The sequence below is a fragment of the Borostomias antarcticus genome (genome assembly GCF_949987555.1).
Source record: "Borostomias antarcticus genome assembly, chromosome: 6".
NCBI lineage: Eukaryota > Metazoa > Chordata > Actinopteri > Stomiiformes > Stomiidae > Borostomias > Borostomias antarcticus.
The window spans coordinates 30,642,074-30,713,342 of NC_140239.1; the positions used below are offsets into that span (position 1 = coordinate 30,642,074).

At 46.1% G+C, this 71,269-nt stretch overlaps 5 protein-coding genes across 5 annotated transcripts in view; 4 read left to right on the plus strand and 1 right to left on the minus strand.

Moving 5' to 3' along the window:
• LOC311310631 (kunitz-type protease inhibitor 1-like) overlaps positions 1 to 4,034 on the minus strand; it is a gene marked incomplete at both ends in the record, with an annotated part of 9,067 nt that extends 5,033 nt beyond the window's left edge. The window contains 4 exons of the mRNA XM_084440141.1: positions 2,429 to 2,570; positions 2,764 to 2,924; positions 3,294 to 3,473; positions 3,971 to 4,034. Coding sequence (XP_084296267.1) covers positions 2,429 to 2,570; positions 2,764 to 2,924; positions 3,294 to 3,473; positions 3,971 to 4,034 — 547 coding nt within the window. The remainder of the gene's footprint in view (positions 1 to 2,428; positions 2,571 to 2,763; positions 2,925 to 3,293; positions 3,474 to 3,970) is intronic.
• Positions 4,035 to 8,771: 4,737 nt separating this feature from the next.
• LOC311310424 (protein phosphatase 1 regulatory subunit 14B-like) lies at positions 8,772 to 16,558 on the plus strand (the record flags this gene model as incomplete). The annotated part of the gene is made up of 4 exons (XM_084439914.1): positions 8,772 to 8,957; positions 15,546 to 15,626; positions 15,768 to 15,800; positions 16,490 to 16,558. 4 exons carry the CDS (start codon positions 8,772 to 8,774, stop codon positions 16,556 to 16,558), a joined length of 369 nt encoding a protein of 122 aa, XP_084296040.1.
• Positions 16,559 to 20,359: 3,801 nt separating this feature from the next.
• Positions 20,360 to 52,024, plus strand: LOC311310632 (mitotic checkpoint serine/threonine-protein kinase BUB1 beta-like; the record flags this gene model as incomplete). Its single annotated transcript, XM_084440142.1, has 21 exons — positions 20,360 to 20,469; positions 20,650 to 20,709; positions 20,799 to 20,943; positions 21,645 to 21,841; positions 22,280 to 22,421; positions 22,614 to 22,693; positions 23,118 to 23,197; positions 24,981 to 25,056; positions 25,296 to 25,327; positions 25,441 to 25,503; positions 25,614 to 25,657; positions 25,992 to 26,164; positions 26,777 to 27,039; positions 27,699 to 27,836; positions 28,549 to 28,637; positions 29,562 to 29,720; positions 31,751 to 31,887; positions 32,327 to 32,498; positions 32,903 to 33,018; positions 34,915 to 35,035; positions 51,710 to 52,024. The coding sequence occupies 21 exons, from the start codon at positions 20,360 to 20,362 to the stop codon at positions 52,022 to 52,024; spliced, it is 2,712 nt and encodes a 903-aa protein (XP_084296268.1).
• A 5,059-nt stretch (positions 52,025 to 57,083) lies between these two features.
• LOC311310423 (serine/threonine-protein kinase PAK 6-like) lies at positions 57,084 to 65,828 on the plus strand (the record flags this gene model as incomplete). The annotated part of the gene is made up of 8 exons (XM_084439913.1): positions 57,084 to 57,296; positions 60,193 to 60,849; positions 61,106 to 61,621; positions 62,376 to 62,509; positions 63,571 to 63,697; positions 64,517 to 64,642; positions 65,300 to 65,434; positions 65,661 to 65,828. The coding sequence occupies 8 exons, from the start codon at positions 57,084 to 57,086 to the stop codon at positions 65,826 to 65,828; spliced, it is 2,076 nt and encodes a 691-aa protein (XP_084296039.1).
• Positions 65,829 to 70,047: 4,219 nt separating this feature from the next.
• myh6 (myosin, heavy chain 6, cardiac muscle, alpha) overlaps positions 70,048 to 71,269 on the plus strand; it is a gene marked incomplete at both ends in the record, with an annotated part of 5,796 nt that continues 4,574 nt past the window's right edge. Inside the window, one exon of the mRNA XM_084439912.1 lies at positions 70,048 to 71,269. This exon is cut by the window's right edge and continues 4,574 nt beyond it. Coding sequence (XP_084296038.1) covers positions 70,048 to 71,269 — 1,222 coding nt within the window.

The window sequence follows — 71,269 nt, forward strand, 5'->3', positions numbered from 1 at the left end:
CACTAACACCATTTTTTTTTTTACATCCTGTGAGTCAAACTGCCGGGGCACTAACACCATTTTTTTTTTTACAGCACACAGCTTCGACACCTATTACTGTTACAGGCCTACTGTATCTATAATAATAATAATAATAATAATAGATTTTTTTTATATACTGTAGCACTTTTCACTGTGAAAACAATCTCAAAGCAGGCTGAAGCATGCTGAAATCACAGTCAATAAAAAAGAGACATTAAAATACTGTATAAAATGTACTGTATACACATTACCTACAAAAAGCTTTTCTAAACAATGAGGTCTTTATACCCGTCTTATAAGAGGCTGTGGTGATATGAGTCAGATTAGTCATCACCATAATCACCACGGGTGTGTGTGTGTGTGTGTGTGTGTGTGTGTCGTGCAGGGTCTGAATGCTTGACGCCTACAGTGAGTGGGTCCGCTGTGCGGAGCGTTTTCCTAGCATGGTTTGAGTCTGCTTGTCCCCTCAGAGATAAGGTTCAATGCAAATCAATAGAGTTATTCTGAGTGATCAGCTTTATCCCACGACTAAACATTCCTATCGTGATGGGAGTGGTCTCTTCCAGGATGAAGATGGCCCAATCCACAGGTCACCAGGGGTCACTGAATGGTTTGATGAGTATGAATATGATGAGAATAATCGGCTATGGCCTCTGCCGTCACCAGATCTCAACCAACAACCTAGCCCTTTTCAGTCCTGTTGTCGCATGCTCACTCATGTCAGGCGGTCTCTTTGAAGCTTGAAAGCACCGCCACCACCACAGAAGAAGACTACCTCGGAAAAATAAATTCACTCTGACAGAACGCGTCTAAATAAGTTATTTCAAAACCCAGCATTTGTTTAAATAGACCCTTTTGCTTAGTTAAGTGAAGTTTCATGTTTATCTGACACTTGTAAATATGAGCGCCTCTCCTAAATAGGCCGACAATGATTTATTTTGACAGCGAAGTGAATGGAGCAGCAAAGGACTGTTGTCTGGCATGAGCGAGCATGCGACTACAGGACTGAGAAGGGCTACCAACAACCCAGATCTCAACCAACAACCCAGATCTCAACCAACAACCCAGATCTCAACCAACAACCCAGATCTCAACCAACAACCCAGATCTGAACGCCTGTGGAAGATTTTGAACTGACATGCAGACAGAGATGTTTCATCAGGGCTTAAACAAGGATATCTACAGCACTGTTCCCAGATCAGTTCAGTACTGTACCCATATCAGTTCAGTACTGTACCCATATCAGTTTAGTACTGTACCCAGATCAGTTAAGTACTGTACCCATATCAGTTTAGTACTGTACCCAGATCAGTTCAGTACTCAGTTGTGGGGCGTATTAAGCTTCCTACTCACGAGTCACATGCTGGTTGTCATTAAACTTAGATAAACTACTCAGCATGCAGACACTTACTGATACGGGATTGTGAGTCGAGATAACACACAATGCTGGACTGTAGATAACACACAATGCTGGACTGTAGATATCATTGGTTGCTTACACTGTTGCCAATGCCAACAAGCTGAGAGTTTTTCATGGTCTTCTGGGAACTACAACAAGGTTTAGGAACTACAAAGCCCAAGATGGGTGGAGGCCATAAACATTTGCTAGTTTTGTTTTAGTCTGCTACTTATTCGTGTTGAGAAAGTCTTCGCTATACATGTAGAAGTACTGGTACCTATTAATTAGCCAAGACAAGCAACGATTACAAAACATCATTCTTCACTGGTCACCAATGGATTTCCAATGAAACTTCTCTCTCAACATGAAAATATTCATTGAAAGGGCCAAAAACTTTTCCACTCCCCTCCCATTTGTAGAGGCTTACCCAGCCTACCTGTGTGTGTGTGTGTGTGTGTGTGTATGTGTGTGTGTGTGTGTGTGTGTGTGTGTTGCCTCACACCTGTGAAACTCCATTGGATGACTCAAGTATGAATCATGCTAGACCTGTTCTCAGACTGCTAGGGGCGTGGTCACATGGACCACCTGTTGCTAGGGGGCGTGGTCACATGGACCACCTGTTGGTAGGGGGCGTGGTCACATGGACCACCTGTTGGTAGGGGGCGTGGTCACACGTGGCTTCAAAATCCCAACACTTAGGCCTGTATGTTACAATACGTTTTTTCATCTTTAAGGCATTACAAGCAGCATGCTGAGGTCACTTGGTTTCATGTGAGGGGGAAACGCATGGGCAAAACAATTATGAGAAATACTTCCGAGGACATCAATCACAACATGAGTCATGTGCGTGGGTGTGGTGAAGCAGAACGACGCTGGTATGAGGGCCTCTCCTGTCTCCCGTCGACCCCTTCTGCTTCGACGCAGAAACTATACTTGTTAACTCGGTTTTGAGAAGTGAAAGTAGGTTTCGAGGTACCATAAAGAGCGCCGTCGTTGATTAACACTCACTCTTAGACTGTTCGGGGCTGAGGACGAGCACGGTGACCTCCGCCGTATCCGATTGGCCGATGGAGTCCGTGACCTTCAGCTGGAACACGTACACACCTGGACGGAGGTCGCTCACTTTCACTTGGTCGTCCAGGTCCGTTTTCTGTTCCAAATAAGTACAGTAAGTCAATGTGTAAGTATGCATATTCAAAACAAATAACTTTCTAACATTGCAGAGATTGAACAAGCAAGTCGGTTTAGACCGATGCTGGCTACATTCAAAACATGGATGATGATGATGATGATGATGATGATGGGAAGCAATAAGTGATCATGGTCATGTTTAATGCCCTTACTTCCAGCACCACTGTGGGATCCCCCTTCAGAAGGCTCCACTCAAAGCTGGCGATGGTGTTCTCGCCCTGGGCTAAACTCTCCACGCCGTTCAGGGTCACCAGATCGTTGGGTTGGACCACAAAGCTCTGACCCGCATTCGCTAATGGGGGATCCTTGTCATCTGGGAACGGACATGAAGAAGAAACACATTTACAACTGTGATAGTGTGTTTGGGCCTCATCTTCACATGTCTTCATTTCTTCTCAATGCCAATAAGCAGTAGGTCTAGACTACAACTGGTTTAAATGGAACATACTAAATCATGCAAACTTGGAGATCTGTGATTGGTCATTCAGTGTACTGGATCACATAAAGTAGACGTACGTAACGTGAAAACCTGCAGTTGTCAACTTACCAGAGGTAGGTCCTCCAAGATAGTGCTCATAGACCGAGTTCAAAATATGATTCGTAAATCCAACTTTATTCGTGAATCTGCAGACGTACTTATTTTTGTAGAGACAGTTGAATAGAAAGCAAGTCCGGACTGTGCCTTCGCCTTCTCCATTTTCAATTAGAGCCAAATTGCATTCGGGGTTTTGGCAGCAGGCGTTCACGCAGTCCAGGGCCTGAGGGCCGGTGGGTGAGGAGAGGAAAGTGGCCCCGTCTTTCACTGCGTCTGCTGTGTCGAGGACAAAGTTCTCTCTGCCCACCGTGAAGTTCCCAGAGCAGGCTGCGCCATTGGGGACAGCTTGAGAGCCGACTTGACTCTGGAGCAACACGGATGCTAGAACCAATCCTATATACAGGACAGTCCTAACCAATCCTATATACAGGACAGTCATCGCCAAAGTTCGTGTTGAGAATGTCCACAGAGAAATGCGTAAAGCCTCAAATTTAAAACACGTTTTTTTGTCTAAATAATTATTCTAAATTGCTCTTATTGTTCCATTAAAATGTAGGATATGAAAGCAAATCGACAAAATTAAACCCCGATCACTCTTAAGTCGTTTAAAACACAACGTTCAATCGTTTTACGATTTCATACGAATTCTTCTGAACGAACGCAATTGGTAAAATCCTCGAGATGTCCTTGTACGGGTGAATTTAATATCCTTCTTTCCTTACCGACTCAATCTGTCTGGGTGTTTCCATTCGCGATATAAGCAACACTTAACCCCTTGTGTTTGTCCTCAGGTGTGCCAGAGATCCAGGAAGTGATGCACATACCTGCGCTGACGTCGACTGAGGTGTAGCCCACGGTTTCGATGGCCTGTATTGTCGCAGTAGGCATTTGATTTCAAGGTCCATCATTAAACATAAACCTCTGTAGGAAAGACATCATATTTACTGGGCCACTATAAGAGCATTGTACCAATAGAGATCCAGGGTTAATTGTCTGTATCAATGTATCTATATATCGTATAATTTATTTATTCATCTGTTTTTTTGTTCATTTGAGCTTGACCAGCGACACTGGAAACATATTTTGCATGTAAAATAGATGGCGTATGTACAGAAGTAAGTCGTAAAGGTGTCTTATAATCCCATATGGGATGGGCCGACAGTAGGCATGACACTTAAATAATTCATTCATTCATTCATTCATTCATTCATTCATTCATTCATTCATTCATTCATTCATTCATTCATAAGAACCAGTGTCCTATAAATTCCATCATCACTTGGGTGGAGAGCACATCCACCCATAATTTAAAGACACACTCAACCAACGTCCCGTTTCTAAGAAACATTTATCAAACACATATTGTTCTACTGGTCAACCCATATGCATTCTATTGTTTAGATCACCTGACACCAACATTATCAATGTTACTTTGTATTCTTACTACAAAGAATGTTTCATTATTCTATGTTTGTAGTTCCTCATGTCTGCTGGTGCTGTCGTTCTAGACAGAGGGTCTTTGATGCCACAGTAACATTTACTAACACAGACAGTGATTCTTTGTGTTGTGCCTTTGTTTGTACAGGATGTTGAACGCATAATTTTCAAGGCAGAAGTTCAGAAGTTACCACAAAACAGTGGAGACAGAGACAGTGTCTGATTCATGCTCAGGTATTTAGAAGCTGAGACCTATTTTCTTTGCTGTCTCAAAGCAGTTGGGACAGGCAGTTGTTGCCACTAGAGAGCTGTCACACACCACAAACCAATTAGTGTTACTTTTGAGTTGTAGGATAACAATAGCAATTCAGCATAGACTACTTTGATTGTAGTGTGAGGCAAAATGTGTGTGCGTGTGTGCGTGTGTGTGTGCGCGTGTGATGGACAACCAAAAAGTGTCATGTGTGAATGTACATGCAGATTCTACAGAGATAATTAATTAAGTCCTATAAGTGTAGAATCAGTTCCCTTTGCCAAAAGGTGTGACCTCCAGGTGAAGATGGATCTTGTGAAGGGTTGAGGTTGAGGTTCATCCATCTCCCCCATGTTGGAGGAAAGTGAGTCCCTATTTTTATACCAATTGAGGCACCTGTTGCTAAACTTGAAAGCTGTCCGTTGAGGCAGAACTTAATGGGTTGTAGTGTGTGTGTGTGTGTGTATGTGTGTGTGTGTGTGTGTGTGTGTGTGTGTGTGTGTGTGTGTGTGCGCGCGCGCGTGTGTGTGTGTGTGTGTGTGTGTAGTTTGTTCACCAGGAAAGGTGAGCCCCAAACAACTTTGAATTATTCATTGACTCTAAGAGACTGCCTCACTGGCAAGGCTGTGCTCTCCGACACAACTGACCACATGCAGAAGACATTTTACGCTGCGAAGCCTATAGAGACCACAAGTCCTCATACTGTAGATCTTCAGTTGTTACTGTCATTGCCTAGCTTTGTCATAATATTCCCATAACTGCTTATGGTATAGTGTAACCACTAAAATTGCTTTCATGACAGTACTTCTAGCTCAGTTCTATTCATACTATGGTGCTTTTGTAATATTGGTAAGCCTGAATGTTACAAAATGCTTTTCCTCAGCTATTTACTGTATATTAAACATTCATGGAGAAACATCCCCCCCATATGATAAATGATGACAGACATTTGCTATCTTGCACACTGTTGAGTACACCCCGTATCTTATGGTTTTACCTCCCAAACTGGACTTGAAAAGGCTATTTAAAGGAGGCGTTATATACTCTTTACTCTCGTTATATATAATCTCATCCATCTTTTATGATGGTGTAACTGAGCATGCCCATTAGAGCGTCACCCTGATCAAAACAGCACCAGCTAGCAGCTGCTCAACAGCACCAGGCCAAGATCACTACTGGCACATTCACGCACACACAGACACACACCAGTGTTTGCCATGTCTCTCCTATGATGTTATTAGCCTCTCTTACTCTGAAAATGTAATTTAATGTTATTTATTGCTTTATAAATGTTCTTAGCCGGTAGACAAACATACTCCAGGAGCTTGCTCGATCGCCTTGTTGAGAGGGGTCAGGGAAGAATTTTTTACAGCTCACTTATCTGGCCCCCTGGGTGATACTGTTTTTTTGCTTCCCTCTGGAATATGTAGAGGTGGGTCGTATGCCCACCTCCCTTGTTCTCTGTAAAGCGCATTGTGTTGCCTCTGTGTATGAAATGCGCTATACAAATAAAGTTTTGATTGATTGATTGATTGGTGCGCCGTAATGAGAGAAGGAGCGGAGCACACTGGACTGGTCCATCCGGCTGATGATTATCACTTAGCAATATTCACCCAACCTGCCAGCCAATAAGAAATGTCTGAAGATGAGTCTTGTAAGAGAAAATCAAATCAAACTTTATTTGTATAGCGCATTTCATACACAGAGGCAACACAATGCGCTTCACAGAGAGCAAGGGAGGTGGGCATATGTCCCACCCCTACATATTCCAGAGGGAAGCAAAAAAACAGTTTCACCCAGGGGTCAGATAAGTGAGCTGAAAAATTCTTCCCTGACCCCTCTCAACAAGACGATCAAGCAAGTTCCTGGAAAATGTTTGTCTATTGGCTAAGAACATCTACAGAGCAGTAAACATGGGCTAGATACTTCATAAGAGAGACATGACTAACAGGAGAGTGCACAAATAGTTACAGAGAAGTTGCCTACAATGCATGTTCTTTTTCCATCTGATGCCACATACTTTCCACAAAATATCCCAGTACCATATCGCCAACTTAAAAAGCATTAATCAAGCAGGATTCTGGACAGCTGATTCCTCGTAGTTGTCTGTCTCACAGTACAACTTGTCATAGCCTGTAATCCTTTGATCTTTCTGGTCAACTGCCATCCGGTGTCAAGTTTTAAGCAGGGCTGGCTGTAGAATATACACCTACTGTACGTTGAGCTACTGTATTTGTACGTCTAGGTATCGACTTAGCTGTGACAAGGCTTATGAACAAACAGAGAACAGGACTTTGCTCGTTCAGGCTCGTGAGGTTGACGGTAGGTGGGTTGGGCAAACCCTGAACACAGTTGAGGATGATATACTTGTAGACAAAGTGGTGTAAATGTTCAGGGCCAACTTTGCGAATAGCTTTACAGCTCAATGCTCATTTTAAGCCCATCCACTTCAAGGCCAAGTTCAATTAAAGGAGAGACTACTATTGAAAGTACAGGGATTTAGATTTTGTGAAATTCGGGTTAGTAGAAAGTAGAAATGGAAGTATGAGTACATTGTGTCCTTCCCTCTGTAACCCTGGTGTCAACCTGTACTTCATTTTAACAATCAAGACAAGCAGGTAGATTAGATTTGGTTTGAGTAAATGAGAGGATGTTGTATGTAAGCAGCTCACATCACTTCATCCTCACGTTACCACTTTCATTATTTTCACTGTGGGGGTGCAGTTTGGTTTCTGCCAAGGCAGGAGACTTCATTTTTTGCTGTAAATAGTTCCGCTCCTTAAGCCACGGCCTGGGTACAGTAAGCACATATGGTTTGGGTGTGTGGAATATTAAGCTTAAACCTACAGTCATCTATTTTTGCATAGTAGAACTCTCACCAATACAAGCTTATAGCAGTTTCATGAAATCCATGTTTTTTCTTGTTTAACTGTTGTTGATATGGATGGTGGCTTTAATTGCCATAATGACTTGCAATTAGGATACTCTCTTCATATATAAATCACCAGGCACTTCAAGGGAAATACTTAAGTTTTACAACATTACTCTTTTTTCTTTCCGAGAGTGGAAACTATTTGTCAAAAGCTGATGTGAGTATTTGTGTGAGTAGTCTATTAAAAAGGGAAGGCACAGTCTGGGACTCCATCAAACACATGAATGACTAATTGTGAGCAAGGCTACATGTCTCTCTGTGTTTCTGTTATAATTGGTAGACGATGTGCATGACAAACCAGGGGAGGAGACGTGTGTGTGCGTGTGTGTGTGTGCGTGTGAGTGTGTGTGTGGGTGTGTGTGTGCGCATGTATGAGAGAAAGAGAGAGCGAGAGAGAGCAAGAGAGAGAGAGAGACGGAGAGAGAGAGAGAGAGCGAGGGAGCAAGAGAGAGAGAGAGAGCTAGACAGAGAGAGGAGGGAGAGAGGAGAGAGAGAGCTAGAGAGAGAGAAGAGAGGAGAGAGAGAGAGCTAGAGGGAGAGAGGAGGGAGAGAGAGCTAGAGGGAGAGAGGAGAGAGAGAGAGGGAGAGCAAGAGAGAGCTAGAGAGAGAGGAGAGGGAGGCAGCAGGGAGACAGAGGAACAAGCAGGAGCAGCAGAGCGAGGGAGCTTTGCCTCCAGTAGAAAGACTCAGGACATCAGAAGGACGGGGGGGTCAAAGGGGGAGAAGAAGACAGAGACGAGAGGGAGAGAAAGAGAAAGAGAGAGAGAGGAGAGAGAGAGAGAGAGGGAGAGACAGAGAGCGGGATCGGTAAAAGACACATAAAGCCAGTCTGAAACAGAGGAGGCGCTAGCTAGCTAGTTTCCCTCCAGGGGCCAGTAGCTCCCAGCCGTGTGACCCAGAGCAGCCAGGCGGACAGACAGGCATGGCGTCACAGCGGACAGGCATGACGTCACAGCCAGGCGGACGGACAGGCATGGCGTCACAGCCGGGCGGACGGACAGGCATGGCGTCACAGCCGGGCCCTCAACCCAGGGTCTTGTTCCAGACCCCGGAGGCGAGCGAGGAAGAGGAGCCTCCTCAACGCCGGCTGGGCAAACTCACCGTCAAATACAACCGCAAAGACCTCCAGCGGAGGCTGGACATCGAGGAGTGGATCGACGAGCAGCTGCACCTCCTGTTCGACTGCGAGGTGAGCTGCGCTTGCTCTCTGACCCAGGGTCGCGCCCTTCGGCACCGGCGTGAATCTTAACTATCGTAAGAGGGATTGTTAAAACTTGATGAGGGTCAGTGGTTAAGGGCACAATGTGCAATGTAGGTAAGTACAGTTACAGTATGACTTCCCACAACCACCGTCACCAGAGAGGGAGAATGGACCGTACGAGCGGCTCACTTGCTTTCACGGTGAATAATTCACACTGTGAGAGAACGAGCGGTTGACCCATGACCCCCGGGGATACAAAAGTGAACAGGTCAGAGCAATAAGAGGTGGGTCAACGAGAGAGTGTACGTGGTACTCAGACAACGCAGTGAGAAATAGTGATTATATTCATTCATTTGATATATCTCACCTTGGTTTCTCTGTTTTCCCACAATGCTTAGGGCTCAAACATGTAGTCTCCTGCGTTGTTGAGCCCTCAGCATCAATGTGATCAGTTATTTCACAAATGCTATCTTTTAATAATAAGTCCTAATGATTAAGCTCTTGCTGATTGAACTTTAGGTTATAAAGTTGAATCACTTACAGGAAGCAGGCCTATTTATTAGCCGTTTAGAATTTGAGCTACTGCTCTAATATCCTCTTGGTTTTGTATTCTATGGGAGCATGTTTTACCACTATTTTGTGATAGGAAAGTAATTCATAGAATGTGGCAAAAAAGCTTAACTACATCATGTGAGCCTCCATGATGAATATTGCCTATGAACAGAACTGGTAGATGGAGAAATGCAAGTGTCAAATTCAGGCTTTAATTCAGTGAGTTAGGTAACATGGTCTAGCTACATATTGCAAGGGTTCAACACTTGTTCAACTGTGTCAAACAATATATCGAATGAGATTCACATTGGATAATTTTTTTTTTTTTACAAGTATGACTGAGTAATCTATGGCAATTGTGACTGTAAGAAAATTTAGCTTTCAATTAGCACATCCAGATCTGTATATCAGGTCATATGATTACAGTAATGGTCAGCTGCGTTAGAATCCCCTCTTTCCTCTGAAGCTAAGCAGGGCAGGCCTGGTCTCTTCTTGGATGGGAGACCAAATATTCATGTGGAAGAGCAGGGAGCTCTCCTCTCTCTGTGGGGGGTCGTACATGAGGGGAAAAGGGAAATGATTCAGAGAAAAACAGTCACAAGTTTATATTGTAAGGGGCCCTTTTTCATGGGGCCCAAAATTCCCAGCGATGCCCCTGTCTCTCTGGTTTGAAATATCCCTCTGCAAATGGTGACATTTCCCACCAAAAAAAATGGAGCTGAGGTGCTTGTGACTCCCAAATCCCTCCGTTTCTGATTGGCTGTATATCATCACCAACTAATCAGAATTCCCACCAATCAACTGACTCATTTAATCCTCGCCATGCAACTCGTCCTGTAGGTCATTATGCGATTTTCAGTCAATTTTCCCGGTTTAAATTCATATCTGTTTAGAGACATAGTTTGATCGCATACTTAACCCTTTTAACCCTGAAAATAAAGTGACAACATTTCGAATATTAATTGGATTTTCCCTATAATACTAGAAAGCGCAGTTTCTCAGCTTTCAGCAAGTGTTGGAGTGAGGATTTTTTTTTGATTTGTTAGATTTTTTTAAAAATATTATTAAATAATTGTTAGATATTTTTAAAATGTTGCCGGTGACGTGGTCGTATTAAAAGGGTTAAACAAAGGTTACCACAAAAAGGGGTGTTTAGACCTGATGGTAGCAGGTGATATTGGCCCCATCGCTTCCCTTGATCCCTGAGGGGCTGGAACCCCATCCTTGCTCCGTTTGATGGGTCTTCTCATCGACCGCATGCTGTGACAGGAACCAGCTGACCTAGGACCAGCTGACCTAGGACATTTCTCTGTGGGTCACCATATAGGTAGACTAACCAGGCTAATAGCCATGTGAGCCTGATTGATCCTAATTAGGCCGAGCTTTAGCAATTTAATTACCATCCCCTTGGGAGTCCCTGGGGATCCGATTTGGCTTCCTGTTTGCCTCCATGTTTAATGAGAGGCCTGAAGGGCTAGGACACAGTTTATTGGCTGATCAGGGATCAGATGGAACAGGCGGAGTTCAAACCCTGGTCAGCTTCCTACCACAAATTGTGTTAGCTTGCCTAACTGAAGCCTAAGGCTCAACACTATCGGCTGTCTGACTCGAGCAGAGACGCTTCCCAAGTGCACACACTGTGCATGAATCACTGAACCACCTCAATAGCAGAGACACATTCCGCGTTAACGGCTAAAAGTGACAGACCAGCGTCTGAAATCAATTCAGTGACGTGTCAATTTACAAATGAAGTGAGTTCATCTCTGTCTCTTACTCCAGGATAAGAGGGCATTGTCCGGAAATGTCTTTCCCTATTAAATGACCTTGAGATACAGTTGGTTTGTTGCCAGTGATGCAAACGTGGAAATGAATAACCAGAGACCCAGTGTGGGATAAAAGGGCCCAGTCACGCCTCAACCAGGGCCTCTGGTCACAAGTGAAGTGGGTGACAATGGAGTTGTGCCCTGGTTGACAATAACCTCAGTGTCACATTTGTCTAGGAATCCTATGTTCAGTGTGGTTCCCAAACCAGGAACATGTTTAAACCAGAGCGTAGAAACAGCGTGCGCTTTGTGCCTCAGAGACGTGTGGGTAGTGAACGTACCGGCCGTGGAAAACGCCTCTGAAAGGCTCAACTTTCCCCCTGAGCCTGGACACAGTGGAGCAGTGTGGTTCTGGTCTTACGAGCGAGACGTTTTACACTCACTGTATGTGAGAAGTGGGAGAGTGAATTGGTCAGCTGAGCCACCAATTGTTCATGGTCGTACTATTTCCTCAAAGGAATAGAGCATGGGTTCCCAAACTGTGAGGCGGACCTCCCTTGGGGGGCCCCAAAGAAATTCAGGGGAGGCGCGGAGGGATGGTTAGAAAAAAAAGAAGGAAAAACATTATTATTTTTATTTTTATGTCTATGGTTTTTATGAATGAAACGTGATTTTAAAGGTCAGAAGATCTAAATAAATAATGGGAGAGATGTATATTAAATGTGTGGATAGTGCAGAGAGAGCCTCCCCCCGCAGGCATGAATGTATTGTGCGAAAACGTCATAACGTTAACTAGCAGCAGGTGCCACCGAGCTAACTTAGCTGTGTATCATTATGGGCTAGCTAACGCTGCCTTGCAAAATGGACAAATTAGGGGGGTTGGGGGGGCGCGGGTGTGTCACTGTTTTCAGAAGGGAGGCCCACATTGATGGAGTTTGGGAACCCAAGGAAAAGAGTGAATCTGCTTCACATTTGGCCCTGCCAGACATCGTCTCTGAACTGTTCTTCCCAATATGAAATGAAACACCAGTAGTGTACCAGCTCAGTGGCCTTGTGGTTAGAGTGTCCACCCTAAGATCGGGAGGTTGTGAGTTCAATTCCCGGCCGAGTCATAGTAAAGACTATAAAAATTGTTCCCTGCTTGGCAGTCAGCATCAAGGGTTAAATTGGGGGTAAGTCCCTGTGATATACTAGCGTCATGTCCAGGGGGTGTACTTGTACATACTAGCGTCATGTCCAGGGGGTGTACTTGTACATACTAGCCTCATGTCCAGGGGGTGTACTTGTACATACTAGCCTCATGTCCAGGGGGTGTACTTGTACTTCAAGCTGCCTCACGCTACAGAAACAGGAGATAGGCTCCTGCCCTATGGGCCACTAGACCCAAGAAACGCAATAGTTTCTTACCTACTACTGTACAACACACCGTGTGGGTTAAACTCAAGACAAAGCATGTCGACTCTTACATCTCAATAACATGGCAGGATGAAATGTAATGTGATAAGATCCGTAATGGATACTGAATTCCTCTTCATGGTACCAAGTCTAGCATGTCATTTGGTATCCATCGCTGAAGGGTACGCTGTGGGGCGTCCCCAGCAGATGTCCAGGTGCGAACTGATAATGTCATAAGACCCTGGAGGCAAAGCGTTAAATAATTGAGTTGATCCTAATTGATTTTTATTCCTGGGGTAGGACGTCCTTCATACGACGGTAGGCCGTCACTGACACGCTCTTCTCTTTCTACTGACAAAGACCTGTTTAGTGATTCAATCCTAAACGTAGACTTTAATCAACGTGTGCCATACATACATTGTGATAATGCAGCTGTCTCAAAGCTTAATCTGAATATATTCCCGTGACTGCTGGATCTGTAGGATGTAATGCATTTTACAGAGCTGTAGGCCTTTTAAGATTAATTACTTATTACATGACCCAAGAGGGGGGGGGGGCTTTAATTGGCCACATGGTGACACACATATTACACACAGTGAGCAGCGACATAGCATACAACACACACACACACACACACACACACACACACATGCAACTTCAGGGGTCGCCGGTGGAAACCGTTCCCTGTATTTCTCCCATCCAAGCCGTCCTCCTCCAGGGGCAGCCAGGAGCAGTGGGCAGCCTGGTCAGTGTCCTCCTCCAGGGGCAGCCAGGAGCAGTGGGCAGCCTGGTCAGTGTCCTCCTCCAGGGGCAGTCAGGAGCAGTGGGCAGCCTGGTCAGTGTCCTCCAGGGGCAGTCAGGAGCAGTGGGCAGCCTGGTCAGTGTTCTCCTCCAGGGGCAGTCAGGAGCAGTGGGCAGCCTGGTCAGTGTTCTCCTCCAGGGGCAGTCAGGAGCAGTGGGCAGCCTGGTCAGTGTTCTCCTCCAGGGGCAGCCAGGAGCAGTGGGCAGCCTGGTCAGTGTCCTCCTCCAGGGGCAGCCAGGAGCAGTGGGCAGCCTGGTCAGTGTCCTCCTCCAGGGGCAGTCAGGAGCAGTGGGCAGCCTGGTCAGTGTCCTCCTCCAGGGGCAGTCAGGAGCAGTGGGCAGCCTGGTCAGTGTCCTCCAGGGGCAGTCAGGAGCAGTGGGCAGCCTGGTCAGTGTTCTCCTCCAGGGGCAGTCAGGAGCAGTGGGCAGCCTGGTCAGTGTTCTCCTCCAGGGGCAGTCAGGAGCAGTGGGCAGCCTGGTCAGTGTTCTCCTCCAGGGGCAGCCAGGAGCAGTGGGCAGCCTGGTCAGTGTTCTCCTCCAGGGGCAGCCAGGAGCAGGGGGCAGCCATCGTTCATGTCCTCCTCCAGGGGCAGCCAGGAGCAGTGGGCAGCCTGGTCAGTGTCCTCCTCCAGGGGCAGCCAGGAGCAGTGGGCAGCCTGGTCAGTGGCGCCCGGAGACCAAGTCCAAGTGCTCAGTCCAGGTCCTGAGACAGGCCTGAAGAGCATCTGCTCCTCTGCGTGTTTTTTGTATCGGGTTCTTTGGGAGGGAACCCTTGAGAACACGGGGAGAACATGCAAACTCCACACAGAAAGACCCGGAGACCTTCTTGCTGTGAGGCGGCAGTACTTTTCCAACGTGTTGCACATGAGTGATTTTGGGGTTTAGTGTCGTTCTCAAGGACACATCGGAACACAGTGGGCAGCTGGGATCCAACCGAGGACCTTCCAGGTAATATCACTACAGGGGAATAAGAGGCAATAAGTATCAACCAGTGGATTTGGAGGCAAACATTTAATACTTAAGCTCACCTGTGGGCAAATACAAATGGAAACTCTTGGCGATCGTATTAGTCGAGGTAATCACTTTCCTGAAGTGACGCACAGTGGAGATTTTCTCTGCGGGGCTAAGTCAACATGTCGGCCATGTTCATTCTTCAATTAAAGACCCACATTCAGAAGGAATGTGACCTCCCACCTTTGTGTCGATGGAAGTTTAAACCAGATTTGTGAGGCAATGGTTTTAGTGCCTGTTATTTTTTCCACTAAGCTTTTGTAAATAGCGATAATATTGAGCATTTAGCAGGCATGGCAACGTTTTCATACATAATACTTATGTGTTACATAATCAAGTGCAAACACCTGATCGGAAGACTGAAATTGTAGGTTTATATTCTGTCTGTACAAAACAGGAACTTAACAGACTAATTTGACGATCACAGACTTATTGTACTATGAATCCCACTACAGTTTCATACCCAGGTAGGCTACAGTGTTCAAAACCAACTCTGACTCATCTGTCAAGCCTGTTCTAACCTCCTAGAGTTCTGATGTTATAGACTGTACACTTACCTTTCCCAAACTGTGTTATTGTTTTTTATATAATTGTTAAAAAACGGATGACTGAGGAAGCATGTACATTTTGTATTCAATGTGATGTATGTTGTCCAATAAAAATAAAGAATTATAAAAAATAAAAAAAATGCTCAGTGTTTGGATAAAATGAATGGGCATAACCATGTGGGCCATGAAAATGCTTTTACCTCCAATTAACATGGAGCTCTGCTGACAAAATGAACAAAATCCCCATAAAAGAATAATTATGCTGAAAGTTGTACTGTACGCTTCATCTGTCTGTGCTGTCATTTCATGGTGGTCAATTGAAATCTTGTTAATCATCATACATTTCAATTCATGAAAAATGAAAAATGAATTGATCCACAGTGGAAGAATTAGGACATTCAGAATGATGTCATCTCTGGTTAAACTCATTAGTGTCAATGAGGAGTGACGTCATTAATCAAGTCTTTATTCATGTCCCTTTCTCTGTTGGTTTGGCTCCATTGCAGGACGAGGACATACCGGAGTTAGAGATTGACATTGACGAACTACTGGACTTTTCAGACTCCGAACAGAGGTCAAAACTACAGGTAAACAGCAACTATTATACAACTACTGTCACATGTCACTCATTTCTACACACGAGCCACAGTTTGTGTTAAAGAAATGAAATACTTCAACAAATAAAGACTAAATGCAAAGAATTAATGAAACCACCTGTTTGTCCAAAGGAGCTTCTTCAAGAGTGTGGCAAACCCAAAGAGGTCAGTATACATGTATGACCTTTGGAATTCGTTAATGTAATTTGTACCTTTCCCGCTGAGATCGGTCAAATGAGTGAAAGGCTGGGGCTATCCCCATTCCTCTCAGTCACAAGTCTGAGGGTCAGACGTTTATACCAGACGTCATTAAATGAGCTACTCACATTATGCTTTGAAGAATGATTCACGTTCTCTAACTGTCAGGCATCTTCGTAGTGATTCTATTTCGTTTCTCTCCATGTGTCCCTGTTCACAGCTGCTCTTCCTCTCCCTGTTCACACCTGCTCTTCCTCTCTCTCTCTTCCTCTCCCTGTTCACACCTGCTCTTCCTCTCTCTGTTCACACCTGCTCTTCCTCTCTCTGTTCTCACCTGCTCTTCCTCTCTCTGTTCTCACCTGCTCTTCCTCTCTCTGTTCTCACCTGCTCTTCCTCTCTCTGTTCTCACCTGCTCTTCCTCTCTCTGTTCACACCTGCTCTTCCTCTCTCTGTTCTCACCTGCTCTTCCTCTCCCTGTTCTCACCTGCTCTTCCTCTCCCTGTTCTCACCTGCTCTTCCTCTCCCTGTTCACACCTGCTCTTCCTCTCTCTGTTCACACCTGCTCTTCCTCTCTCTGTTCTCACCTGCTCTTCCTCTCTCTGTTCACACCTGCTCTTCCTCTCTCTGTTCTCACCTGCTCTTCCTCTCTCTGACAGGACTTCATTAACGGCCTGCTGTACCGGATCAAGGGCCTGCGCAAGATGTCAGGACCTCTGAGAAAATAAACCAGCCTGTGAGACCAAATAAACCAGCCTGTGAGCCCTAGACCAAATAAACCAGCCTGTGAGCCCAAATAAACCAGCCTGTGAGCCCTAGACCATATAAACCAGCCTGTGAGCCCTAGACCATATAAACCAGCCTGTGAGCCCAAATAAACCAGCCTGTGAGCCCAAATAAACCAGCCTGTGAGCCTTAGACCAAATAAACCAGCCTGTGAGCCCAAATAAACCAGCCTGTGAGCCCTAGACCATATAAACCAGCCTGTGAGCCCTAGACCATATAAACCAGCCTGTGAGACCAAATAAACCAGCCTGTGAGACCAAATAAACCAGCCTGTGAGCCTTAGACCAAATAAACCAGCCTGTGAGCCCTAGACCAAATAAACCAGCCTGTGAGACCAAATAAACCAGCCTGTGAGTCTTAGACCAAATAAACCAGCCTGTGAGCCCTAGACCAAATAAACCAGCCTGTGAGCCCTAGACCAAATAAACCAGCCTGTGAGTCTTAATAAACCAGCCTGTGAGTCTTAATAAACCAGCCTGTGAGCCCTAGACCAAATAAACCAGCCTGTGAGTCTTAGACCAAATAAACCAGCCTGTGAGTCTTAGACCAAATAAACCAGCCTGTGAGCCCTAGACCAAATAAACCAGCCTGTGAGCCTTAGACCATATAAACCAGCCTGTGAGGCTTAGACCAAATTAATGTGAACAAGTCATCATCCTCTTTGATCTGTAGCTGTGGCTATTAACAGTGATGGTCTATTTACAGTGATGGTCTAGCCTCAAGTATCCACCCAGCTAGCAATCATTTGTTCTAAGAATGTTCTAAGAATGTGAAAACATTAGCAAACATGTTATGGGGACATTCCCTGCTAGCTGGGAAGCATCCTTGTATCCACAAGCCTGGAGCTACAGTCTATTAGAGGTCAGAGAGATAGAGATAGATAGATATAGATAGATATAGATAGAGATAGAGATAGAGATAGATAGATAGATAGATAGATAGATAGATAGATAGATAGATAGATAGATAGATAGATAGATAGATAGATAGATAGATAGATAGATAGATAGATAGATAGATAGAGATAGTATTCATCCCTGAATGGAACTTTCTCAGATACAGACCATGTGGCTCAGACTGGGAAGATACATCAGAGGATCCGCATGTCATCCTATTTATTCATTTATTACATTATTATGTCACATAGCAGGTGGTCACCGGACACTGGTATGGTGCTGCCTAGACAACCAACATGTGCTTAAAAGAAAATCTGATTTAGCATGAAAACAGATGACAACTGGTAACAACTGTATAATATTATTAGATAGGGCGAGCGCTTACAAAGCACATCCTGTAGGAGGTAAGGTTATAGTCAACATAGTTGGTAATACAGTAGAGATTTGAAGATATTATGTAGGCTACTGTCGACCTCACTTGGTGGTTGCCTCAGTAGAAGCATGCAGTGGTCATAATCCATTCTGTTGATGAAGTGTGTTTTATGTCTTTCAATGTTACAAGGTCAATAGTTGTGATCCTGCAGATTAGATCTCTACATCATCCTAATGGGGTTCTCCAGTTGCGAACACTTTCACAGGAATTGTCCAGATCTGATATTTTTGAATGTTCTTTATGAGTGGAAATGAATACAGATCCTCACCTCTGACAGTATGGATCAATGTGAGCTAGCAAGTTAAGTTTTGGTTGTTTTTCACAGTTTTGACATTTTCCTCTCAGAGAATGTAATTATCAGAAGAATGTACTGTAAAAAAGTAAAGGTTATTAATGTTTTAGTGCTAAATTGTTGTTTTATGTATTAATAAAGGACATCATTGTATAATATACTGTGGCATAAAGCAACAGCAACTAATTAAAAGTGATGATTGTAATTAATATAACTATTTCCTGTATATCGGGTAGGCCATCAACCAGACATGAAATTGCAGCTTGATTGCACAGGCTACACACAGGTGTATGGAAGTTGCTGTTCCACACTGTCCAGACTTCAACACCCTCTAGAAGAGAACATGGACGGGTTTACTGGCCTGTTGAACCCTTGTCCACCATAGGCCATGTCTGACTATGAGGTAGGCTACTCCTCGTGTGGAGTTACCAACACTACATCACAATATCCCTCTTCCTCCTCTTGGTCTGCCCATTCAGCTTGAGGAGCATCATGTGCACTTTCAGACACAAGCAGCTGTTCCAGGACCAGCGGAGAAGTTAGTTAGGCCAAAAGCTATTCGCAAAGGATAGAATAACAATAGCAGCATCTAGATCACAAATGAAGATTTCTCCCTCATGAAAATCGTCATTTGTGACCTAGATGCATCTTCCTGCAGGTCCCATGCAAATAACCTTATTCAAAGCAGTAATAATTAGGCTTCACCAAGTAGCCAACACAGAGTGTGAGAGCTTAGCTTTTTAAAAGCCCACTGCTACCAGTAGGCCTAAACAAATATCTAGAATCACACTGTAATTAGGAGGATATGCCCTTTGGTTCAAGAGTTTTACAGCAAGGCAGCGAGTGCTGCAACTCCAGTCCAGCACATGTCGCCTGCAAATGAAGCGGCCAAATCCATCATCATCAACCAGGATAGAAGAAGAAGAAGTGACGCGGCGAAAGTCACGTGTCCCTTCTGCTTTACGTATCCAATCAGAGCAGAGGCGGTTGGTTTACGTATCCAATCAGAGCAGAGGCGGTTGGTTTACGTATCCAATCAGAGCAGAGGCGGTTGGTTTACGTATCCAATCAGAGCAGAGGCGGTTGGTTTTAAAAGCAGCAGAAGCCAGCGTCTGAAATCGTACTTTCTAGAAGCATTTGTATTTTATTTGACAGGTAGGTCACCCCCTTCATTTAGTTTGTACAAAGTATTATTTTACATTGCTACAATCCTAGATTAATCTTGCATTGATATGAGTGTTTTCTATAGCTAACGTTAGGTACGTTAACGTTACATTGTGATACGTTACATGAATAACCAAGCTAACGTTAGCACTATGCTAGCTAGCATTTTATTGTTTTAACTTTGCGAAAAAAGAGTCTACAACGATTTGCGCCTGATGGTTGATAGTTATTTTACAATCTAACGCTACAAACGTTAGTGAGTAACAGGTCTGTAGTCAATCCTGGCGTTTTCCGAGTTTGGACCAAACTAACCTAAAAGATTTCTCCTGCACACTTCAACATGAACCCTTATTGAATGGCAATAGACTGCGTGAACTTCTGCCATAACCACGCCCCCGCGAGTTTTCATTGGGTTAGGGATAGGGTTAGGGATAGGGTTAGGGTTAGGGTTAGGGGTGAGGGTTAGGGTTAGGGTTAAAGGGATAGGGGTTAGGGTTAGGGATAGGGTTAGGGATAGGGATAGGGATAGGGGATAGGGTTAGGGATAGGGATAGGGTTAGGGTTAGGGATAGGGTTAGGGATAGGGTTAGGGATAGGGTTAGGGTTAGGGATAGGGTTAGGGATAGGGTTAGGGATAGGGTTAGGGTTGTCCAATGAAAGCTCGCGGGGGCGTGGTTATGGCAGAAGTTGGTTGGGAAAAAAAATGACGCCAATAGACTCTGTGCACCAGCTTCACTACTTCCTGAAAGTCACTTGGCTTCTTTATTTCCTGTCCTATATGATTGGATTAAGTGATTAATCAGGTGTGAGGCAGACCCAGCGCACACCTGATTAATCACAATCAAATCATATTGGACAGGAAATAAAGGAGCCAAGTGACTTTCAGGAAGTAGTGAAGCTGGTGCACAGGGCCTATCCTCACTCAAATAGCATCTTTTTTATCCGTGCATAGATAGCTATGGCAGAGGGTGGGGCGGAATGGAAGATGGGCAGAGATAACATCCAGCCATTGAGAAGACGGGCTGCGACCTCGCAGCACCAGGAAGGATCCATCCAGCAAGAGACACGGTGTGACCAGCATCACTAACTGATGAGGACACAAACTCTGAACTATACACCTTCATGCATGACAGTTCAAATACGTTATATGCTATAGTGTCTTTAGATGTGGACTTCAGTGTCTTTCAATGTTGTCTAACGTTAATTGCATTAATTAATTAATTGCGTTAATTGCATTTTCTGCCGCAGAGCATTCGAGTTGGAACTACGCACGTACAATGGGGATGACCCACTCGATGTGTGGGATAGGTGAGAGAAATACACATTTGACTCCAGCTCACACACCCATAAATCAATTGATATTTGACATTGTTTGACTGTGGATGTAATATTTGTAGATACTTAAAATGGACACTGCAGACGTACCCCCAGTGTGGCAGAGAGAGCAACCTCACGGTCATTCTGGAGAGGGCAGTGCACTCGTTTGTGGATGACAAGCGATACTACAATGATGCTCGTTATGTCAACCTCTGGATCAAACTGGTGAGTGATGACGCGGTACTGAGATAATACATTAGTAAGAAAGACCATGTTGACAACCATCGTTGTCTCTACTGGGACAAGGGACAGTGTCAAGGTTATTTACCTGTCCTACATTTGTCATTACCAGTACTGTATGCATTCACAAACAACTTGTGATGTGTGGTGATCAAACCTAGAGGGACTGATATGCAGAGAGTCTTTGCAATTACATTAAGTTCAGCACAACCGTTAGCTTGCATAGTAACACACCACCCGGGTAACTACCCAGAGACTCATCAGCAATGCTGGTCACACTCACGCACACACAGACACACACCAGTGTTTGCCATGTATCTCCTATGATGTTTTTTAGCGCTTCTTGCTCTGAAAATGTAATTTAATGTAATGTATTGCTTTATAAATGTTCTTAGCCGTTAGACAAATATACTCCAGGAGCTTGCTCCATCGCCTCGTTGAGAGGGGTCAGGGAAGATTTTTTTCCAGCTCACTTTTCTGGCCCCTGGGTGATTACTGTTTTTTAGCTTCCCTCTGGAATATGTAGGGGTGGGTCGTATGCCCCCCTCCCTTGTTCTCTGTAAAGCGCATTGTGTTGCCTCTGGGTATGAAATGCGCTATACAACTAAAGCTTTTGATTGATTGATTGAATGATTGAATGATTGTTTGTTTGTTTGTTTGTTTGTTTGTTTGTTTGTGTGTTGCAGGCCCAGCACAGCATGGAGCCAGACAGCATCTACAGCTACATGCAGGCTCAGGGCATCGGGGTCTCCCAGGCCGCCCTCTACACAGCCTGGGCTGAGGAACATGAGAAGGGTGGGAACCTCCCCAGGGCGGACGCCATCTTCCAGGACGGCCTGAAGTGTGGCGCCCAGCCTTTTGACAAACTGCAGCAGTACCACAAGTATGTGCCTCTCCATCCTACAGCCTGCGACTCGCTTCCTCCGAACCCGGGGGGGAGGTTATGTTTTCGGTGCCGTTTGTCAGCAGGATTACGCAAAAGCTACCCGACCCATTTTCATGAAACTTGGTGCAGGGGTTTAGCATGGGCTGACTTAGAACCCGTTCAGTTTTGGAGCGGATCCAAGTCACAACCACCGGGCCGATCCACGGATTACTGTTCACTGTGTTAACATTGCGAGTGTAGTGATGGGAGTTATTAAACGTGTGAGTACCGAGGTAGAGAAGAAAACATGTTGTAGATGCACACCTGGATTTGGCTTCACATTGGTATTTTAAAAAATCACAAATGATCACATTGGAATGTATGACATGTGAAGTCCGTCACAGGATCCTAGCCTCATTCTCTCATGGTTGTTCTTTACATGGCGGTGTATTTTAGGGGGTTCCAGGCCAGAGCATCTCGTCAGACCGTGGCAGGTGTAGCTGACGGAGCCCGGGGGGAAGAGGAGGAAGGAACACCTCCTCAAAAAATCAGTCGCGTCAACCTGAGGCCCCGGGGGAGGTCAAAGGTTAAGAAGCAGGTAAAGGAAGGGGAGGACAGTACGTTTTTTTGTTGACATGGCTCTTTGAGGTCGTTTGAATTAATAAAACATTATCTGTATATTGTGATTGTACACAATGTGGGCTTAATATAGAAATGCCTGTAAATGTGGTGGAACTGAGGTATTTTCTGCGGTAAGACACATTTTCATATTAGCTTCTCCTCTCAACAGGGAGCGTCCGGCGTGGCGGCCCCTCCCGGCCAGCGAGACTTCCAGTCCTTTCTAGATGACGGTGACCAGACGCTATCAGAGTGAGTCTCACTGTCTCTACGTGGAGCGAAGTGCTGTGTATAACTGCATCATCTTTCAGCTCATCTGGAAAAAGTGGAATCCATAAGGACTTCAAAATCAAATCCACCAGCAGAGGGCAGTAGATTGCTCATAAACCTGCACCACTTCATTCACCACCTGGATGTGATTTTTATTCTCTATTCTTGTCATTTTGACGCTGGTGATTTTCCTTTGCTGCTAAAACCTCTTTGGGGGGGGGGGGGGGGGCGGCAGAAATTCCTCTGCGTAGGTTAAACCCTTAAATGGGTTGTCTGTAAGTCCAGTTGACATGAGCCGACATCTAGGATTGTCACACACATCTAGGATTGGCGATGGCAGCGCCCCGTGATTTATAGCAAAAGGCAACTCACAAAATCCTCCTCTCTCCCCCCCGACTGACCGTAGGTCGGCGTGTGAAACGGACCCAGCGGTGAACACGGTCCCGTCCGAGCGCCGCCAGCCCGAGGACGAGTCCGGCCCGGACCGTCTGACGATGCAGTCGCAGGAGGAGGGAGGAGCCGAGACGCAGAGCATGTACTGCAGGGAGCTGGTGATGGGCGGAGTCGTGGAGTTCAGCTTCGAGGAGCTGCGCGCCGAACGCTACTTCAAACACAAGAGTCAGGAACTTGACGGTAGCTGGTTAAAGGGGCACAGTCACGGTTGTTTCAGTTGATGTTATTTGGATTAAATGCTTAAAGTGGCACTGAAACGGACGTTTGAGATCATCTAACTTCCGTAGTTTGACGTATTTCCGACGCGAACAAGCTATGAGGGCGGGACATCTGTTTAGAGAATTTGATTGGAACATTGACAAGTGGACGGGTTTTAAGAACTTTAGACAGATTCGATAGAAGGATAGCGTTGATTGACGGGTGGATGTCGTGAGATTATTGGCCTAAAATCTAAGGTACCTGTTGTCGTCATTGCACGTGACCTACCGTTTTCCAGGAAGTAAGAAATTATATACTTTGATATAAGATGACAACAAAAGTAGAATTTTGTAATTCTTTTGGCATACATCGTTGAATAGGTGAACACTATGACCAATTATGTGAACCAAAATGGGACAGAATGCTTTTTTCATTTCAGTGCGACTTTAAATTCTGTTTGTAGGGCTTTTTCTTCCGTGTGGGAAACGGCTACACTGATTGATTTTAAAAACACCTACACACATCATTTAAGAATTTAATCCAAATAATATCAACTGATAGGCGTGACTGCCCCTTTAACCTCAGAAGCTTGATCATTTCCCATAGCATGCCACATAAGTGGCATGACTCTGTTAGACTTTGGTTATAGTAGAATGGTGTGGCGTGTCCTGGAATATGCAACATTCTTAATGTTATAGATTTACCAGGATTGAAATGTAGTACCGTTTCACAATTTCTACATGTTCTTTTATTTCTACCTAATAGAAAAATCCAAGCACCTGAGCAAAGTGCAGCAAGAGCTGAGGCAGCAGATTGAGCAGAAGCAGAGGCTTCTTCATTTGAGGGAATCCCAAAAGCTACAGCCGCCACAGGCAAGTGGCACTGACCAGTATCTACACTATAGTTGCATAAATGTGACGTTTGGACATTTATCCATTTATCAAGGGAGAACTCAACTCTTAGCCTGGCATGAAGACAGACTTTCTCGCCTTGCCTTTAGCTACTCCTTCAGCCAGCGTTACAAAACGTTTGCCAAATCAAGTCAGAAGAACGGCAAAAACGTATTTTCCTCCGAGAAACTCTGCTAGTGCATAGTGCATACCTCTTCCATTCCTGCAATAACTGCACTCATGTTTGTTCTAATAACGTTAACGTTACTGCTCGTTGTTTGTTCTAATAACATTAACGTTACTGCTTGTTGTTTGTTCTAATAACGTTAACGTTACTGCTTGTTGCTTCGGGAGACTGTTTTGCCAGCAGCCCGTATTTCCTTCCATTTCACGCATGATCTACCAGAACCAACCAGGTTCCCCATCTCTCCACTAGGGGGCAGAAATGCAGTTAAAACACAGCCCCTGATTGGCTATTAATTGGGAATCTGGACATTGTTCTGGCTGGCTGGAAGTCTAGACTGCCTTTTTTATTTTAGTGAGTAAGTCAAGCTTCCAGGGGGAAATATCTTAGCTAAATGCATCTTTGCTAAAAGTCACTTTTATGTGAAAGTGTTCTTGTTGAGGAATACAGTTGAAGTGCTGTTTTCATGTGTAGATGGGTCCGGATGTCCCCATGGCTGAGACCAGTGACCATGTGACAGCAAGGCCTTCTGGGTCTGATCCAGGCTCCGGGGCTCTGATTGGACAACAGCCCTCTGTGCCCTTCCAGATCTATGATGAATCTGGATCCGACTCCAGACAGTAAGAGATTGAGAAAATTAGGACTTAGAAATCTAATATACTGTATAACCAATACTTAAGATCATAGAATCACATAAATAAGAATAGAAAAGACAACACTGCCTAGATAATTCAATTCACATACTCATGCAACATTTCAGGGAAAAAGGATGGGCAGGACATACCGTTCATCTGATAGTTACTATCATTCAAAACATTGATTTCAGTATCATTTATTGCGTTCCTTTCCCATCTTGCAGGAACTCTAATACTTATGAAAACAACATCTCAGGTTTGTGTACATGTTTTGATTCCCTGTGTATAGAAAGTAGTGGATTTGTATAAAAGGAGCCTTGGATATTGAATTGGTCTGTTCTGACATTGTGTGTCCTCGCCTCATTGTAGATGATGTTTTCCTTCATCCTGGAGAGCGAGCTCTGGGGTTCAAGATCCAGTACCCTGTCCCCTGTAAGGACTCAATAAAACTCTCCAACACATCCTCAGCCCTGAGGGACAGAATGACCGAGACCTGTGTTTGACACCAGAATAAATCACTTTCTCTCTCATCTCCTTTATAGATGTCAAAAAAATAACTCTCCCTGAGCGGGCCCAGGTTTCAAAGGTTTGACTGCTTCTTTTTCACACTGGAATGTTATGTAATCATATACAATTGTTAGCCTATGATTGGGGATTTTTGAGAATTGAAATGTTTCTCTACTTGAGGTGGGTGAATCTAATTTGCAGAAAGGATGTTTATCTTAAGTATACAACTACATAAACAAACTAAGCGCACAGGATTTCTTACAGTATCTTACCCCCAAATCAAAGGGAATAACATTATTTTTTGCCCTTGAATTGATTTAGTACATATTTTGGTCTAATTCCAGACAAGCTTGAGATTGACAACAAAAATCCACATTCTACAATTCCATAACTGCTTTTCTTCAACCTTCTAGAACATTCCGGAGGGAGCCGAGTACCTGAGTGAAGAGGCCATAGTCTACGGGCACAATAACAAGACATTGTGCGCCACCCCCGATGACACCAACGACTTTGCGCGGGCGACCAAAATGGTGTCCACCCCGTACACCGGAACACGGGGTCAGATAATGAACCTGCCAAGCATTAGGTAGCTATCCTGCTGCACTTCCACACTTTTATTTTATTTTTATTTTTTATTTAACCAGATTTTTATTTTATTTTTTTTTAAACAGTTGAGATCGAAATCTCTTTTACAATGGTGATCTGGCCAAGAAGGCAGCAAGTTACATGTCAGTGAGACAGGGTATACAGTACAGATAACAACGACAATACAGCGATACAGTGCAAGAATACAGTGCAAAAAAGCAGACAACAATAAACAATACAGTAAAATACAATGAAGGAACAACAGGTTAGATTAAGGTGCAAGTGTAATATAAAAGCCTATAGAAATGGCCTGTAGTTACTGTAGACATCATGGCAGGAGCAGCTCGTGATGACGAGTTCTAATCTTTTGTTTATAACTTGGTAAAGAAATTAGTCCATTTTAAGATTCATTTGAAGGTCATTCCAGGACCAAGGGCCAAAGTAGAAAAAGCTCCTTTTACCAGTCTCTGTCCGCACTGGTGGCACTTTGAGACACTTTAAATGTTATTGAGATAAAATGCGATGGATATGTCACCACCATCCTAAAGCTGCGTAAGCCCTCCGTCGCTGTCAGTACCAGAGACGTGACCCGACCTCTGACCTCTGCCCCTAGCCCCATCAAGGAGGCCAGCAACGAGGAGTGCAGCTCCATGTCCCCCGCCCCGGCCTCTCTCTCCTCCGTGGGCGTCCAGTTGGGAGGGAAGTCCACCAGTCACCTCAGCAGGCTGGAGGAGAGCCAGGCGGACCAGGAGAGCCAGGCGGACCAGGAGAGCCACGCGGACCAGGAGAGCCACGCGGACCAGGAGAGCCACGCAGACCAGGAGAGACACGCGGACCAGGAGAGCCAGGAGATCATGGATCAGACCTCGCCTTCCCGTCAGTCTCTCTTCACTCTTTCAATCAATCAAAGCTTTATTTGTAAAGCGCATTTCATACACAGAGGCAACACAATGCGCTTCACAGAGAACAATGGGGGGGTGGGCATACGACCCACTCCCTACATATTCCAGAGGGAAGTAAAAAATAAGTATCACCCGGTGGCCAGATAAGTGAGCTGTAAAAATTCTTCCCTGACCCCTCTCAACAAGGCGATCGAGCAAGCTCCTGGAGTATATTTGTCTAACGGCTAAGAACATTTACAGAGCTATAAATTACATTAAATTACATTTTCAGAGCAAAAAGGGCTAAAAACATCATAGATTTTGCCTCCGCCCCCTCACCCTGGATCAACTAATGGCCGAGGCTCATTCTGTTCCGTCCCCTGAGCCTGTCAAAGGCCTGGGAGAGTAAAGTAATGACTCATTATAATAAATCATCATAAATGTCCCGTGGTGCCGAGTAATTTGATTGTCCTGTTGAATACGTACGTATCGCTGGTAGCCAGTTTGATTGTAACTGAATCAGTGTAGGCAGTAAGACGCAAACTCCGATGAGAACAACCGACGCTATTTTTATTCCTTTTATTAAAAAATTGTATTAGAAGTGTACTTCGATTATATATGATCAAATCATGTTTTCTCTGCCTGGCTGTACAGTCCAAAGTCCAGTTGAAGAGCCCAGTTTGAGTGCGAGGCATCGGGTGCTGGATCAGCTGGGTCCCGGGGCGTTACCAAACCTCCACTCACAAGCTGGACCTCTTCCCACGGCCGAAGAGGGCGATGTTCTGCTTCTCGGTATGTCAACCTTGTCATAGAATTTACAACTGGCCTCAAGACCTTTCTATTCCAAACACCTTAAACCTTAGTCCAACCGTTCACATAGCTGTGCTAACCTACAGAATGGCCTCCAGGAGGCCATACACCTAGAAATCTGTCTACACCAGAATAACCATCCTTTGTCCCTTTGTCTCCAAGAAATTGCCGCCTTTTCCCATGTCACATGTCTGTATTCTCAGCCACGCCTGCCATTTCATATGACGTACAATGGGTTAGCCAATCACATCCTGGAAGCGCCGTACCTGTGTTTTGCTTGAATATAAGGCAGCACAAGATCAGGCGGCGGCACTTCTTTGGATGAACCACTCATGTTGCGTTGTCTTGAAGTCCTTGCGCTCGTATGTTTTCTCAATAAACCAGACTGTTTTGAGCGAATCTTGGTAAATCCTTTTGACTAGATCAGTTAAAATCCATTACAACCTACAATCCACTGAATGAGATTCAGAAGGGATTCATGGATGATGCAGTACAGAGGGTTTTCTGAGCTAATATTCAACAGGGCAGAACATCAATAGCATGTTGTTACTTTAGATATATTAACTGATGTTGCTGGATTGAATTGGATTGATTGGTGGCCTGCAGGGATGGTATGATGGATAATCCCACTGAATGGTCTTTTTCTCATGATGAGGAACTGAACTGTGTCTCACTCTTTATTTTGTCCTTGAAGGGAACAAGATCTTCGTCATCTCCAAGATTGAGGACTGTGAGAACTTCTCCATCTACTCTGGAAAGTGTGAAGAAGATTTTGTCCTAAAGGTATGTTTAGGTGTAACAGCTAGCACTTAACAATGCTAAAGATAGAAAAAACATTTTCAGCCGTTGTGTGCGGCGAAACATTTCTATTTTTGAAGTATGCTAAAGATATGTTTAGCTAGAGCTGGCCGTTAAAATATGGATATGTATTAGGGCTGTGCAATAAAATCGATAGTGCAATCACAATATTTCAAGATTTTATCACTTGTCCGTGGTACTGTATTGAGTGAAAATGGATTTAAAAGGTCCTTAAATCCCCTCCGCCTCAGGGTCACCTCCAGGGAGCGGGAGATGGAGTTGTATTCTCAGCTGGATTTGAACATTTTCACTAAATTATGTAGAGTATCGCAATGTTTCGCAATATGGTATCGCAGTGTATCGTAATACAATTGTATCGTGACCCGTATTGTGAGGTCCTTGCCAATACCCAGCCCTAATATGTATATTCCACAAACACACAATATAAATGACATATACATACTAGTAGTAGTAGGCACATTATTGATCTCCGAGGGAGATTACGCGCACACACAACCCTTTACCACTGAACCAGAGCCACGGCTCTATATTTCAAACCTTTATTTATACTTGTAAAGCACTGAGGTTTCCCTCATTCACAGTGTTGACGAGTTCACACAGATACACAAATAACAACAGAACAAATACAATATACAATAATAATAATTAAAAACAGCTACAGGTCGTGGTACAAATGTCAAAAGCCATGGATTTAAACTGCGATTGAAGGAAGTACCTCCATCTTTAGAGTCTGTTGTAGAGTATTCCAGGTATAAGGAGCATCATGGGAAAAAGTAGCTCTACTGAGTTCAGAATGCACTCGATACAGAGAGAACCGGTATAGTCAACCCAGTTGACTTGGGCAACGCATAGTCTAATGACCAAGTGATGATGTCGTTTTGCGCGCAGGTGTATCGCCGCACGGCACACTGGGATTTCTACATCTCTTCTCAGCTGAGCCAGCGGCTGGCGAGGGAGCCCCAGGCGCTGACCTACGACCCCGGTCACTGCTTCCTGTTCGAGGACGGCTGCGTCACGGTCCACAGTCACAAGCAGTGCAGTCTACGGGTCGGTCTGCGTTCTCCCACCTCTTCCTAACTCTGTGACTGTACTTGGACCTAGGGCTGGGTTAAGAAAATCGATTAATCGATTCTGAATCAAATGATTCAGAATCGATTCATGAATCCCAAAATCGATCTTTTATTTAATGAATTAATGATTACATTAAGGAATGAATAGTTCATTCATTCATTCAATGATTCATTCATTTTTGGAAATCAGTATCGATACCCAGCCCTAGTATTGATGTGTTGCATAACTTGGCAGTCATGTAATTAAATTTACAGCAAAAAAAAAAATTAGTAACACTAACCGAATCGATATTGAATCGAATCGTATCGAATCGAATTGAATCATGATAACCGATTCTGAACCTTGTGAATCAGAATGGAATCGATTCTTGAAATTCGAATCGATACCCAGCCCTACTTGGACCACACTGTACCGCAACTTCCCAAGTCAAGTCTTTATCTAGTCAGCAAACACCACACCAGGGTTGTCTACTGAACTTACTGTAGATCGACTACAGGGAGGTACTTTTAATAATTGTGAAGTGTTTTTTCTTTTCTTTTTTTCCCCCAAACTTACGCTAATTTCCATTAGTTTAAACAAAATCAGAGTAAACTGCGAGTATGTGGAAAACGTGTCATCAGACCTGATTTTAAACGCAACTGCAGACTTTTTCTCTGGCTCCATGCAGCAGGTAACGGAGAGGTGGTCTACTGACTACCTCTTCTTCTCTGGTCTACTGACTAGCTCTTCTTCTCTGGTGGTCTACTGACTACCTCTTCTTCTCTGGTGGTCTACTGACTACCTCTTCTTCTCTGGTGGTCTACTGACTACCTCTTCTTCTCTGGTGGTCTACTGACTACCTCTTCTTCTCTGGTGGTCTACTGACTACCTCTTCTTCTCTGGTGGTCTACTGACTACCTCTTCTTCTCTGGTCTACTGACTACCTCTTCTTCTCTGGTCTACTGACTACCTCTTCTTCTCTGGTCTACTGACTACCTCTTCTTCTCTGGTCTACTGACTACCTCTTCTTCTCTGGTCTACTGACTACCTCTTCTTCTCTGGTCTACTGACTACCTCTTCTTCTCTGGTCTACTGACTACCTCTTCTTCTCTGGTCTACTGACTACCTCTTCTTCTCTGGTCTACTGACTACCTCTTCTTCTCTGGTCTACTGACTACCTCTTCTTCTCTGGTCTACTGACTACCTCTTCTTCTCTGGTGGTCTACTGACTACCTCTTCTTCTCTGGTGGTCTACTGACTACCTCTTCTTCTCTGGTCTACCGACTACCTCTTCTTCTCTGGTCTACCGACTACCTCTTCTTCTCTGGTCTACCGACTACCTCTTCTTCTCTGGTCTACCGACTACCTCTTCTTCTCTGGTCGTCTACTGACTACCTCTTCTTCTCTGGTCTACCGACTACCTCTTCTTCTCTGGTCGTCTACTGACTACCTCTTCTTCTCTGGTCTACCGACTACCTCTTCTTCTCTGGTCTACTGACTACCTCTTCTTCTCTGGTGGTCTACTGACTACCTCTTCTTCTCTGGTCTACCGACTACCTCTTCTTCTCTGGTCGTCTACTGACTACCTCTTCTTCTCTGGTCTACCGACTACCTCTTCTTCTCTGGTCGTCTACTGACTACCTCTTCTTCTCTGGTGGTCTACTGACTACCTCTTCTTCTCTGGTGGTCTACTGACTACCTCTTCTTCTCTGGTCTACCGACTACCTCTTCTTCTCTGGTCGTCTACTGACTACCTCTTCTTCTCTGGTCTACCGACTACCTCTTCTTCTCTGGTCGTCTACTGACTACCTCTTCTTCTCTGGTGGTCTACTGACTACCTCTTCTTCTCTGGTGGTCTACTGACTACCTCTTCTTCTCTGGTCTACTGACTAGCTCTTCTTCTCTGGTCTACTGACTAGCTCTTCTTCTCTGGTGGTCTACTGACTACCTCTTCTTCTCTGGTCTACTGACTACCTCTTCTTCTCTGGTCGTCTACTGACTACCTCTTCTTCTCTGGCCCCATGCAGCAGGTAGCAGAGCGGTGGTCAGATGAGAGGTGTGTGGCCATGCTGGCCATCGGGCTGGTAGAGCTGGTCAGACGCATGCACGCCTGCAGCCTCGTCCACGGAGCCCTACACCCCGACACGCTGTTCCTGAGAAAGAGGTACGCCACCTCTTCACTCACTCACTCACTCACTCACTCACTCATTCACTCACTCACCCACTCACTCTCACACATTCACTCACTCACTCACTCACTCACTCACTCACTCACTCACTCACTCACTCACCCACTCATTCACTCACCCACTCACTCTCACACATTCACTCACTCACTCACTCACTCACTCATCGACCCACTCAGTCACCCACTCACCCACTCACTCACTCACATACGACGCTCTTGATTCTTTGTATAGGGGTAACTGCACCATCATGCATGTACTATATAATATGATATAGTATATAGTAGTAATAATAATAATTAATTAGTTATAATAATGATGATAATTATAATCATTAATAAGTTATAATTACATAATACTACATATTATGTATATGGTGGTTTTCATTGTCCCTCCTGTGTTGGGTGCGGCCCTCAGTGAGTCCGATAGCCCAGGCGAGGAGGTGGATATTGTAGCCATGGACCTCGCCTGCTCGGTGGACCTGGAGGTGCAGAGGGATGTGAGGTCAGTGAAGCACCTGACCGTGTCCCAGACCTACCAGAACTACATTACCCAGGGGCTCCTGGCCCCCTCCGCCAGCCCCTACCAGGTACAGCACCTCCCACTACATACCAGACATTCTTCATTTCTTTTTTTCTTTTCTTTTCATTTCTTCTTCAGACTTCTTTCATACCAAGTCACTATGGTTTTGTGAACGCACATACATGTAGTACATTCATTTTAGAGGACAGGTTAGGAATTTCATTTCAAACCTTTATTTATACTCGTAAAGCACTGAGGTTTCCCTCATTTACAGTGTCCGTAATGCAATGTAGCATTATAAGCCATGTTATACGGTTATTTACGATCATATGCTAAATTCCGAACCTGTCCTTTAAATGAATGTCCCCTTAGTACAATATGGTGTAGAGAAGACCGTTGGACACACCGCTGTTCCTAAACAACCACGATTGGGTTCAGAGTGCATGATGTTTACTGCCTTGTGATTGGTAGGTGGACCTCATGGGCCTGGCTGAGACGGTGCATGCGCTGCTGACCAGCAGAAGCATGAGTCTGGTCAGAGATGGATCAGAGTGGACCCTGGAGGAGTACCGTGACGCCAAGCCCAGGTACTGGGCTGTATTTGGGGTGCTATTATCTATCTTGTTAGTGAGGGAAAGTCAACATGTAGGTTAGAAGATCAGTTAAAGGGGACCTATTATGAAAAACTCACTTTTTCAGTGCTTGTGCACATACATTTGGGCCTACAAACACACAAACTGTGAAATAAGAACACCCAGTCATCTCGAGAAAAAAAGAAAAGAAAAAGAAATGGTTAACTAGCCATTCAGAAACGTCCTGCTGCATTTGCGTTGTTTGAACACTTCTGGAGGCATGGACAGAGTGGGGGCGGGGACTAGCAGCTCATTTGCATTAAAGCTTCAGTCACAGAAACGGCCCATCCAACAGGATTGAAACAGAGGGTGTAGAGGCTGCTAGAATGCTTCATCTGAGTGGTATCTTCAGCAAAAATATTCAAATGCATGTTTTGAGGACCTTAGACACCTATATTAACTTGTTGAAAAGGTGCATAATAGGGGATCTTTAAGTCTTTTGCAAAACTCTAACCTAGCACCTGACTTAGGTGTTAATAGGGTAGTTCAGAATTTTGGACATGGAGCCGCATTTATGACTTACTATAATGTTGTCTGATGGAGAACATTTTCAGCTGATTCCATGCTTTCTCTCATCTGGGCGTTAGTGGCATGCTAATGCTAACGCAATCGAACCCAAATGGCTAGCATTCGAAGAAAACTCACAACTCCAAACAAGTAAGAATCTCCAGATAAGCTAAACTCCTAATCAAAGTCAGACATATCTCTTTCGAATGTGGCCATTGGAACTTGTTGTGTTGATAGTAAGAGAATAGTTCAGTCTTCTGCTCCTTGTTGTTGTGAAGACGATAGTTCCGGCTAATTTTTCTGTCCAAAGTTATTCGTTATTATTTTTGCTGAAAAAAACGTGCTTCGTCCGCATTAGCTTATCGTTATGTTGGTGAGTGAATCAGCTGACTTTATATCCATTGCACGTAAATTCAAAAATTGACCATTTTAACTGATAAGATGAATGGGTTTGAATTCTTAGTTAAACGGTTAACTGTTAACATCCCCACAGGACTGCAGGATGAATATAGAGAGAGAGAGGAAACGAGAGAGGGAAATGAGAGACAAGATAGAGGGAGAGAGACAGAACGACAGGTAATTGAGAAATCAGATTCCTCATCTTTGATCTGGATGCACTGTGGAGTGTGAGTTGTCTTTGAATGCGAGCCGTTTCTACGGCATTGCGCTAGCATTAGCATGCCGCTAACGCCGGAACGAGAGACGGCGTGGAATCAGCTGAAAATATCCTCCATCAATCAACAACATTATGGGTAAGTCATAAATTAGGCTCTATGTCCAAAAATTCTAAACTACCCCTTTAACATGATTGAATAATCAAAAGACAACCTTTTGGGTCTGAATAAACCAAGCTCTTGCAAGAATATGTTGTTGTATAGCTTCCACTGGTACATGACTTGGCCTCTCTTACTCTGAAAATGTAATTTAATGTTATTTATTGCTTTATAAATGTTCTTAGCCGGTAGACAAACATACTCCAGGAGCTTGCTCCATCGCCTTGTTGAGAGGGGTCAGGGAAGAATTTTTACAGCTCGCTTATCTGGCCCCTGGGTGATTAGTTTTTTTTGCTTCCCTCTGGAATATGTAGAGAGTGGGTCGTATGCCCACCTCCCTTGTTCTCTGTAAAGCGCATTGTGTTGCCTCTGGGTATGAAATGCGCTATACAAATAAAGCTTTGATTGATTGATTGATTGATTGATGACTAATCAGGCTGATTGATTGATTGATGACTAAACTTAAAAGGTAAACCCATACAGCAAACTGACATTATTACATCTGAGGAAGTTTAAGAGGAACATAACATCGCTGAGTCTGCCTCTAACTGGTTCATATGTCTCTTTGTAGCGGTTCCACCAGTAACGTGTTCTGGACCAAGTTCTTCCGGACCATTCTGAACCCTGGAGACAAGCCTTCTGTATCTGTCCTAACTGAGCTGCTTGGATACATGAAAAAGGCCGACTTTGGCGTCCCGTTGTCTTGTTGTATATAGAAGCGCACGGACGCAGTGGCCTGCTGCTCCCTTAAATGTTTATTCATTTCATGTGGTCATTACTACTTGTTATCACAGCAATGACAACGTTTAAAATCTTCTTCCTGGTTTCTGCTAAATTGCCTACCCTTCCTACTTATGTATCTGTCTGTTAACCTTTTGTATCTAATTTGTTAAATAAAGACTGAATGAAATCTGTCTACAGCATGTATTAGTGCTGCTGTTTGTAGTGTTAAGACACGTAATGGAAGAATGAAATGAGAACAAAATCCGTTGCACCACCGTGCCATAAACATGTGTATATCTCATAATAACCCTTTCTTTTATCAGAAGACAGTTCATATTTGAAAAAGCTTTTTAAATCTCTCATCATGAATCCTCTTTGTCAGAGAGGGCATTGTTTTTGTGTAGGATGTATATCACATCCTGGCCAGGAGAGGGCGCTGCAGTCGCTGTACAATGTTCAACACTCAGAGAGTAGCACGTGTTCCGTTTCTCTACACAATATTTGACCTCTTAGACAACTCGGGGTTTTAAAATAAAACATTTTGTTCTGTTGAACACCGATCGATTGTACATGGAAGTTAATGGTGTAGAAGGGCACTCAATTCCACATGTAAACAACAGAACTTAACCAATAGAAGGATTACATTTATTTTGTAGCTGAGGTACTGTACACCCTCTCAAAGCTATCAGGGAGGTCAGGTCATCCGTTCGCCCAGTCCCCTGCTCAAGGACTGCTTCTGTCTGGACAGGTGGTGAACCACGCCAGCGTCTCACAGCAAAGTTAATATTTGACGGCAGAGGCGCCGCTCGTTTGCAATTCAAATTCTCCCTCCTTAGAATGCGGCGAGCTCGAGAGGAGGAACAAGCTATGTCATTTCTTGAATTGGTGTCGCCAAGATGGAGTGCCTTCTCCATTTCCCTCTCCCTTATGTTAAAACACGTCTCATAGTCAGCAGCCAGACGTGGAGAAGCGGGAAATGATTAAACTGACTTTGGCAGGTGGGTGACTTTTTTCTGTGGGACCCCGGTGGTATGTTACTTCTAGCCGGAATGCTAATTGATGTGCTTTTGTGTGGCTCTACATGAAACACTGGAGCTGAGACAACATGCCCCTGTGGTAACTATCCTCAGTTTTCTCTAGTGATTACTCATGCCTTGTGGGCTACTGGCTCTGCTCTCAGATACTTTGTCTGGCGCTGCCTCAAGTGAGTCAGCCAGCGGCTCCCCACACTTGCCTGGACCCATCCTTCTTCCACTCAACAGTGAGTTTGTAGACTCTTAACCGATGCGACTGGAGGGTGCTTGAGCTCTGGGCTGCTGTGCTGTGATGTTTTAAACCTCTCATTATGCAGAAGCTTTTAGGCTAGATTTGCTTTGCCTTGAAGCTGTTTTTTTCATGGGAACTTGACATAAAGTCAATGAAAAGACAAGTGGTAAATTAAAGTTAGGACAAATGTATTTTGCGTTCTAAAGGGCTTTTATACGCCCTTCCCAGACAAAGACATGTTCTAACAAGTGACCCTGTTAAGGCGAGCTCTGGCTCTTGGGCTGTAGGATACGGAGTGTCACTCAGGGCCACAACCTCTCATGCTCACTAGGGGGGAATGTGGATTTGGTGTCACCTTGGTGTCGCGTCTCCGTACTGCTTGTTGACACACCTGAACGTGGGACCTACGTTGTGATTGTTGTTATTGTGATTGTTTATTCTGCATAGAAAACATGACCTGAACTCTCTTGCCAACTTCAGATTTATGGTTTAAAAAAATAAGTTGTAAAAAAGCAGAAGTAGGAGTCAAACCAGAGACCACAGACATAAACGTTATTTATGTTGGGAAATCTGCACCTTTTAAAAGATTTACAGGTTAAATTCTAACTACAGTCACAGTATAACTACAGTACTGTCTCTAGACGAGTGGAAGAGTCTAGAAGCAGAACTATCTCTAGGCCTTGACCCCTCTAGCATGTGGGAAGATTACTAGACAGTACTAGATTACCAGCCAATCAGCTGTGAGAGTCACAGGGGAGTTGGGTGTGGGAGGGGGGGAGGGAAGAGAGACTTGCATGGCTAATGACACCCCAGGTGGGATGTGTCTTTCTATAGCCTCAGGTGACCATAAAAATCCTCCCACCCACCCCCTTTTCATCTCTCTCTCTCTCTCTTTCTTTCACTCTCTTTCTGTCTCTCTCCCCCTCTCTCTCTCTCTCTCTCTCTCTCTCTCATACACAACACAACCACACACACAAATGTACATACTTTTCCAACATGTACTGTAGCTACTAGCAAAGAAAAGTAAACATGCAAAGTAGTTAACCAAACAAACTAAGCCCCATTTCAAACTTCCCTCACCCACCAGCGAGGCAGTGCTCACACTACAACCGGGACACAACCCTTATCACACTTCCAGCCCTGGCAGCGCCACACGAGCGCTAACTCAGCCCCGTTCTGATGAGTCACCACACGCTGAGCGAGCTAAGGCAGCTATGCGCCTCGGCGCTGGAGGGTAGGAGCACACTTGACCCCTGGAAACAAGCAGGAGCCTGCTCGGCGCGGAGGTGAAACCAACAGCACGCTGTCTGAGAGAGAGAGAGGGAGAGAGAGAGGGAAAGAGAGAGAGAGAGAACACACTCGCTCCAAAAAGGAGAGACATCCATTAGATCAATCTAGACTGAACTGTAGACATTTTAATCCCCCCCCCCCCCCCCCCCCCGATTTCCCATTCATCCTTTCTTTACCTTTCAGAAAGAAGGTAGGAAACCCGTTGGGTGGGGGAAGGGAGGGAGGGAGGGAGGGAGGGGTGAGAAGAGAAGGGAGGGAGAGAAAAAAAAAGAAGCTCCACTCCTCTGACAAAGGGATAGGTGAAGAGGGGGAGGAGAGAAAGAGGGAGAGAGGAGTCAGTAACAACCATGTGGCACACGGGGACTGATACAGGAGAGGACAGGTAGAACGGGAGGGGACACCTGAGGAGAGGTCACCGCCATGCTCGGAGCGAGAGGGCACTACCAGCTGACTCTGACCGATCCGTTCACCTGTGACCTCTCACCTGTACGGGGTGGAAGATAACCTACCAAACAGCCAGGTAGGTCGTGGGATGAATGGGAGCTCTATGTGTGTGTCTTATCTTGTCTAACTTACTGTGAGACTGCACTGTCCTGTCTTTGAGACTGCCCTGTCCTGTCTTTGAGACTGCCCTGTCCTGTCTTTGCCCTGTCCTGTCTCGTCCCTGCACCCTGTCCAATGTTGTCTCCATGTTATGCACTGTGCCCGAAAGCAAATTCCTATGGCAATAAAACCAAATTGTGATTCAGCGGTTTCATCGGCGGGCGATTCCTGTGGGAAAGTTGAGGGCAGATCAGAAACGTGGATGAGGCTTGCTTGTTTTCCTGTCATATTCCTGGACGAGGATAGGTGAAACCCCTCGTCCAACGGGATCGTCCCGTCGCTGAGTTAGGAGGGACCTGCTCTTTGCGTGGGAACCCTCTGGCGGGCTTTCTAATGGTCGTTTCCGACTTGTGGACAATACAGGAGGCTGCTGCCGTGAACTCTGAACTCGTTGACGGCGTAGCGCGTTGTTGTGTTTAGGAAGTAGAGCTTTGTCGTCGGTCGTAGAGAGGGACTCTTGTAGCTGTATGTGCTTCCTGTGTGAGACGAATCATGAGAGGTTTTAGCGTTAAGAAGACGCTTCGTGACGTCACTGAGACTGATAAATGTACATGTTTAATCTCTGGGCAGATTGTGTGTGTGTGTGTGTGTGTGTGTGTTCAGAAGAGATTACCACTCATACAATAGGTAAAGTGATACATTTCAATACAGGTTTTAGTCTGGATCTATTTTCACTGCAGGAGTAACAAAAGCCAGAGACAGATGACTGGTTGGTTCATACTGTAAATACTGTTACATTGTTGTGCTTCGTATAGGTTTGCAATAAGCTGGTTATTAATACTAAGATACTGTAGGCACCATGGTTAAAGGGGTAGTGTGCTATTTTGGACATTTAGCCCTATTTGTGGTCTGTCTATCATGAACCTGAAACATGGAGACCATCATTTCACTGGTCGTTCCAGTATTGAGCTAGCTGCAGTTTTTATGCAGGGTCTCACTGGGCTACAATGGAAGTGAATGGGGCATGTGTGAATGTGTTGGGAAAACTATGATAAAGTTGTTTTCTGAGCACAGGGTGTGATCTTACCAGTCTCAGTATGCTCTCCTGTGGAATGTATCACAATCTGAATGTTTTTACATGTTTGGCATGACTTGGACATAAGCGTTACCCTGGCGCTTGTTTTCACTGCTGCCATGGAGGACTATGTGCAAGTCATGCCAAACACCTACAAATGTTTGGATTGTGACACACTGGAGAACATACAGAGACTGGTAGGATTACACCCTGTGCTTCCCGTCTCAGAAAAGCACATTTATCATAGTTCTTCCAACACATTCACACATGCCCCATTGACTTCCATTATAGCCCAGTGAGAGCCTGCATAAAAACTGCAGCTAGATCAATACTGGAACGATCAGTGAAATGATGGTCTCCATGTTTCAGGTTCATGGTAGAAAGACCACAAATAGGGCTTAATGTCCAAAATAGCGCACTACCCCTTTAACCCAATGGGGATGCACCTGTATTGCTGTTGTCGTGTCCCTGTTACTGTGCATGACCACATTGCTGATACACCTGTGTAGGCTGGTTCAAAGGTCACCTGACGAGGTTCTACAACTGACTCTGGTACGAGCAGACGGGAGAAGGGCCCTATAGATATCCGAAGGGCCCTATAGATATTCAGATGTACATGTACGTGTCTAACTACATCTGCAGTTACAAGCTATCAGCACACAGTATCAATGTCTGTTGATGTGCAATAACTGATAAGGTTCTGGCTTAAAGCCACAACCCGCTGTTGCCACAACTAGCCGGGCTATTGTGTTAGTGTAATAACAGACGCCTCGGAATAACACTCGCTCTGTTAGCGAGCGGAGCGAACGCAGCTACGGCTACGCAGGGCTGCAGGGTGCCGTTCGCCAGCAGGGAATTATGGGTTTGAGGTTTGAGGCGAGTTCAAAGCATGCTGGGGGAATCTCCGGATCAGGAGCTACAGGCACTCAGAAGAAGTCATCTGTCTCCAGCGTGTTTCTGGATGTTGTTTCAGGCAGCTGGCAGTAAATGTCATCTATTTGGAATCATAAGACTTGAGGAGGTGTCTGGTCCTGCTCGTGTCAGACTCACTCTCCTGGTATGTTCCAGTAGTCACACCCAACAACGATTACTACAGCAAAGCATTTAAAGGAAATCCTTGTTTATCCTATGAGACATGTTCTAAATCCTGCTATTTGTTAATAGCCAGATAGCATTTTTGTCAGTATTACATACTGTATTCGTTACTAATTGGTTTTTATCCTACATATAATGACGTGTGAACAGTGACAACAACAAGGGGAGTTCAGATTGAACCTACCGGCCTCTCCCTGCACTGGGACAAGACCACAATTAGCAGTAAAAAAATAAAGTAATTTGGCTCTTATAGTATCATAAAACATGCTGTTGATTAATGGGACTAGGCTACTAACAATCCAGGCGTGTCTTCAAAGACTGACACACATTTCATTACATCCGTTTGCTTCTCATAAACGCTGAGGACCGTCCTATCGGCCAGATGTTGGAAAGCAGAGAGGAGTGTGAGTCTGTGAGAACGCAGAGCGGCACGCCACACCTGCTGGTCGACCGTATGGCTTGTTGGCATGGTAACGCGCAATTCTATTATGACTTGTTTATCGCCATGACGCTGGCACGGCGTGCGATCAATACTGTTGAAAAGACGCACAGTGAAGGAACTCTGGTATGAATGTACTTGGAAAGCTAGAAACACTGTAACTCTAGAAGTATTGAGAATTATCAAAAGGTATTCCAACATTTAAAACATTTGTAGTCAAAATGAAGATACTTAACAGAGAGGGGTCACCAACACGGCCATATTGAGTCTATCTGTCTATCTCCACTTGGCTGTGTGGATAAGGGCCACTCAACGAGAGTCGACAGGAAGTTTCTCTTATTTGAATTAATCTTTTTTTCAAATAATTCCAACCGTTGAGGAAGGGCCACTTATATTACCAACAGTGACACAAACACAAAGAATAAGGAGTTTAAAAGACAAGATGTCCCAGACGGTTTGTTTTTGAACCTGTTTGGTCAGTCAGAATCGCTGGTATCCTCGGTGAGAGGGCGTTTCTCCTGGGGAGGTTGGGTATCTCCAGAGAGGTTGGGTGTCTCTCCCTGGTGAGCTGCTAACGGGCTCATATTCCCTCTGGGACTCATCCCTGGATATCTACCCAGGGGCCGTGGCTCGTCACATCAAAAGAGGAAATAGAAATACTGTTGAGAAGCAACACAACAACTCCTTGAGAGAATTCTATTCTATTATCTGCTCTGGTGCAGTTCTAAGTCCCAAGTCACAGTTCTAAGAAATATTTTACTCACAGCAAATTCATTGAAAAACATGAATTACACGGGGAAATAGCCGGCCATGGTTAGAGAATACCCCGGAGAACATTAAAGAACGTTGATTTGCATGTTTGAAGTTCTCAAACGTGTCTGCAGTAATGGGAAAACATGAACTTGAATTTAAACTGAATACATTTTCAGAACGTTGCTATTTCACTCAAGATGGTTCATCCAGGTAATGAGAAGAGTGATTCAGACCACAGGGTTTTCACATGGAGGCTGATTGAGGTTGGTGTTGTACAGTATCTGTGTGTGAGATATTGGTAGCCTGTATGACTCACTCTGAGCCTACCCATAATACACCTACAATACATGCTCCTCTGACTATGTTCAAACAGCTGTGTGATCAATTTGATTACCTTACATTATCAATCAAAGCTTTATTTGTATAGCGCATTTCATACCCAGAGGCAACACAATGCGCTTTACAGAGAACAAGGGAGGTGGTCAGACGACCCACCCCTACATATTCCAGAGGGAAGCAAAAAACCAGTATCATTATTATAAGATCTATCACACTGCACTGTGAGATCCATTCACCCAATGCATGATATATGTTAAAGTGTACTGGATCACTGCTATCATCCCACTGTACATCCCCATCTGAAGTATATTCCACTCATCAGTACCTTCGTCAGCCTATTAAGAGCAAGAGACGGGGTCTTTTCCTGCAGCCAATGAGTGACATGATTGTAGATCCCATTTCGTGTCACTCTATATCCTCTACCACTCCTACAAATCAAACAGCAGAAAGAGAGAGCAGATGGACATTTGGTGTCTTCTACATGTCTCTCGTCCTCCCTACCGAGTGAAACAGCAGAGGAGGGGGTGAAATGGTAAATGGACTGCACTTGTATAGTGCTTTTCCACCTTAGCGGCACTCAAAGCGCTTTACAATGACCTCTCATTCACCCATTCACACACCCATTCACACACCAATGGCGGTAGCTGCCATGCAAGGTGCTAACCTGCTCATTGGGAGCAATTTGGTGTTAGGTGTCTTGCTCAAGGACACTTCGACATGTGGACAGTCGGAGCTGGGATTCGACCCGCCGACCCTACGATCATTGAACGACCCGCTCTACCAACTGAGCTACAGCCGCCCCACAGTCTGTGAAAGACAGACTGAGGGACAGAGGACAGACAGACTATTCTGGGCTGATCCTACTGAAAAGACACTTGTTTTCAATGAGGATTTCCAGGTCTTCATGCTTGTTCTTCTGTTCACTTTCTGACCTGATTGAACCGACATCCTTTGGAAATGTTTCTGCTTCAGACAAGCCTTGTTTTTTTTAGATATTTTTTTTTAGGGCTTTTCAGCTTTAATGGGACAGGACAGTTGAGAGAGACAGGAAACATGGGAGAGAGGGGGGAGGACATGCGGCACAGGACCCGAGCGGGGAATCGAACCCCGGTCCGTGGCGCGAAGGACTAGCCTTCATATGGTGCGCGCCTTACCTGGTGAGCTACCGGGGCACAGGACCCTACCCACCCCCCAAGCATTGTTTTGAGATCACGGGGAATATTAATGTTCTGGTCCAGTAGCTCTTTCTGGGTTTCTTTTTGTTCATGTCAGATCTGCTGGTGATTCTGGGCCATATATGGGCCGGAACTAAGCCACAAGGGCCAGATCGGGCCTGTATATGGCCCAGATCCGCTTGCTATCTGGGCAGGGATGTTTCTATATCCTGGTCAGAGCTGAGGGACACACCTGGGGGGTTCGTGGGACTTGAGCCGGTGTGGCTTCCTTTCACCTTGGTGTCTGTGTGCACATGCGTTTTACTTTTAAGTATATAAATATACAAATAAAGCGGGTAACACTTGATATAGTACATTCCAATATCAGTTTAATTTGTTGTATGTAAACATTATATTGAGAACCTTACCTGCTCTGCTCAAGAGAGCCAAACCTTATTCATTAACACATTATATAATGCAAATATAACATGCAGTGAGCATATCTGTGTAGAAAATAATCATGCAGTATTGTGTTTATAGTTTTTCTGAATGTGATGTAAAACGTAATCCAACCTCTAAAACAGTAGTCATTGCATATAGCATTGCCTATAGCATACTGTATATAGCATTCTATAAACAGAAGGCTACACCGTATACAGAAGCAGGTTTATGGTTATAGTTAACGTCTTATCTTGATGTCCCAGTTGCTACCCCTCCCTCGTTCTTTGATCTCTCCGTTTACTTTCCATCCCTGTGTAAATTGAATGGGCCTACTTTGGCTCGGCCCGGGGGAATAATTAGGACAGCCCTGTGAACGCTGGGCCTCATGCAACGTGTTGCCAAGCACAACAGAGCAGACGTGTGTGAGAACAGGGTGCTGCGTTTGACCCATATCCATCCCTGCTCATCTAGTTTCTGTCATAGCAATAGAAATAGCTGTTATATACACTAGTTCTGATACCCGTCGAAACACTATGGACACCGACTAAATACTGTACATCTGCTCACTCTGCAACCCTCCATCCAATCAGCTTTTATCTGTTGGTTCTGATACCTGAGCAATTCATAATTGGTCATTTAGTCCATTACATGCTTGTCTCCCCCACTGAACATAGCAGACATGTTGTCCCATCTGAATGATACTGTAGCTTGGTTGGGCTACTGTTTGCGAGCTTGCTAGCTGCTACTATTAGGTGGACAATAGAACACACTAATGTTGGGCAAAGCTGAGCAACAGGATGAGGCTGGTGTGAGGTAGTAGTTGAGTGTTTGTATCAGGGCTGGGGTGAGGTAGTAGTTGAGTGTTTCTATCAGGGCTGGGGTGAGGTAGTAGTTGAGTGTATCAGGGCTGGGGTGAGGTAGTAGTTGAGTGTATCAGGGGTGAGGTAGTAGTTGAGTGTATCAGGGCTGGGGTGAGGTAGTAGTTGAGTGTATCAGGGCTGGGGTGAGGTAGTAGTTGAGTGTATCAGGGCTGGTGTGAGGTAGTAGTTGAGTGTATCAGGGCTGGGGTGAGGTAGTAGTTGAGTGTATCAGGGCTGGGGTGAGGTAGTAGTTGAGTGTATCAGGGCTGGTGTGAGGTAGTAGTTGAGTGTATCAGGGCTGGTGAGGTAGTAGTTGAGTGTTTGTATCAGGGCTGGGGTGAGGTAGTAGTTGAGTGTATCAGGGCTGGTGTGAGGTAGTAGTTGAGTGTATCAGGGCTGGTGAGGTAGTAGTTGAGTGTTTGTATCAGGGCTGGGGTGAGGTAGTAGTTGAGTGTTTCTATCAGGGCTGGGGTGAGGTAGTAGTTGAGTGTATCAGGGCTGGGGTGAGGTAGTAGTTGAGTGTATCAGGGGTGAGGTAGTAGTTGAGTGTATCAGGGCTGGGGTGAGGTAGTAGTTGAGTGTATCAGGGCTGGGGTGAGGTAGTAGTTGAGTGTATCAGGGCTGGTGTGAGGTAGTAGTTGAGTGTATCAGGGCTGGGGTGAGGTAGTAGTTGAGTGTATCAGGGCTGGGGTGAGGTAGTAGTTGAGTGTATCAGGGCTGGTGTGAGGTAGTAGTTGAGTGTATCAGGGCTGGTGAGGTAGTAGTTGAGTGTATCAGGACTGGGGTGAGGTAGTAGTTGAGTGTTTCTATCAGGGCTGGGGTGAGGTAGTAGTTGAGTGTATCAGGGCTGGGGTGAGGTAGTAGTTGAGTGTTTCTATCAGGGCTGGGGTGAGGTAGTAGTTGAGTGTATCAGGGCTGGGGTGAGGTAGTAGTTGAGTGTATCAGGGTTGGGGTGAGGTAGTAGTTGAGTGTATCAGGGCTGGTGTGAGGTAGTAGTTGAGTGTATCAGGGCTGGGGTGAGGTAGTAGTTGAGTGTATCAGGGCTGGGGTGAGGTAGTAGTTGAGTGTATCAGGGCTGGGGTGAGGTAGTAGTTGAGTGTATCAGGGCTGGGGTGAGGTAGTAGTTGAGTGTATCAGGGCTGGGGTGAGGTAGTAGTTGAGTGTTTCTATCAGGGCTGGGGTGAGGTAGTAGTTGAGTGTTTCTATCAGGGCTGGGGTGAGGTAGTAGTTGAGTGTATCAGGGCTGGTGTGAGGTAGTAGATGAGTGTATCAGGGCTGGGGTGAGGTAGTAGTTGAGTGTTTCTATCAGGGCTGGGGTGAGGTAGTAGTTGAGTGTTTCTATCAGGGCTGGTGTGAGGTAGTAGTTGAGTGTTTCTATCAGGGCTGGGGTGAGGTAGTAGTTGAGTGTATCAGGGCTGGGGTGAGGTAGTAGTTGAGTGTATCAGGGCTGGTGAGGTAGTAGTTGAGTGTATCAGGGCTGGGGTGAGGTAGTAGTTGAGTGTATCAGGGCTGGGGGTGAGGTAGTAGTTGAGTGTATCAGGGCTGGGGGTGAGGTAGTAGTTGAGTGTATCAGGGCTGGTGTGAGGTAGTAGATGAGTGTATCAGGGCTGGGGTGAGGTAGTAGTTGAGTGTTTCTATCAGGGCTGGGGTGAGGTAGTAGTTGAGTGTTTCTATCAGGGCTGGTGTGAGGTAGTAGTTGAGTGTTTCTATCAGGGCTGGTGTGAGGTAGTAGTTGAGTGTTTCTATCAGGGCTGGGGTGAGGTAGTAGTTGAGTGTTTCTATCAGGGCTGGGGTGAGGTAGTAGTTGAGTGTTTCTATCAGGGCTGGTGTGAGGTAGTAGTTGAGTGTTTCTATCAGGGCTGGGGTGAGGTAGTAGTTGAGTGTATCAGGGCTGGGGTGAGGTAGTAGTTGAGTGTATCAGGGCTGGTGTGAGGTAGTAGTTGAGTGTATCAGGGCTGGGGTGAGGTAGTAGTTGAGTGTATCAGGGCTGGGGTGAGGTAGTAGTTGAGTGTATCAGGGCTGGTGTGAGGTAGTAGTTGAGTGTATCAGGGCTGGTGAGGTAGTAGTTGAGTGTTTGTATCAGGGCTGGGGTGAGGTAGTAGTTGAGTGTTTCTATCAGGGCTGGGGTGAGGTAGTAGTTGAGTGTATCAGGGCTGGGGTGAGGTAGTAGTTGAGTGTATCAGGGGTGAGGTAGTAGTTGAGTGTATCAGGGCTGGGGTGAGGTAGTAGTTGAGTGTATCAGGGCTGGGGTGAGGTAGTAGTTGAGTGTATCAGGGCTGGTGTGAGGTAGTAGTTGAGTGTATCAGGGCTGGGGTGAGGTAGTAGTTGAGTGTTTCTATCAGGGCTGGGGTGAGGTAGTAGTTGAGTGTTTCTATCAGGGCTGGTGTGAGGTAGTAGTTGAGTGTTTCTATCAGGGCTGGTGTGAGGTAGTAGTTGAGTGTTTCTATCAGGGCTGGGGTGAGGTAGTAGTTGAGTGTTTCTATCAGGGCTGGGGTGAGGTAGTAGTTGAGTGTTTCTATCAGGGCTGGTGTGAGGTAGTAGTTGAGTGTTTCTATCAGGGCTGGGGTGAGGTAGTAGTTGAGTGTATCAGGGCTGGGGTGAGGTAGTAGTTGAGTGTATCAGGGCTGGTGTGAGGTAGTAGTTGAGTGTATCAGGGCTGGGGTGAGGTAGTAGTTGAGTGTATCAGGGCTGGGGTGAGGTAGTAGTTGAGTGTATCAGGGCTGGTGTGAGGTAGTAGTTGAGTGTATCAGGGCTGGTGAGGTAGTAGTTGAGTGTTTGTATCAGGGCTGGGGTGAGGTAGTAGTTGAGTGTTTCTATCAGGGCTGGGGTGAGGTAGTAGTTGAGTGTATCAGGGCTGGGGTGAGGTAGTAGTTGAGTGTATCAGGGGTGAGGTAGTAGTTGAGTGTATCAGGGCTGGGGTGAGGTAGTAGTTGAGTGTATCAGGGCTGGGGTGAGGTAGTAGTTGAGTGTATCAGGGCTGGTGTGAGGTAGTAGTTGAGTGTATCAGGGCTGGGGTGAGGTAGTAGTTGAGTGTATCAGGGCTGGGGTGAGGTAGTAGTTGAGTGTATCAGGGCTGGTGTGAGGTAGTAGTTGAGTGTATCAGGGCTGGTGAGGTAGTAGTTGAGTGTATCAGGACTGGGGTGAGGTAGTAGTTGAGTGTTTCTATCAGGGCTGGGGTGAGGTAGTAGTTGAGTGTATCAGGGCTGGGGTGAGGTAGTAGTTGAGTGTTTCTATCAGGGCTGGGGTGAGGTAGTAGTTGAGTGTATCAGGGCTGGGGTGAGGTAGTAGTTGAGTGTATCAGGGTTGGGGTGAGGTAGTAGTTGAGTGTATCAGGGCTGGGGTGAGGTAGTAGTTGAGTGTATCAGGGCTGGGGTGAGGTAGTAGTTGAGTGTATCAGGGCTGGGGTGAGGTAGTAGTTGAGTGTTTCTATCAGGGCTGGGGTGAGGTAGTAGTTGAGTGTTTCTATCAGGGCTGGGGTGAGGTAGTAGTTGAGTGTTTCTATCAGGGCTGGTGTGAGGTAGTAGTTGAGTGTTTCTATCAGGGCTGGGGTGAGGTAGTAGTTGAGTGTATCAGGGCTGGGGTGAGGTAGTAGTTGAGTGTATCAGGGCTGGTGAGGTAGTAGTTGAGTGTATCAGGGCTGGGGTGAGGTAGTAGTTGAGTGTATCAGGGCTGGGGGTGAGGTAGTAGTTGAGTGTATCAGGGCTGGGGGTGAGGTAGTAGTTGAGTGTATCAGGGCTGGTGTGAGGTAGTAGATGAGTGTATCAGGGCTGGGGTGAGGTAGTAGTTGAGTGTTTCTATCAGGGCTGGGGTGAGGTAGTAGTTGAGTGTTTCTATCAGGGCTGGTGTGAGGTAGTAGTTGAGTGTTTCTATCAGGGCTGGTGTGAGGTAGTAGTTGAGTGTTTCTATCAGGGCTGGGGTGAGGTAGTAGTTGAGTGTTTCTATCAGGGCTGGGGTGAGGTAGTAGTTGAGTGTTTCTATCAGGGCTGGTGTGAGGTAGTAGTTGAGTGTTTCTATCAGGGCTGGGGTGAGGTAGTAGTTGAGTGTATCAGGGCTGGGGTGAGGTAGTAGTTGAGTGTATCAGGGCTGGTGTGAGGTAGTAGTTGAGTGTATCAGGGCTGGGGTGAGGTAGTAGTTGAGTGTATCAGGGCTGGGGTGAGGTAGTAGTTGAGTGTATCAGGGCTGGTGTGAGGTAGTAGTTGAGTGTATCAGGGCTGGTGAGGTAGTAGTTGAGTGTTTGTATCAGGGCTGGGGTGAGGTAGTAGTTGAGTGTTTCTATCAGGGCTGGGGTGAGGTAGTAGTTGAGTGTATCAGGGCTGGGGTGAGGTAGTAGTTGAGTGTATCAGGGGTGAGGTAGTAGTTGAGTGTATCAGGGCTGGGGTGAGGTAGTAGTTGAGTGTATCAGGGCTGGTGTGAGGTAGTAGTTGAGTGTATCAGGGCTGGTGAGGTAGTAGTTGAGTGTTTGTATCAGGGCTGGGGTGAGGTAGTAGTTGAGTGTTTCTATCAGGGCTGGGGTGAGGTAGTAGTTGAGTGTATCAGGGCTGGGGTGAGGTAGTAGTTGAGTGTATCAGGGGTGAGGTAGTAGTTGAGTGTATCAGGGCTGGGGTGAGGTAGTAGTTGAGTGTATCAGGGCTGGGGTGAGGTAGTAGTTGAGTGTATCAGGGCTGGTGTGAGGTAGTAGTTGAGTGTATCAGGGCTGGGGTGAGGTAGTAGTTGAGTGTTTCTATCAGGGCTGGGGTGAGGTAGTAGTTGAGTGTATCAGGGCTGGGGTGAGGTAGTAGTTGAGTGTTTCTATCAGGGCTGGGGTGAGGTAGTAGTTGAGTGTATCAGGGCTGGGGTGAGGTAGTAGTTGAGTGTATCAGGGTTGGGGTGAGGTAGTAGTTGAGTGTATCAGGGCTGGGGTGAGGTAGTAGTTGAGTGTATCAGGGCTGGGGTGAGGTAGTAGTTGAGTGTATCAGGGCTGGGGTGAGGTAGTAGTTGAGTGTTTCTATCAGGGCTGGGGTGAGGTAGTAGTTGAGTGTTTCTATCAGGGCTGGGGTGAGGTAGTAGTTGAGTGTATCAGGGCTGGTGTGAGGTAGTAGATGAGTGTATCAGGGCTGGGGTGAGGTAGTAGTTGAGTGTTTCTATCAGGGCTGGGGTGAGGTAGTAGTTGAGTGTTTCTATCAGGGCTGGTGTGAGGTAGTAGTTGAGTGTTTCTATCAGGGCTGGGGTGAGGTAGTAGTTGAGTGTTTCTATCAGGGCTGGGGTGAGGTAGTAGTTGAGTGTATCAGGGGTGAGGTAGTAGTTGAGTGTATCAGGGGTGAGGTAGTAGTTGAGTGTATCAGGACTGGGGTGAGGTAGTAGTTGAGTGTATCAGGGCTGGGGTGAGGTAGTAGTTGAGTGTATCAGGGCTGGGGTGAGGTAGTAGTTGAGTGTATCAGGGTTGGGATGAGGTAGTAGTTGAGTGTTTGTATCAGGGCTGGGGTGAGGTAGTAGTTGAGTGTATCAGGGCTGGGGTGAGGTAGTAGTTGAGTGTATCAGGGCTGGGGTGAGGTAGTAGTTGAGTGTATCAGGGCTGGGGTGAGGTAGTAGTTGAGTGTATCAGGGCTGGGGTGAGGTAGTAGTTGAGTGTATCAGGGCTGGTGTGAGGTAGTAGATGAGTGTATCAGGGCTGGGGTGAGGTAGTAGTTGAGTGTTTCTATCAGGGCTGGGGTGAGGTAGTAGTTGAGTGTTTCTATCAGGGCTGGGGTGAGGTAGTAGTTGAGTGTTTCTATCAGGGCTGGTGTGAGGTAGTAGTTGAGTGTTTCTATCAGGGCTGGGGTGAGGTAGTAGTTGAGTGTTTCTATCAGGGCTGGAGTGTTTCTATCAGGGCTGGGGTGAGGTAGTAGTTGAGTGTTTCTATCAGGGCTGGTGTGAGGTAGTAGTTGAGTGTTTCTATCAGGGCTGGTGAGGTAGTAGTTGAGTGTATCAGGGCTGGGGTGAGGTAGTAGTTGAGTGTATCAGGGCTGGGGTGAGGTAGTAGTTGAGTGTATCAGGGCTGGGGTGAGGTAGTAGTTGAGTGTATCAGGGCTGGGGTGAGGTAGTAGTTGAGTGTATCAGGGCTGGGGTGAGGTAGTAGTTGAGTGTATCAGGGCTGGGGTGAGGTAGTAGTTGAGTGTATCAGGGCTGGGGTGAGGTAGTAGTTGAGTGTATCAGGGCTGGGGTGAGGTAGTAGTTGAGTGTTTCTATCAGGGCAGCCTCACTCATTTCAGGCAAAGCTGCAGCTCCTTGAGTTGGTGAGCAGCTAGATCATTCTAGAGGCAGCTGGAACACTGGGGGCGGGTGAATTGGGTACCGGGTCCCCCGGGAGAATTGAGGTCAACAAGAGAATAAGGACAAAGTGTTTAATAATTAATTTAAATGAAGGCACTCTCATTTTGACCTTTGAATTCTCCTGAATAGGGTTTTGAAGGGAAAAAGCGTGATTGTTTAGTCATGTGAGTGTAGATTATATTCTTATACTATGAGAATCACACTGTAAGTGAATTCCAGGCTGCTCACATCACTATCACAGCAACATCACAGGTCCTTAACTACATGTGATTAATGATGGATATACTACATCACTGTGCTCTTATTCACTGACTAATCTAAAGCATTTGTTAGTGTGGACCATGCATTACTTTTGAACAGGGACAACTTATTTCCATTGAAATAGGTCTGACTGATAGAACATAATTCATTACCGTGGATGGGGTTACAATCTCTGTTTCTAGAGGTCACTAAAGGTGTTTTTTTTCATTTTCTTTTTTAAATCAACAATTGCTTAATCCAACAGAAACAGACACGTTCAAGTTAGAATCGTGCTGGATTACGGTGACATACCGTCCTGTATTCTACATGCATACTTCTGCTAACACGCTAAACCCCTGTACTCACTAGCACAGAGCACTTTGATTTATAACAGCAGCTAAATACACAGCTCACATGAACACTTTATCAGCATGTGGGCTGGAGTGCTCTGACAGTTTAAAACATCTGTAGCCTAACCCATACGTTGCGTCATGACCAGGGTGGGAATCAAACCCTGGTCTCCCACAGGACAGACACCGTTTTAACCAGGTAAGCTGAAGCAAAGCTAGCTCTTCATCGGCGCGGGTGGACACCCAGATAGCAAGCGGATGTGTAATGATTCTGGGCCATATATGGGCCGGAACTAAGCCACAAGGGCCAGATCTGGCCTGTATATATGGCCCAGATCCGCTTGCTATCTGGGCAGTATTTATACCGGGGGAGAGAGTTTAACCAGCAACTCGCTATCTACTCAGGACTCACAAGGACTCTGTTTCACTCAATAACACATATTTATATATACAACATCACCCTACCTCACTACTCTGTTTAACTGGAAAAAGTCCAAAAACTCCCAGCAGACGTGTCCCAGAGCAGACGTGTCCCAGAGCAGACGTGTCCCAGAGCAGACGTGTCCCAGAGCAGACGTGTCCCAGAGCAGACGTGTCCCAGAGCAGACGTGTCCCAGAGCAGACGTGTCCCAGAGCAGACGTGTCCCAGAGCAGACGTGTCCCAGAGCAGACGTGTCCCAGAGCAGACGTGTCCCAGAGCAGACGTGTCCCAGAGCAGACGTGTCCCAGAGCAGACGTGTCCCAGAGCAGACGTGTCCCAGAGCAGACATGTGGGCCTACAGGTTTGGGTGTCCTGACACCGTTCCCCTGGGCCTTCAGGACTAGGACCATCCACCGTCCCCTGGGCCTTCAGGACTAGGACCATCCACCATCCCCTGGGCCTTCAGGACTAGGACCATCCACCGTCCCCTGGGCCTTCAGGACTAGGACCATCCACCGTCCCCTGGGCCTTCAGGACTAGGACCATCCACCGTCCCCTGGGCCTTCAGGACTAGCACCACCCCCTGGGCCTTCAGGACTAGCACCATCCCCTGGGCCTTCAGGACTAGGACCATCCCCTGGGCCTTCAGGACTAGCACCACCCCCTGGGCCTTCAGGACTAGGACCATCCCCTGGGCCTTCAGGACTAGCACCATCCCCTGGGCCTTCAGGACTAACACCATCCCCTGGGCCTTCAGGACTAGCACCACCCCCTGGTCTTCAGGACTAGGACCATCCCCTGGGCCTTCAGGACTAACACCATCCCCTGGGCCTTCAGGACTAGCACCATCCCCTGGGCCTTCAGGACTAGCACCATCCCCTGGTCTTCAGGACTAGGACCATCCCCTGGGCCTTCAGGACTAGCACCATCCCCTGGGCCTTCAGGACTAGGACCATCCCCTGGCCCTTCAGGACTAACACCATCCCCTGGCCCTTCAGGACTAGCACCATCCCCTGGGCCTTCAGGACTAGCACCATCCCCTGGGCCTTCAGGACTAACACCATCCCCTGGCCCTTCAGGACTAGGACCACCCCCTGGGCCTTCAGGACTAGGACCATCCCCTGGGCCTTCAGGACTAGCACCATCCCCTGGCCCTTCAGGACTAGGACCACCCCCTGGGCCTTCAGGACTAGCACCATCCCCTGGGCCTTCAGGACTAGGACCATCCCCTGGGCCTTCAGGACTAGCACCATCCCCTGGGCCTTCAGGACTAGGACCATCCCCTGGACTAGCACCATCCCCTGGGCCTTCAGGACTAACACCATCCCCTGGGCCTTCAGGACTAGCACCATCCACCATCCCCTGGGCCTTCAGGACTAGGACCATCCCCTGGGCCTTCAGGACTAACACCATCCCCTGGGCCTTCAGGACTAGCACCATCCCCTGGGCCTTCAGGACTAGGACCATCCCCTGGGCCTTCAGGACTAACACCATCCCCTGGGCCTTCAGGACTAGGACCACCCCCTGGGCCTTCAGGACTAGCACCATCCCCTGGGCCTTCAGGACTAACACCATCCCCTGGGCCTTCAGGACTAACACCATCCCCTGGGCCTTCAGGACTAGGACCATCCCCTGGGCCTTCAGGACTAGCACCATCCCCTGGGCCTTCAGGACTAGCACCATCCCCTGGGCCTTCAGGACTAGGACCATCCCCTGGGCCTTCAGGACTAGCACCATCCCCTGGGCCTTCAGGACTAACACCATCCCCTGGGCCTTCAGGACTAGGACCATCCCCTGGGCCTTCAGGACTAACACCATCCCCTGGGCCTTCAGGACTAGGACCATCCCCTGGGCCTTCAGGACTAGGACCATCCCCTAGGCCTTCAGGACTAACACCATCCACCATCCCCTGGGCCTTCAGGACTAGCACCATCCACCATCCCCTGGGCCTTCAGGACTAGGACCATCCACCATCCCCTGGGCCTTCAGGACTAGGACCATCCACCATCCCCTGGGCCTTCAGGACTAGGACCATCCCCTGGGCCTTCAGGACTAGGACCATCCCCTGGGCCTTCAGGACTAGGACCATCCCCTGGGCCTTCAGGACTAGGACCACCCCCTGGGCCTTCAGGACTAGCACTGTCCCCTAGGCCTTCAGGACTAACACCATCCACCATCCCCTGGGCCTTCAGGACTAGCACCATCCACCATCCCCTGGGCCTTCAGGACTAGGACCATCCCCTGGGCCTTCAGGACTAGCACCATCCCCTGGGCCTTCAGGACTAGGACCATCCCCTGGGCCTTCAGGACTAGGACCATCCCCTGGGCCTTCAGGACTAGCACCATCCCCTGGGCCTTCAGGACTAGGACCATCCCCTGGGCCTTCAGGACTAGGACCATCCCCTGGGCCTTCTGGACTAGGACCATCCCCTGGGCCTTCAGGACTAGCACCATCCCCTGGGCCTTCAGGACTAGGACCATCCCCTGGGCCTTCAGGACTAGCACCATCCCCTGGGCCTTCAGGACTAGGACCATCCCCTGGGCCTTCAGGACTAGCACCATCCCCTGGGCCTTCAGGACTAGGACCACCCCCTGGGCCTTCAGGACTAGGACCATCCCCTGGGCCTTCAGGACTAGGACCATCCCCTGGGCCTTCAGGACTAGCACCATCCCCTGGGCCTTCAGGACTAACACCATCCCCTGGGCCTTCAGGACTAACACCATCCCCTGGGCCTTCAGGACTAGGACCATCCCCTGGGCCTTCAGGACTAGGACCATCCCCTGGGCCTTCTGGACTAGGACCATCCCCTGGGCCTTCAGGACTAGCTGCCGTTGGACTATAACTTTCCATTGTCAAGTGTATAATGTGTTTTCTCCTTCTTTTTGGGGGTGTATTTATATTATTTATTGGTTTCATATCAGTGTTTATATCATGTCTTGTATGTGTTCACAGGGCGCTGTAGTAGCTCTCAAATGCTCCCTGTAAAAAAAACAACAAAAGATTGATTAAAAGAGCCTATTTTCTCCTTGAGCAGATACAAATATGTAGAATGTGATTTTCCCTTCAGGTGAATTCCTTTCACAAAGTAAAGATTCCTCTTCTTGTCTCTGCTGTCTTTGTTCAGTGGTTATTGGGACGCTACGGTTCTCCCCGCGCCCTCTGCCTGGCGTAGCTGACGGGCGTGCTATAATAAGCCGTGAAGCTTGAGAATACAGAAGGAATGTGATGTCCGGTATGCCAGTGATCCTGCTAATCCCCATCACATGGGAGCCGTAACCATCGTCAACGCACATCCGAACGGACACTTGGTATTATCTCCTGAAGGAGAGAGTCCACTAGTACCACAGGATCTCGTGACCTCGCCTCAAACACATGGAACCTACTGTAAAGTACATGCCCGGAGACCAGGGTCCGATTTCTGGTCCCGGTAGAGTATATAGAGGCTGTAGCTCAGTTGGTAGAGCGGGTCGTTCAATGATCGAAGGGTCAGTGGTTCGAATCCCAGCTCTGACTGTCCACATGTCGAAGTGTCCTTGAGCAAGACACCTAACCCCCAAATTGCTCCCAATGAGCAGGTTAGCACCTTGCATGGCAGCTACCGCCATTGGTGTGTGAATGTGTGTGTGAATGGGTGAATGAGAGGCCATTGTAAAGCGCTTTGAGTGCCGCTAAGGTGGAAAAGCGCTATATAAGTGCAGTCCATTTATATGGTGTCCTCCTCGTCTATATCCCTCTCCAACCACCTTTTATATAATAAAAAAAAAAAATCTACAAGCTGTGTGGACTTTAAAAGGAGAGTGTCTCCGAGATAGTCTAATAAGGAGAAGCAGCTTTCAAATGCATTATATCTCACATCCAGTCTACTGTGCACACAGATTATATTCTTTGGTTATGTAATTTACATTGTGTATCAACTTGCCGTTTCCTTTGAGAAAAGGACCTGGAAGGAGGATATTGAATTACATGTACAGTATAGAGCAGTCAGTGGTTTTGCAGAAAGTGTTAAAAGCCTGTGTGACTTGTGTGTTGCGTAACCGGCAGGGTAAGCCTGGCCACGGGTCACAGGATGAAACCACTGACCGACACACCGTACAGAACACCCACATTCTTCCTCCACTGCAAACACGCACACATACCGTCCACATGCGGGTCTGGGCAGAGAACTTTCCAAGCGCTGTGTACCGCGTCGTGTGCTTATAGGCTGGATGGGCTCATCTTTTGCTTGTCGGTACATGTGGGGCGCGTGGGGTGTGTATATCGCCTATAGGGGTGGAGGGATAAGCCTCTAAATGTGTATTGGACGATCAATAAAGGACTAAGACACAAGACTCTGACTCCACACTCCCAGAATATCCAACCATACGTGTTCAATCAATCCTCCCCCACCAAATTCAACAGTCATCCGTTGTAGTTCATACGGATTCACTGGTAAGCGGTAGCATACTGTACAATAGCACAGCAAAGCAGTCATTGAATCAACACAGAGTGTTGACAGTTTTCTTTCATCCACTGCAGACTTGATTCAGAATGTGCTGTATATGCATAAGAATGATACCCACACAGTTCCCAGTAATCCTGGCCTTGCCAACGCAGCGTGCCTTCCTCAAACACCTACCTACAGCACACAACCAGCTGACAGACACACATTCTGACCTTAAACGCGGCAAAACATCATTACGTAACTCGCAAAGTAGAGCGTTCGCACTCCAGTGAGCCGTCGCCATGCTTATTAAGGCAAAAAGTGACAGTTGAAAACACTCAGTAGCAGAGGACTCGGAGAGTTAGTGATGGAGGTGTTTAGCCCGAAGGTGGTCGTTATCTTTGTGATGAGTCAAGGGTGACAGTGACCCCCCTGGACGCTGATGGTTACGGTTAGGAATTGGGCGGGTTACGCTGATCCTGGATCTGCACCCGAGGTGGACTTTTACCCAAAGGGGAGGCGTGGCGGCCTCGCCGTGACAGGCAAACGAGGAGGGCCGTGCCCACACTTGACCAGACAGGGAAACGAGGGAAGGAGAGAATGGAGGAGTGTAAGAAGGCATGTGGCTCACCTGGGTGGTTGGGTTTATTCCTGTCTGAGGAGGAAGGAGGTGGGGGGGGGGAGGCGAGGGGGGGGGGGGGTTGCTTTTCTTCAAAACAGCCTTTGGAGGAAGTATGTGAGCAGACACAGGGAAGTCATACTCACTGAGAATCTCCAAGCGTTCAGGCAGTGGTGATGGCAGCGTGTGTGTGTGTGTGTGTGTGTGTGTGTGTGTGTTGTTGGAGTAGGTCCCTCATGTTCATGAGAATGTGTGCATGACACCTGCATTTCAGTTGAAGTGCATTTCTACGGCGTGTGTGTGTGTGGGTGTGTGTGTGTGTGTTGGGACCGCGCCATGGCTCTGTCAGAGAAGCCCCGTTTGTCGTGCCCTAACGGGGGTCCCTCTTGCCTCCGCCAGACCCTCTGTCTCCCCTGCCTCGGAATGTTCCAGCGCAAGAAGATGAGGAGGAGGAGGAGGCCGGAGATCTCGGCGCCGCGGGACTTCGAGCACCGCGTCCACACGTCGTTCGACGCCGACAGGGGCTGCTTCGTGGGCCTGCCGCCCCAGTGGCAGAGCGTCATAGAGACGCTCAGGAGACCCAAGCCCGTGGTGGACCCCTCCAGGATCACCAATGTGGAGCTTCAGCCCAAGAAGGTACTTCCAGCGTCCTCTCCTCCTTTCTCCATATTATCATATTACTATCCGTAGGTTGGATTGACAGGGACTATGTGTAAAGTACACCTGATGTGGCGTTAGATTGAAAGATTTGATTAAACATACATGTATCAAACTAGGAAGAAAGATAAGTTTTACATGCACAGACTTGGAAACAGAACTGTCAACGATACTTAGTCACATACAGCAAGGCGAGTTTATTTGTAGAGCACATTTCAGCAACAAGGCAATTCAAAGTGCTTCACATGAGACATTAAAAGCATCAAGACAAAGTGCAACACATAAAAGGTCATATAAAACGAAATGCAAAAAAGGACATTTAGAACAAAATGCAGGAAAAATAAAATACAGGAACAAAACTTACAGTGCAGTGTATGAATGAATCATTATTTGATTTAATAAAAAGCAGCGGCAAAAAGAAAAGTCTTCAGTCTTGATTTAAAAGAATTGAGAGTTGCAGCAGATCTGCAGTTTTCTGGAAGTATGTGGAGCATAAAAACTGGGGGGGAAAAAAACTGTACTGTACATACTGTACTGTACGTACACACACACACACACATATTCTCAGAGGGACCTTCTGATTCTCCTCTCAGGAATTATTCTGTCTGTCAACAAGTCGTCTAGCAGGAAAATGTCCCAGCATGCATGTTGATTCCTGGGAGTAACGTGAAGCTGCTCCAAGAACTTGTCATGTTGTTCTGCGCCTTGGATGGAATAACAAGCCTGTTACATCCACAGCCAAAACACACAGGATCACAACCTTAACTGCTCTTTTATTCATTATTATTATTTTATTATTATGACCCACATTTGAAATGAGAAAGTCGATCTGTTCAGTGATATCACAAATAGTTCAGTGAACTTGAATGGCCAGTTTTTGGTTCACACGCTTGAGGGGGTTTCAGGTTTTCGAACAGGTCGAGCATTGTGACTGATAGAATGAGTGTGTGAAATGAGATGATGGTTCCCATGCATCTAAGCGTAAGCTTTATATCTAGTTCCTAGATCTGTGCTATACCAGCATCGTTGACTGTCTTGCTGTACAAACTGTATGGATGAAGCTCACACAGCTCATAAGACTATGACATCAACATACTGTAACTTCATACTTTCAGTAGCCGCTTTTTCCATCCACATTCAAATGAAATGTCAAATATCTCAAATCCAGTCAAGACAGTGACCAAGGCTACGGCCGAAACGTTGACTAAACGTGTTTTGCATCTACACCTGAGTCTGCGGCTTCTTCTTTTTCTATACTAGTCTATTTCCCGCTATAAGCACCTCTTTCAATAGTCCCAGTGTGCCTTTTCATCTCTTTGCTAAATATCTCAAATCCTCCCACGATTCCAAAGCCAGACAGCACACTTCCTGCTTCTCTTGTTGACCGACATGTCAGTGACCAATAGCGTGCCACCGACAGCGCACAGGCCCAACCCTTGCTCTCTCCTGCTATATACACTTGTTTGTGTGAGGCGATTCCCAGACATCCTGTACCCAGACACCAACATGGAGATATGTGTGGGCTGCACCTGTTCACATGAACTCTGACCCATATATCACTCACCTCACCTGGTCTCAAGGTACATACTCTAGCTACGTGAACACAGTTTAGCCCTGTACTGTATTGTAAATGGAACAACCATTTTTTTGAGGAATGGATGAACCAATGAAGACAATGCATGTTTTCTTCTGTTCGTATCTGTAATCAGAGCACTTTGGAACCAGTGAGAGAGTGTAGTGCCATTTAGTTTTTTTGTTTGTTTTATCTGTAAAGCACTTTGAGATCTGTCTCGGCAAATGAGAAGCGCTATATAAATCCAATTTATTATTATTATTATTATTATTATTATTATTGTTATTATTATTAAAAAGCAGTTTGTCTGAAGAAGTGAAGTCCTCAGTCCGTGGGGGCTCATTAGGAGGCTACAATACCATGTCAGTGGTAATTATTACAGCTCTGTGCAATACCTTCCAATCCACAATGTTACAATCCATACACATTTATTCAACACAAGCGATGCAAATAATGTTTTGTTCTCATGTTTCTATACGCATGGTTGCTCAGACAGATCGATATACGGTAACATTATGCCTAGTGATTGGTATAGATTATCAAGAGGATGCAAGAGTCTGAGGTCAAATCCTTTTTTCACCCTTTTTATGAACCAATATGGATTCCTGTTTCATTTAGATGTATTGTAGCCAAATATGAATTCCTTATTCCTTATAAGACATGGTACTGTCATTTACTAGAATATACAGTACAGGCTACCGGTATAACTATTCAGTACATCCAACTAAAATATCATGCTGAGTCATGCATTTGTGTTCATCCAAAGCTGTGACTCAGCATGTTCGACACAAGCATTACTCAAGACTTTCATTAGACTCCCGACGAGGCTGTCGGGAAACGTGGCCTCGGTGCGACAAACTGCCGTTACTGAGCCCATTAGCTCATCTTCATCTCTCTCTTTGTCTTACTTTTCTTTCTCTCTCTCTCTCCGTTTGCTGTGACTCGTTAGAAAAGAGAGGTGGGTACTAAAGTGCATGAGCTTCAAACTGTCCTACTTTTCTTCTTCCTGGTCTTGTCTGTGGTCTGCTGTTCGACACCCTTTGAGCTAGTAGAAGTACAGTTAGCTCTTGGTTGCATCAGCAATGTACCAGAAAAACATAGGATATAGTCTAAATCTAAATAGATTCAATAGGTTCAATATTCAGCTGTAGTACAATCGCTTGCAATGTAGCTTATAGTACAATAACTACATAAGTAGCGCCTTGCTTGCATCGCCAATGTACCAAATCTATGTAAAGTTGAAATCTATGGTTACATGGGTGGACGTATGTTCTTGTTCACATCTCTAACCTCTGTCTTCAGACTATTGTTCGGGGGAGTTTCATCGGACACGGGGACTACATTTCCCACGTCATCGCTGAGATGACCAAAGTCTCCATCATCAGCTCCAACTCGCTCCGGAAGAGCAGTCCCTCAGCGCGGAAACGGGCCCGGTCCATGGGCCGCCTGGGCGAGCTCGTAGAGGGGGACACGTATCAGTACCAGGAACTGGGCCAGAACAATCAGAAGAATGGAGGGAACTGGGAGGATAGGGTAGGGCAGGTTCGCAGCGAGAACGGAAGCCCCAAACTGGTCACTCGGAGGATCCCTGCCGCGCAGCCCAACGGGGTTCTACCAAGGGCAAAGTCGTCATACGAGATGAATACATCGTCGGTAAACAAGCCTGCGCCATTACCACGGGTACCAATCTCGACCACGCCAAAAGCGTGTGGAACCGTGGGGAACTATGCACGTAGCGAGGGGGCCGGCCTCACAGATAGGCAGGGTCAACAGCCAATCAACGCGCCGCAAAAGGACAGGATAGCCAATCAGAGGCCTGCTTCCTGTATCTATAACCCGCAGACTGGGAGACCGTCTGGGGTTAACCTCAGAGTCACACCAGCTGTAAGTCCCCTGCCGGACCTGCTCTCCTCCTCCAAGGAAACACCCAGGAGACCTCGCTCGGCCTACGACCTGAAGGTGAGAGGGGATTTTGGTGTTTTTGTGCGAAAAAATACCAAAATGGCAGGTGTTCTAAACTTCCTCTGAATCCTATAATGCATGAGTCATATGTACTGTAACTGTGAGCTCAACAGGAGTCAACCTAATCATTCTATGTAATAACTTGAGAGGTACTCTGTAAGATTATACAGTATAATCCCATTGGATAAAGTAGAAAAAGAGAAGTGCCAAGTACCAAAGAGCATCATAACATGCCTATCCACGTACTTCCCAGGTGAACTCCTTCGCCCCCTTTCCCATGTCCCTCCCCAACGGCACCAGCAGCCCAATAGCAGGCCGGGGACGAACTCAGCGACCGTTACCCCCCTCCCCCAGCTACACGATCAGCCCGTCACCCATCACCAACAAGGGCCCGGAGGCCTCCAGACTCCCCATCCCCAAACAGGACAGCCCATCCCAGCCCCGGCCTTCACCCACAGGCTCCCCGGCCCCCAGCCCGGCGGGGGCGTGCTCCCCCTCCCTCCGACCGGCCCAGCAGCAGCAGCCCAAACCCACGCCCGGTCCAGAGCTGCCAGAGACGGCCAGAGTGACCCATGAGCAGTTCAAGGCAGCCCTCCAGATGGTTGTGGACAAAGGTGACCCGCGGACCTTGCTGGAGAACTTTGCCAAGATTGGTGAGGGCTCCACGGGGGTGGTGTGTATCGCCAGGGAGAGGCACAGCGGGCGACAGGTAGCGGTGAAGATGATGGACCTGAGGAAGCAGCAGCGCAGGGAGCTGCTCTTTAACGAGGTACACAGCTCTATGACGCTCTTTAACGAGGTAGACAGTTTTAAGACACTCTTTAACGAGTTACACAGCTCTAAGACGCTCTTTAACGAGGTACATAGTTTTAAGACACTCTTTAACGAGGTACACAGCTCTATGACGCTCTTTAACGAGGTACACAGTTTTAAGACACTGTTTAACAAGGTACACAGCTCTAAGACGCTCTTTAACGAGGTACACAGCTCTAAGATGCTCTTTAACGAGGTACACAGCTCTATGACGCTCTTTAACGAGGTACACAGCTCTAAGACGCTCTTTAACGAGGTACACAGCTCTAAGACACTCTTTAACGAGGTACACAGCTCTAAGATGCTCTTTAACGAGGTACACAGCTCTAAGACGCTCTTTAACGAGGTGCACAACTCTAAGATGCTCTTTAACTAGGTGCACAACTCTAAGATGCTCTTTAACGAGGTACACAGCTCTAAGATGCTCTTTAATGAGGTACACAGCTCTAAGATGCTCTTTAACGAGGTACACAGCTCTACTATGCTCTGTTAACTCCACTGCTCTTTAACGAGGTAACGAGCTCTAAGATAATGCTCCGTTAACTTCACTGTATGAGAGGCTGCAATAATGTTACCATGTCCATAATGCCAATTAGCTGACACCACTATTTTACTGACTTCAGAGAAAACATCGAGGACTTGTGTCACAATCACAATGGTCGCTAATCATCTCTTCATCTCTGTTGTTCTCTTGTGTTTCTATCTCTAAGGTGGTCATCATGAGGGACTACCGCCATCAGAATGTAGTGGAGATGTACCGTAGTGCCCTGGTCGAGGAGGAACTGTGGGTTATCATGGAGTACCTGCAGGGCGGCGCTCTAACCAACATCGTTAATGAAACCAGGTGGGGGATAGAAACACTATATTAATCATTTAATGTTCAATACTGTAGTACTAGGACTGTCGCCTCAAAGCAAGAAGGTTTTCCGGGCCTTTCTGTGTGGAGTTTGCATGTTCTCAAGGGTTTCCTCCCAAAGAACCCAATATGAAAAACATGCAGAAGAATAGATGCTCTTCAGTCCGGTCCCTGACCAGAACCAGGACTGAGCACCTGGACTTGGCTCCTGGAGGAGGACATCCCAGAATGAGATAAATGCAGGGAACACGTTCCGCCCGACGACCCCCGAATAGTTGCCGTGGCGCCGCTCGTTCTATAATGTGTGTGTCACTGGTCCTGTAATTTAGAACGTTCCGGCCCAGACAAGGAAGTGAGTTCTTCATGTTTATGCCAAAAGATGGGAGGGGCTGAAAAGCAGTTAGCATGTGTCACAGCAAGCTCTCGCCAGGTTATAATGAAATTGACATACAGTAAGATAAGATCCCCTGTGGGGTTGTGCGTGTGTGTGTGTGTGTGTGTGTGTGTGTGTGTGTGTGTGTGTGTGGGAGAGGGGGGGTTGTGTGTGTATGTGTGTGTGTGTGTGTGTGAGAGTGTGTGTGGGAGAGGGGGGGGGTTGTGTGTGTGTGTGTGTGTGTGTGTGTGTGTGGGAGAGGGGAGGGGGGGTTGTGTGTGTGTGTGTGTGTGTGGGGGAGAAGGGGGGGGGTTGGGTGTGTGTGTGTGTGTGTGTGTGTGTGTGTGGGAGAGGGGAGGGGGGGTTGTGTGTGTGTGTGTGTGTGTGGGGGAGAAGGGGGGGGGTTGTGTGTGTGTGTGTGTGTGTGTGTGGGAGAGGGGAGGAGGTTGGGTGTGTGTGTGTGGGAGGGTTGTTACAGCAGCAAGAAGATACAGAATAGATCAGAGTAAAGAATATACATAGATACACATACAATATATACACATATGTATAAAATATAGACGTCAGTATTATACAATCTGTGTAAATACTGTATGTATAAACATTTGACAAAGAAACTATGCTTAATACTACTCTGTTGGCTAACCCGCTAATGGTGCGTGTGATGTGTCACCAGATTGAACGAGGAACAGATCGCGACCGTGTGTGAGTCTGTGCTACAAGCCCTGGCCTATCTCCACTCTCAAGGGGTGATACACCGAGACATCAAGAGCGACTCCATACTCCTCACATTGGATGGACGCGTAAGTGCGTTCAGAACACACTTCCCTGTTATCAAAAGTTCTCAATCACCGAGGGCACATGCTATGAATAATGATAGTCATGGTGATTTGCATGAAGGTTTAAGGTAAGTGCACATTGCCCATATTAATCGGCCCACGCGGGGTGCATTCAGCTAGCCGGGCGTCGCCAGCCGGATCTCGCGAGCTCACGTTCGATTTCACTCTGCAGATCAGTGTGGATATCCAACCGTTCTAACGGAATCCGGTCCAATGCCCAATCACAACCGTTGATCTAATATGGGCCAATCACAACCGTTGATCTAATATGGGCCAATCACAACCGTTGATCTAATATGGGCCAATCACAACCGTTGATCTAATATGGGGCGGGTTTAATAAGATGGCGGAACAGATGAACTGAGGATGTGTTTTAAAAGTGGCATTCAAAATAAAATAATAATATTTTTTTATGATTTAAATAATTTTTTCTGGGTGGTTATATTTCTGCCAGTCTATGCATGGAAACTTGTGATTATGAAACATTCCATTCTGTGTATATTGTGTATTTTGCATTTGTACTTTTTTTGGGGGGGCGAGGGTATTATTATAATAATAATAATTATGACTATTATTCTATTTACTGTCCTGTCTTTGCACTGTCCTGTCCTGCACCCTGTCTAATGTTGTCTCCATCAGTGTATACGCCATCGACCTAAACAAATTCCTAGTATGTGTAGACCATTACAGTACATGGCAACACGCTGATCTGAATCTGAATCTACTGTAGGGAAAATTGAGATTCATAGATAGCTTATTTTGATCTTTCTGTTCCTCTTCAAGATCAAGCTATCAGACTTCGGATTCTGTGCCCAGATCAGTAAAGACGTCCCCAAGAGGAAGTCCTTAGTGGGAACCCCATACTGGATGGCCCCGGAGGTCATCTCAAAGACGCCATACGGAACTGAGGTACAGAACTGTAGCATAGCTAACCAAAAATAGCATCTACACTCTGAGACCACAAATGGAGTGAAAATCCTTTAAATCCATAAAAGACAAAGTTTCGCCTTCAAAGCTGCATAGCTTTTTGAGGATAACATGTACAGAATTTATGTCAAAGTCTTATGGATTCAGTTATCCATTAATCACGTTCTAAAAGCCTTTAATACACATTCTGACACGAACGCACAGACTGGTCTTGCTGCTGCTAGTCACACGTCGGCCATGACAACGCTCCTCTCACACTCCTCCAATCAGGCTGCTCTACCCAGATACAGTGGGTATTATGGTCTGTTATCCGCTGAGGTCCGTTCTTATCTGAGCCCATGACAGAGGACGGGACACTTATTCTATTCTTGTGTTTATCTTTTGACTCAAAGAGTGTGTGTGTGTGTGTGTGTGTGTGTGTGTGTGTGTGTGTGTGTGTGTGTGTGTGTGTATGTGTGTGTGTGTGTGTGTGCGCACACTGTGCTCTTGTGTGTTTAAATTTGTAGCTGATTTAACTGACACTTTTAGGTTCGATTTGATTCAATCTTAAACAGCGTTCTTACATTAATATGATTTGATGTATGGATATCTTCCTGGTTGGTTGTGTTTTAGTGTCCTTGTCTGTGTGACGTTGGTCAGGTGGATGTGTGGTCTCTGGGTATTATGGTGGTGGAGATGGTGGATGGGGAGCCTCCTTACTTCAGTGACACGCCGGTGGCGGCCATGAAGAGACTGAGGGACGAGCCAGCACCCACTGTCAAGAACATGCAAAAGGTGACATGCACACACACACACACACACACACACACATACACACACACACACACACAGTAATGTGCTCATTTCCACGTAACGTTCTATTAGCACAATCAATCAGAAGAATTCCCCTCACGTTCAAGTATGCACTTAAACAAACACCCACACAGCATCACCTGGCTGACAATCATTTGTGGTTCCATCTAAACCCTCAGAACTAATACCGCTCTCTCTATTCACACAGATCTCCCCAGTGTTGAAAGACTTCCTGACCCGCATGCTAACCAGGGACCCTCAGGAGCGGGCGAGCGCCAGCGACCTGCTGGAGCACCCTTTCCTCCTCCAGAGCGGCTCGCCTCAGTGTCTGGTGCCCCTAGTGGAGCAGTACCGCAAGCGCATGTCTCGCTGCTGACCCAGTGGACCCCATAGCCCGCAGTGTACTTGCTTTTAACTACGCATGCGCGCACAAAAGATGGCTGCCTAGCCTCCTCGGGGGAGAGCCTGGTTTGCTTGGTTTCCTGTCTACAGCCCGCTGGTATCCTGTCACACAAACGCGGAATCGAGCAGCCTAGTCTCACCAGTCGCTACGAATTAGAATAAAACATGGACGTAGCAAACGAAGTAGCCTATTCCAGAAGAAGTTCTAGACGCATCGCAGGTTTATGCGTAGGCCTGTTTTTGGACAGGGGGATCACTATCTGCTCAGACCGGAAACCACAACTACAAAGCAAACATGCCCCAGACCAGCGGTTCTCAACTGGTGGAGCCTCAGGACCCACATTTTTCCTTATCATGAAGTCGCGACCCAAATTTATTCCACAAAAATATAAAAAGTCAGTGACACATAACACAACATTGGCACACGCTAAGGTTAGCCCACTTCCTGTCATGTCTCGTAAATAAATTATTGAAATTATTGAATTGGTGTGTCCTGCAAAATAAAAACCCAACATTTTCTCTCTCTATAAATATCTATATATTTTAAAATCCCTTAAAACAAAAAGAAAAGAAAAGGGAAACCGCCCACAAGGCCGCGACCCAATCAAAACGGCTCCGCGACCCACCTTTGGGTCGCGACCCACCAGTTGAGAAACGCTGCCCCAGACTACGCATGTCTCCTGCGTTCCTCTGGAGCGTTGGCCGTGGTTCGCCATGCAGGTCCTCAGAAATGAACACCGCAAAATCTGCGTTTCTCTATGCATACGCTTTGTTAAAGAGCAAGTACACCACGGGCTTAAGACCTGAGGTCGGGGTGACCCAATGACTTATGACCTATCGGCTCCTATGAGTTCGAATGTACAGTAGATAAGGATTTAAGATGAAGGCATGGATATGGACCTGGACTTATAACCGTCTCTTCCTACACTTCTGGACCGTCTCTCTCCTCTCTCATATCCCATCATATCTCATATCCCCTTGTCTTTCTCTAAAGCTCAGTATTATTCATTAATTCTTTTCTATCATCTCTTCTCACGAGGGAACGCTGTTCTGAAGTGTACCAGCTGGTGAGTAAAGAGTGCCAAGTGCCACGCCAGGAAAGTGTGGCCCAATCTAGGTCCCTGGTGCCGGGGTGGGGTGGGACAGCTGTAGCTCTTGTAAGGTGTGTGGTTACAGCAGCAAAGAGCGTTTGACAGGACACGCTCTTGTCATCCTTTATCTTCAGTGAAGAGTCCATTTTCTCTGCAACGAGGATGCAATGGGACTATATTTGCCCAAATAGAAGTCAATGGACTTACTAATTCAATGAGAATAAGTGTAAGATGAGTAGGGATCAAGAATTGTTTTGAAACCAGAACTTCAATGTACAGTAATGTGTTGAATAGTTGGAACACGTACTGTCCGATGTTCAACACTGACAAATTCAACAAACATTTCTGTCTGTGGCACTATTGGATACTTACTGTAGTAATTTATAAATAGTATTGAATGTCAACGTTAGAGGTTTGTTTTAAACCAATTTTAGAGAAACAAACAAATCCCAGACTGAAGACGAATGTCTGTTCTCATGAGTAATAGCTGTTTCATAGAATTTCAAAATGGGTATTTAACAATGTTAAGATGTGAATGTTGTATAGTATGTCTGGGGACAGGTCTCCCTCCAAAAATGTGATTGTTCCTCATTAGGCACACATGTACAGTAACATGCATGTTATACGTATATGCAATTTGTAAATAAACACATGAATAAATTAAATGTTATCAATATATTTTACTATGTTTTCTTAAAATGCAGTTGGTTATTATAAATAAAAAGGGTTATCAGTAGGAAAGGTTTCAACTGATGACTTCCTGTGTCATTATGCTTTGAACGCAGTGTAAAACATGACATCATCATACTCTTCCTGCGTAGGAGCCATTCTTTCAGGTGAGGTCATTCAGGTCACAATGAAGGATCCTGGATCAGGTTTGCTGTGGTGACCCTGTCACTGAACAATGATCATCACGAAAAATGTCCTTCTTGTATAGAAATCCCTCTGTAAAGGGTAATTAAATGATTCTCTTTTGATGGGATCATTAATCGGTCATACCTGCAAAACATGTTGACGCTAATCTCAAGTAGTTGCAAAGCTACTGGGGGAAAGAGTATGAACATGTCCTTTGTTAATGAGTAAGACATGAGATCATCAGCAAATATGGTAATTAGCTATTAGGACGCATGGCAAACAGCTTCTGACATCACACCCAACCATGAGAAACACAGTTTGGCCTTATTCTCATCTACCTATTGTGCAATCAAAATGGATGACACTTTTTGATCACTGTTACATTGGGTCCAAATTTGCCACAGAAGAAATAGGTCAAATCAGAGAAGAAGAAAAAACTATAATACTCACAACATTAAGCATCTCGAATAAACATGTAAATATCATGTTTTTGTATTGTGTAAATAAACTAGTACAATTAAAGGGAAATCATTAAATAATGTTTTAGGTATTCATAACTCAAAAGCACAGATATCAGAGTATTATGGTAATTCATGTTTAGATTTGACCAATTTGGTAACTGGCAAATTCAGGCCCTACATGTTCATATTTTGAGTGTTACGTTGTAAAGCAAAGCTGTATAAGTCCTACATGCATGTCACTCTGTAAAACCAGGCATTCAAGGACCGCCTGTGCTTGAACATGTGCTTGAGAGACACATGACAGGCTTGTGACGCACTTTGTGATAACAGGCCCTGCTATCAGCATACGCTGCAGTCATCCAGTTAAAGATGGGGAAATGCCTCAGGCATTCTGGCTTCCTGAGGCAGGATTAAAGATAGAAGGAAAGTACAGCTAAAGGTAGTTTTAGAACATAGCAGGAGCAATTCATCAAAACATCATCATGGTCATCAATAGAGCTGAAGAACGTTTTCCTAATTGGTTCTCATTTTGCTTTGTCCTCATATTGAGGGGAAAATCCCAAAAGTCCAGTCAGCTGGATTAAAATTGCAGTCAACAAGAATTTTCCCTATTGTTCATGATGAATTCATACTGCTCAGGCTACCTCACTTTGCTACCTGGGTCTGTCTTATATCGAGTCTACCACCATCATTGTGGTTGTTAATCAAATGCATACATGTACAAAATGACGTTTGAGACCCACATTTTCAGACATAAACTCAACTTTTACTTGCTACTAAAGTTGGATTAAATACTTTTGACTGATAACAAGCTACACAGTAAAGCATTTAAAGGTTTTATTCCTAGCATTCATGGTATTAGTAATTTCTCTGCTAATAACTAATAACTCCCTACATTTTTTTCCCCCAAGTATCTTGAATGGATCTACAGTATCTACAGTCTGGATCTACAGTCCAAAACTCTTTCAGCAAGTTATTATTAGGTCATGTACATAGTATCTTTTATGGTGACCACAAGTACTGTAGGTACTTAAGTGCCCTCAATCTTTTAAAGATACAATGTATATATCAATTTGTAATTGTAAAGCAGAGCAAACTTTCCACAGTCTTAAAGTCCACATACGACATGTGAGATAAGAGACATGCCAAGCTGGCGGAACCTCTACTGAAAATAGCCCTGACCGTCTTTGTGTGCTATTTGGGAGGCATTGCTGAGTGGAGATGAGCAGAGACAGTCCTCTTTGTGAGAGCTGTGAGGGGTGTCTCTTTGATAGCCACCGTGGCATGCAGCCGACCACCTATTCAGTCAATGCACAGTGTCACAGCTATTTAGCCAAATACCAAGCAATATCTACTTTGAATCACAATACAACCCGTTTCAAGTTTTTTTTCTGAAAGGTTATTACAAAGTTAATGATAAATGGATGTACAAATGTTAAACTTCAAAGTGTATTTCTAGTGTATGTCCACATGCTGAGGTGTATGGAATGTCTATCAAGTGGGATGAGAGGAAAGAGATAAACAGGGAAGAGTCCGTTTGCCTAAAATGGCTGCTACCACCTAAAGGTCTCTCTAATCTGCCCTCATGGCACTTCTCAGCCTTTGGATAAATGTGGTGTCTATTTTGTCATGCCACCAGCTATCTCCTAATTTGGGCTTGTGGTTGCCCTTTATAAAGGACAGACAGCAGTGATGAGCTGTTCAGTGTCCTTTGGAGTCACCAGGAACGAGATCTTCACTCAGAGCAGCTAATTCTCTCTCTTTCTGTGGACCTGCACCCGCAACAATGGGTGACGCTCTCATGGCTGAGTTTGGGAAGGCTGCTTCTTTCCTGAGGAAGTCAGACAAGGAGCGCCTGGAAGCACAGACCAGGGCTTTCGACATCAAGACCGAGTGCTTCGTTGCTGATGACAAGGTGGAATATGTCAAGGGGCAGATCCAAAGCAAGGAAGGGGGCAAAGCCACGGTGAAGAAGGAGGATGGGACAACTGTGACCGTCAAGGAGTCTGACGTCCATCCCCAGAACCCGCCAAAATTCGATAAAATCGAAGACATGGCTATGTTCACCTTCCTCCATGAGCCTGCAGTGCTGTTTAACCTCAAAGAGCGTTATGCTGCGTGGATGATCTACACCTACTCTGGGCTCTTCTGTGTGACAGTGAATCCCTACAAGTGGCTCCCTGTCTATGATTCGGACGTGGTGGCTGCCTACAGGGGTAAAAAAAGAACCGAGGCCCCCCCTCATATCTTCTCCATCTCTGATAACGCCTACCAGTATATGCTCACTGATAGGGAGAACCAGTCTGTCCTCATCACCGGAGAATCCGGGGCCGGGAAGACCGTCAACACCAAGAGAGTTATCCAGTACTTTGCCAGCATTGCTGCAGTCGGCGGAGCAAAGAGGGATGCCAGCAAGGGAACCTTGGAGGATCAAATCATCCAAGCTAACCCTGCGCTGGAGGCTTTCGGCAATGCCAAAACTTTGAGAAATGACAACTCGTCACGCTTTGGTAAATTCATCCGGATTCACTTTGGAACCACTGGCAAGTTGTCGTCTGCAGACATAGAGACTTACCTTCTGGAAAAGTCACGAGTCACCTTTCAGCTCAAGTCAGAGAGGAACTATCACATCTTCTTCCAGATCTTGTCCAATCAAAAGCCAGAGCTGTTGGACATGCTTTTAATCACCAACAATCCATATGACTACTCCTTCATCTCCCAAGGAGAGGTAACAGTAGCATCCATCAATGATTCTGAGGAGTTGATAGCCACTGACAGTGCATTCGATGTGCTTGGCTTTACTCAAGAGGAGAAAATGGGAGTCTACAAGTTGATAGGTGCAATCATGCATTACGGCAACATGAAGTTCAAGCAAAAGCAGCGAGAGGAGCAGGCAGAGCCTGATGGCACGGAGGCTGCTGACAAGTCAGCTTACCTAATGGGGCTGAACTCTGCAGATCTAGTGAAGGGGCTCTGCCATCCCAGGGTTAAGGTTGGCAATGAGTTTG